At 31.5% G+C, this 72,089-nt stretch overlaps 4 protein-coding genes and 1 long non-coding RNA gene across 6 annotated transcripts in view; 1 reads left to right on the top strand and 4 right to left on the bottom strand.

The window, feature by feature from the left end:
• The window catches only part of Smr (nuclear receptor corepressor smrter), a 690,586-nt gene extending 678,841 nt beyond the window's left edge, over nt 1-11,745 (bottom strand). The window contains exon 1 of the mRNA XM_072537629.1: nt 11,045-11,745. Within this exon, the coding sequence (XP_072393730.1) occupies nt 11,045-11,130 (86 nt within the window). The 5' untranslated portion in view covers nt 11,131-11,745. The remainder of the gene's footprint in view (nt 1-11,044) is intronic.
• Nucleotides 11,746-27,070: 15,325 nt separating this feature from the next.
• On the top strand, nt 27,071-41,159 carry LOC140445535 (uncharacterized). Of its 2 annotated transcripts, none has more exons than XM_072537627.1 (3): nt 27,071-28,213; nt 39,485-39,751; nt 39,940-41,159. In XM_072537627.1, exons 1-2 carry the CDS (start codon nt 27,196-27,198, stop codon nt 39,529-39,531), a joined length of 1,065 nt encoding a protein of 354 aa, XP_072393728.1. In that variant the 5' UTR covers nt 27,071-27,195; the 3' UTR covers nt 39,532-39,751; nt 39,940-41,159. The 2 variants fall into 2 exon arrangements, with proteins under 2 accessions (XP_072393728.1, XP_072393729.1); XM_072537628.1 differs by lacking the exon at nt 27,071-28,213 and adding an exon at nt 38,367-39,240.
• A 2,557-nt stretch (nt 41,160-43,716) lies between these two features.
• LOC140446493 (52 kDa repressor of the inhibitor of the protein kinase-like) lies at nt 43,717-45,489 on the bottom strand. The gene has a single exon (XM_072539047.1). The coding sequence runs from the start codon at nt 45,487-45,489 to the stop codon at nt 43,717-43,719; it is 1,773 nt and encodes a 590-aa protein (XP_072395148.1).
• Nucleotides 45,490-46,666: 1,177 nt separating this feature from the next.
• On the bottom strand, nt 46,667-51,887 carry LOC140445534 (52 kDa repressor of the inhibitor of the protein kinase-like). The gene is made up of 4 exons (XM_072537626.1): nt 51,495-51,887; nt 51,080-51,425; nt 50,251-50,414; nt 46,667-48,971 (listed from the first exon to the last, which is right to left on the bottom strand). The coding sequence occupies exon 4, from the start codon at nt 48,870-48,872 to the stop codon at nt 47,055-47,057; it is 1,818 nt and encodes a 605-aa protein (XP_072393727.1). The 5' UTR covers nt 48,873-48,971; nt 50,251-50,414; nt 51,080-51,425; nt 51,495-51,887; the 3' UTR covers nt 46,667-47,054.
• Nucleotides 51,888-52,188: 301 nt separating this feature from the next.
• LOC140446835 (uncharacterized) lies at nt 52,189-60,603 on the bottom strand. Its single transcript, XR_011951511.1, has 4 exons — nt 60,203-60,603; nt 59,788-60,133; nt 58,959-59,122; nt 52,189-52,414 (listed from the first exon to the last, which is right to left on the bottom strand). It is a non-coding gene; the product is annotated as an uncharacterized lncRNA (long non-coding RNA).
• Between the last annotated feature and the right edge of the window lie 11,486 nt (nt 60,604-72,089).

Below are 72,089 nucleotides of genomic sequence, written 5' to 3'. Positions count from 1 at the left end.
GTTTAATTGTTGTTAATGACATTTGTATTGTTGCTTTGTGACATGTTTCATATTCTTGCCATGACAACATTTTTCCCTCCGCCGTAAAGAAATGGAAAAAAAACTGCTGCCGGCGGAGACATCAAACTTTGACAGGATCAAGTTAGATAAGTAATGTCATCATTATTTGACGTTTGAAGAAAAATAATTTTCGAGGCTATTTTGTCATTTAAGCATGTGTTTTTATTGCTTTGTGACAATTAATCACGGAAGTGATAAACAATTAGGACTTTTGTACGGAAGTGATACCTCTTCTTTTTAAAAATACTTTTTGGTTTGATATGTATGGCTTCGTTAAATGTAGTATTTTGTTTTTTAACTGAAGGTGATTAATATAAAACATATTTAAACTGAATCCTATTCATTCTAAAATAATTGTTAAACCTATTAATTATTATTAAATTCCTAATTGTTTATCACTTCCGTGATTAATTGTCACAAAGCAATAAAAACACATGCATAAATGACAAAATAGTCTCGAAAATTATTTTTTTAAATACTCTGTATCAAAATCAAACAAAGACCTAAATAAACAACTAGGGGAAAACGACGGACATCTAATTAACATCCTTACAAACCGGTTACGACTCCTTACGTAGCCGTCGGCATCAGTAAAATATTGTTTTTGAATATACCGAACGGAAACATTAAGTGTCTGAAACGCTATGTTCCGGACAGTGTGCGTTGTTCATATTTAAAACGATTTAAATTATATTTTTCGGAAACGCTATGTGCTGGAAACGCAACGTGCACCCACGACCTTAAGTGTGACAGACGTAAATAGTTTATTTGTATAACCAGTGTTTCTTTATAGTCATCAAACCACGTCTATTAATTATTTATTAATCATAAGAATTCATTCCAATTCTTTCCATGGTCTTATCGAGCGGATAATATTCCAGTGCAATCATCAATAATTAAGTGTATTAATTGAAAAGATTTACACAATCTCATCGCTCAACGGCCGCCATTTAACTCTCCGTTCATCGGGTGACCATTCTGAAACACTTTCGGTCGGGTGTGGTCTGTGAGGACCAAAATGAAATACCGTCTCCCGAGGAACAGCATACATTTTATTGCTAATTTTGCATCAACGTGTTTTAAACAAATCATTTACTATATAATGTTTATTACAGAAACAATTCCAAATTTTTTTTAAGTTGTATTAGGCATATTTTTTCAAATTTGTAAACAGCGACTAAATAATGAAAAAAACAAAAAAAAACATTTAAAACTTTAATTGGAAACAAACAAAGTACTACAAAAACATATATAAACTAAAAAATTAAATTGTGGACACAAACTACAGTGGTCAAACTTTGGTGGTCAAATTTTCTAAGCAATCTTTGCAGCATGCCATTATGTGGTCCATACATAGCCAGAATTTGCAAATGTTGCAAAAAAGTGAGTTTTGCGTCTTTTGCAATATTTACAATTTCCTCTCTTACCTGGCTGGGCCTCTGGTACGACGTCGACCTCAATGCCTGAGAGTCTCAAGGCCGAAGCACGCACAGCTTTTGTCAAATGCGTGTCAACTGCTCTCCGTCGTATACTTTCCTGTACAAATTCCATATCTAGGTTTTTTTGGAAGAATCTTCGCGTTTTGGAAAATTCTCCATCTGGGTTGTTGCCTTTGTAAATTACAAATGCATTAATTGCTGCGAGATTAAGGAGATTATAAACCACTACCATTGGCCAACGTTTCGTATTTCTGGAAACATTATATGATGTGATCATTCTGTCTACAACATCTACTCCACTCTTTGTGGAATTATAAACAGTAATTATTTCTGGTTTTTTCTGATCACCAGTATCTTCATCAATCCGATCATCTCTGTGCACAGTGGAAACAGCAATCACATTTTTTCCTTTCTTCAGTATATATGATACGGCAGTCATATCGTTGTTAAATGCAAAAACTGAAGAATATACCTGCCTATTTTTAATTTGCGTTATTTCTGGCCAAGTGAAACAAGATTGCAAGAAAAATGCAACTAAGAAGCAGTGCAAATATTGTTACACATTTGATCGGGTGGGGTCTGTCAGGACAAACGGCCATGCAGCAGCTATTGAGAAATTTCACAAACAGTTTTGTATAAAAAAAAAAACGAATGGTATTTAGTTTCTAGGAAGGTAATGAAAAGGTAGAAATTTAAAAAAATAAAATTAGAGAATTATCCAAAATTTTTATTTTGTCCTAGACTCACAGACCACATCCCATGAACGGAGGGTTAATCGATTCAACAACCTCAAACTAGTTTTCTTGGATTGACCAGTCCTACAAGTAGTTATACCAGTATACAGTGATAACAGAGCGAGTTTCATATTTCCTTTAAATACCATTTATTACATCAAAAATTTTCAATTGCCTGTAGAATATTTTATGTTTTGTTTGTGCTTTATAATAAATTTTTGTAAAAGACAAGCTATCAAAATGTCTGATTCTGAATTAAAAGTTTTGAAACAAAAACGAGCTAATATTAAATGATCATTAACAAGTTTTACTAAATATTTAGATACACTGAGAAAAGACACATTGACTGAATTAGATATTTTTACACTAAAAGATAGAGTAAATGATGCTTCATCTTTATTATTAGAATTTAAAAATATTAATAGCGATATTGAGCTAATGTCTGACGATGTTGCACTATATGAACTCGACAAAGAACTTGATACATTCGAAACAAAATTCTATAATGTTATAGCCACTGCAAAATTATTATTAAAAAATCACGACGATTCCACTTCTCAACGTTCTAAAGTTAGTTCTAATCGATTTAATCATTCTATTCACAATAATTCATGTGAATCAGGTGTTATAAAATTGCCAGATATTTCATTACCTAAATTCAATGGAAATTTTGAGCACTGGCTCGAGTTTCGCGACACATATTCTAGCATTATCCACCAAAACGATAGACTAACCAATATTGAAAGTTTTTCTATTTGAGGGGTGCTCTAGAAGGCAATGCTGCTGCATCTATAAGCAAAATTCGGTAGGTACACCGCGGATAACTTTACAGTAGCATGGGATACGTTGTGCGAAAGATTCAATAACACTAAAAAGTTATTACATGATCACACAGGTGGTTTATTTCTTTTGGAATCTATTCACAAGGGTTCGCATGATAAATTACAACAATTGGCTGACAATATCTCAAGGCATTTGAAAGCAATGCAGCAATTAGGCCAATCTGTTCAAAATTGGGATTGTTTGCTAATATTTTGGTTTTGTCAAAAAATTGATAACGCATCTCTAAGTGATTGGGAAAGACAAACGCGTAATACAACTGAATCACCTACTTTGGATAAATTTTTGATATTTTTGCGTGAGCGAGCTAATTTTGTAGACTCCTTAAATTACAAAAATAATATTTCAACAAACACAAACTATAACAAATCGTATCAGGTTTCACGGGCTGCGAAGTCAACAAAGGTTTTCATGTCTGTCTCTATACTTGTTCATTTTGTAAGGGTGAACATTCTATATATGCATGCAATGATTTCCTAAAACTGTCGGTGCACGATAGAATCCAGTTTGTTAACAAAACAGCAACGATGTGTTCTAATTGCTTAAGAGAAGGACACACTAAACATAAATGCAAATTGGATCCATGTAAGAAGTGCAAATCAAGACATAATACACTTCTGCATGACAACAATAATGACACGCCGTTAAGTGAGCAAGGCTCAGGTGAAGGTAGCACAAATGTATTAAATAATAGCGTATCTAACTCTATCGGTAGGACAAGTTTTGTTATCTACTGCATACGTTCTTATTTGTGACAATCAAAACAATCTTCATTCAATTTGAGCTCTCCTTGACTGCGGGTCTCAAACTTCCTTCATAACGGAACGACTTCAATAAAAACTTAATCTTTCGATTCAAAATACAAATTTATCAATATTCGGAATAACCAATAACATTTCTTCTGTTAAAACAAATGTCAGGTATCAATCCAATCAAAATATAATACCTTCAAGGCCAATCTGACTTGCTATATTTTAACGGAAATTACGGGTTATGTTCCAGCCAATTCTTAGTATCTTTGAGTTGCAATTTCCTCACAATATAAAACTTGCAGACCCCGAGTTTTTCAAACCGTCTACAATTGACATGCTTATTGGAGCCGATTTGTTTTGGCAACTTTTAGGTACCAATAAAATATCTTTGGGAAAAAATAAGCCCCATCTACAAGAAACTAAACTAGGATGGATTGTTTCCGGAACTCTTGGAGCTGCTAATCTCAATACGGCTTCATGCAATATTAGCGCCCATCATGAATTATCTCAAGCAATTGCTAAATTTTGGGAGCTTAAGGAACTAGAAAATTCCAAGGTGCTTTTACAAGACGAGATTCTATGTGAACAAATATTTAAAACAACTACTACGAGAAATGATAAGTGGCGATTTATTGTAAATTTACCATTAAAGCAAGAACCAGAAAACTTAGGAGAATCAAGAATTTATGCGGAGCAACGATTCTATGCTCTTGAAAGACGTTTGGTCAAAAATCCTACATTGAGATAAAGATATATCGAATTTATGACAGAATACGAAAAACTGAACCATATGTCTTCTATATTAGACCAAAACGATGGGCAATGTGAATATTATATACCTCATCATGGAGTAACAAAAGAATCTTCAATTACGAAAAAACTACGTGTCGTTTTTGATGCATCTGCTCCTACTAGCAACGGAATATCTTTAAACAATATTCAATTAATAGGACCCATCCTTCAGCATGATCTATCATTTTGAGATTTCGACGATATCCCTATGTTGTGTCTATTACGAGTTAAACACTATTACCTACGGCCAAGCTTCAGCTGGTTTACTCGCTATATGTTGTTTGGTACAATTAGCAAACGAAGTTGAAGATTCTACCCCAAGTATTACAAGAATAATCAAAGAAGACTTTTATGTCGACGATATGTTAACCGGAACTGATTCTATTCAAGAAGCTCAAGAAATTTGCAGCAAGGTATCCAAGGTATTGGAGAGTGGTTGCTTTCACCTGAGACAATGGTGTTCCAACAACAATTTACCTGAAGAATTGTATTCTAAATGGATCAGCCTGCAAAACGAACGAACAGAGTTGCAGTTGCACGGTTTCTGCGATGCATCAGAGCGTGCATATGGTGCTTGTGTATATATTAGGAGTTCCGATAAACATGGTAAGGTACAAGTTAGTTTATTGTGTGCAAAATCTAAGGTTGCACCTGTAAAAACCATCAGTACTCGCCTAGAGCTTTGCGGTGCCTTGCTACTGGCACGCCTAGTAGATAAGGTCAAGACCTCAATCAATTTACAATTTAATCAACATTTTCTTTGGTCCGATTTAACTATAACACTGGCTTGGGTAAAAACCAGTCCAAACTTGCTAAAAACTGTCACATGCAATCGTGTCTCGAAAATACAATTACTAATGAAGAATTGACAATGGAAGTATATTTCGACCAAGGAAAATCCAGCAGATATCATTTCAAGAGGCATGTTTCCCAGTCAAATATTAAACTCTGAGACATGGTGGCATGGTCCATTCTGGCTAATTTTGGATTCAGAATTTTGGCCCAATGAAAAATTTAAGGTAGATCATTTACCGGAATTAAGAGGTCAAACTCTATTAGCTAAAGGTACACAAGATATTTTAAGATTTCCGTTTGATCGATTTTCTATATTCTCTAAAATGTGTAGAGTCACAAGTTACATGTTTAGATTTGTAAACAATTGTGCTAAAAAGAATGATCCGAAAAGCGGTGTTTTGACATTATCGGAACTAAAGTATTCCCTAAATTAATTCAAGTCAAAATCAATCATTCTATGTATAATGAAATTAGAGATATAATATATAATAATATATTTAATAGATAATAATAAATGTCTCCCATCAAAAAATAGGTTATGTGGCCTAACCCCGTTTCTAGACAGTCAATATTCTACGCGTCGGTGGTAGACTCAAGTATTCTGACTACAATTTCAGTAAAAAACATCCTATTCTAATCAATATCATTTTACAAAATTATTGTTCCAAGAACAACATCTTATGTGTGGCGCCCAATTACTTCTTAGTACAATAAGAGATATTTACTGGCCCACATCTGGTCGCAACTTAGCTTGTGCTACTGTTAGAAAATAAGATATAATGTTTCTATAAGATAAACATATGATATATGTTTTAGATTCAATAAAAAACCCATTCAGCCTATAATGGGAAATCTTCCTGGTGCTAGAGTAATGCTTTCTAGTCCATTTACAATAACGGGTGTTGATTATGCAGGTCCATTCCTTATGAAAGACAAAAAGGGTCGTGGATGCAAAACTACTAAATGTTACATAGGTCTTTTCATTTGCTTTTCTATTAAGGCCATACATCTAGAATTAATTTCAAGTCTATCATCTGAAGCGTTTCTACAAGCTTTACGAAGATTTGTGTCCCGAAGAGAAAAACCAGTAAAAATGTTCTCAGACAATGGAAGCAATTTTATAGGTGCTCAACGAGAATTGGCATATTTTCTAAATTCACATGCATTGACACACAAACTGTGCACATTAAAAAATTCTTTATCGATTGAATGGCATTTTATACCTCCCTATTCACCTCATTTTGGTGGACTTTGGGAAGCAGGAGTAAAATCGTCAAAACTACATTTAAAAAGAGTTTTATCAAAAACTGCTCTTATTTATGAAGAATTTCAAACTTTAATTATTCAAATAGAGGCAATTTTAAACTCACGCCCCCTTTCTCCTATTAGTCCAGATCCTAACGACCTCAGTCCCTTAACACCTGCTCACTCTCATTTCATTATTGGTAAACCAATGATGGCAGTTCCAGACCAAGACCTAAGCGATATAAAGGTCAATAGACTAAATCGATACCAACTCATCCAGCAGATGTGCCAAAGCTTTTGGAAAAGATGGAAAACCGAATACATCTCCCAGCTACAAGTCAAGGGACGCTGGAAGAAAAATAAAGATTCTCTCACAGAAGGGGCCTTAGTCCTTATAAAGGACTTCAACACCAATCCAACCCATTGGCAACTAGGCCGAATAATCAGTGTACATCCTGGAAAGGACAATATCGTTTGTGTAGCGTCAATTAAAACTTCCACTGGCATCATCAAACGTGGATTCAACAAAATATGTCCACTCCCTCTAGATGATTGAAAGGAGCCTTTCAAGGTGGGGAGTATGTTCGAGCAATTTGTGTAGAGCCGTCCCTGATGTGTGTTGCCCTTCACTTCTCCACCGAACGAGTCAAAAAATCGGTCAAAGGGACACAGCAGCGACGAGCCGAGTTCATCTCTAGACATTAAGTGTGACAGACGTAAATAGCTTATTTGTATGACCAGTGTTTCTTTAATATAGTCATCAAACCACGTCTATTAATTATTTATTAATCATAAGAATTCATTCCAATTCTTTCCAGTTACAGCGATGTAACAAAGAATGCAAAGAGACATGCATCATCGCAACAAGAAAAATAAACTGATATTACATTAAAAATGATATTGTAAAAGCTCACCAAGATTGATAACAAAATAACTCAAATCGATATCAGAGTTACCCGACTAGAGCATAGCGCTAAAGGAGCTATCCCAAAAATCAGAAATGGCTAAGGACCTCCGAATAATGGCGTGGAACGCAAATGCACTGTTACAATATCAAATCGAGTAGCAAGCAGTACTAGACATTGAGAAAATTGATCTGTGTCTCGTTTCTGAAACACTTCACTAAACAGTCATATGTAAAATTTGATATTCTACTGTACACGCAGATAATGCAGCTAAAGGAGGAAGCGCTATCATAATTAAAGATAACATCTTGCATCATGAGGAATTAAAAAAATGCAACTGAGCACATACATGCTACAACAGTCTGTGTGAAGATGAAAACACATACCGTAAATATAAGTTCAACATATTGTCCTCCTAGACACTCCATTAAAAGAGAACAATATAAAGAGTTTATGAACACTTTAGGAAAAAGATACATCATTGGTGGCGACTTTAATGCAAAGAATACCCACTGGGGCTCTAGGCTAATTACAACTAAAGAAAAAAAACTATTTTCAGCTGTTAAGGAACAAAAGGGTGAAGTAATCTCTACTGGTAGTCTGGGAGAGCTTCAAAACAAACCTTGAACACAAAATTAATCTTGCTGTGTCATTGAGAAACACGAGGCAACTTGATGACGAATTAGAAGTTTTTATAAAAAATATCCAACAGGTAGCTTGGGAAAATACTCCCACAAGAACTTCTAGAACGAAAGGGAACAACTATCCAAAAGAAATCAGAGAACTCATAGTAGAAAAAAAGAAGTTAAGAAAAAAATGGCAACAATACAGAGCTCCATGAGACAAAACTAGTCTAAATAATGCTACACAAAAACTAAAAAGTGAGATACAGAATATAAAAAATTCAACAATTAATTCTTTTTTAAGTAATTTAACAGCTGACCAGAACACAGATTATTCGATATGGAAGGCAACAAAAAGAATGAAGAGACCAATTATTCATTCTCCTATCAAGTTGGAAAACAGCAACTAGGCTAGAAGTAACGAACAGAAAGCAGAACGATTTGCAGATCATTTAGAAAGCACTTTCAAACCCAACGACAATGATGGTGAAGAAATGAGATGGGAAGAACCATTCCACACTGAAGGAAAAATAACGTTGACATTATTTAGAGAAGTATCAACAGAGATAAAAGAGAATATAAATCCTAAAAAAGCTCCATCATATGATCTCATAACAGAAGAACTATTAAAAAATCTACCAAGAAAATCCATAGTTAAGCTGACACACCTAATAAATGCTGCTTTTAGATTGAGATAACGAATATAATAGAAAAAACAGAAGAAAAGAAAGTCTGCTCTACAATCTTCTTGGACGTAGCACAGGCATTTGATAAAGTCTGGCATGAGGGTTTAAACTATAAACTAAGAACGTTCATGCCTAAACAGTATTCAGAAATCTTAAAATCATACATTGAGAATAGATAGTTCAGAGTAAACAAGAAGAAGTGTACACTGACTTAAGGGAGATCAAAGCTGGCGTGCCACAAGGGAGTGTCTTAGGTCCGGTCCTTTACCTATTGTATATGTCAGAGCAAGAACAAAACACTATTGCCACCTTCGCGGATGATACAGCCATACTAGCGATAGGAGACACTAGTGAAGAAGCGACTGATAAGTTGCAACTATCGGTAAATAAAATACATAACTGGACCAGGAAATGGCAAATAAAATTAAATGAGACTAAATCTGCACACATTAACTTTACAAATAAAAAAAATAGAAAATTTCCAAGTTAGAGTAAATGATACCCAAGTTCCTTATGCAACATCAGCAAAATACTTCGGCATCACCCTTGACGCGAAGCTGCGCTGGAAAGTCCATGTCAAAAAGAAAAGAGGGGAGCTTGATATTAGATATAAGAAATTGTATTGGCTGATTGGAAAAAATTCAACATTATCCATTCATAATAAATTATCCATTTACAAGCAAGTACTGAGGCCAGTATGGGTGCCAACTCTGGGGCTGTACCAAAGCTAGTAATCTACATATTATCCAGAGATTTTAAAACAAAGTACTGAGAAACATTGTCGATGCTCCTTGGTATATGTAGGTAAAGTATTAATATTTAAAATTGAAGTGAAACATTGGTGGCCTAAGATAAGAATTCCTCATAATCAAGTAATATACACAGGGACATAGATAAGGGCACTACATAAAGAACACCCAAGAGTACAATCAAATGTTGAATTTAAAGCACTATGTCAATATCACATTTTATATTGGGTTAATGTTAATTTATCAACATACAAAACCCACTACAAAATCTGATAAGACCATTCACCACTTGGTTAGACTCTTGGGTGTGACATTTCACTATTTGTAATTATTGTTAGTTTATTGATGTAAACTAATTGAATTGTACATAATTTATCTATGTCCTTATGTATATTGCTTGATTATAAGGACTCTTATGTGATGCCATGAGTGTAAACTTTAATTTGAATTAGGAACACTAAGTGTAACATTCCAATAAAAATGAAATATACTGGATGAAGACAAATAAAATGTAGTTCATAACGATGAACAATAAAAATGTTAGTCATAACATGATAACCAATAAGGTTAACAAACATTGAAAATAGATGTGAAGCAAATATGTGTACAGCTGTAGCACTAATGCACATTAATGTTTGCATAAGCTAATAATATAAGGACAACTCATCAATATGTATTTATTTTAATAAAAAATTTAAGATATTAAAAACACATCAAAAACATGAGAAATCTAAAGGAAACTGGCAGATGCCAGTTTTTGACATGGAGTCATGGAGAAGGAACTAAATTAAAGGAATCAGGACAGATCTTAAAAGGAAAGAGGTGGTTAATATCTCTAAGCTTCAAATATTTAGTTGTAAAACAACAACTACAGAATATGGATTATTCAGTGAGTTCAAGCAGGTCATATGGTATTTTATAAATATAACTTTCTCTTGAAACTGTAAATATAAATGAAATAATATAAAAATAATAATATTAGAATGGATATAACCTTAACAGATTGAAAATATTTAAATGGCAAATAATACAGATATTAATATGAAATGAATAATATAGCTATTAATATGAAATAAGGGTAAAGAATAAAAAAAAAGTAATAGTAAAGCTATATGACACAATAAACTGAAACTGTTACTATTCTGAACTGAAATCTACATTAATGTGAATGTATTGGTACAATGTTCTTATTAGGTACACATCTTCTAACGATTGTTCCACTCCATGTAAACGTTAAACAATTACAAGGACAAAGTTTTATCACAATATGTGTTTCAAATATTGGTGATAATCTAAATCTAGATGCTGTTTAGTTAAGTACATTTTATACACTAATTACCCCAAATTTATAAATCGAATGCATACAAAGATTGGCAATTCTGTTAGCTGAACATTAAGATTATTGATAAAAATTCAAAACTAACCTGTGATTTTGAGTTTGCCTTTGAGGGTATGACATTGTATTTGTCTGAACTGGTCCATGATCAATTCTCATGGAGTGTATTTCCATAGCACACACATTTACGCACAATTTTTTACATTAAAGCATTAAACACTACAGCACTGCGGATATTTCACATTATTGTAGGTTAACCTTTTCACTAATAGCTAATGTTTACGTTTTTAATAATGGACGCTAGCTACCGTAAACTCTGTTTTATTTAACACACATTGTATGTAGTTTATTTTTGTTAACGTGTTTATGTAGAGGAACTATAGAAATATTGAACACAAAAACTATGCCATGAAAGCTTCATTTCTACCAGATACGTTACTAAATATCATTAATCGATTAAAAATTAAAGCGTGTTATACAATATTGAAATGAAAATTGAAATAGTGAACAAAAAGTATGTAGATATTAAACTTTAAAAACGTGGTACAAGTTTGACCAGTACTTTATAGTTGTTCTGGGTAAAACAATATGAACATCACTATTTTAATCACAAAAAAGTTTTTGAGGGATTCACTCCAAAATTGTATTTTCAATGACTGAAATACAATATCGATATTATTTCAACTCCTACAGAGCCATATTCGACATCTTGGTTAAGGTTTAACAAGAATCGTACGAAAACAGGTCCGGGATAGTCTATCTTGGTGAACGCAAGGGGAGAACGGTAGTTTGGAAAAAGATAGTGCTAAATTAATCAACGACACGATTCAGGCTTCAGCTCTGCTTCGTCCATGAAAACCACGTCATCCTTTTCTTTGTAAATTCACATTTTTAAGTTTTTCGTTAAAAAATGTATTCTTAAGAAAAAGGAAACATCAAACATATTTATCTATTAAAAGTACTGTTGTGAAAATTAATATTTTTGATTAAAATTAAAAAAGTAGGACGTAGTTCTTAGTATATACAATTCATTCAAAGATACTTCTGTTTCAGTTTCAGTCTTGAATGGAGTGAGAAGAAATATGGGACTTTGGTTTAAAGGGGATAGATTCAAACACACTTAAATAAAAATAAACACAGACATACACACATATATATATATATATATATATATATATATATATATATATATATATATATATATATATATATATATATATATATATATATATATATATATATATATGTATATGTATATATATATATATATATATATATATATATATATATATATATATATATATATATATATATATATATGTATATTGTATATATATATATATACAGGGTGAGTCATAACTATTGGGACATAGACTAAGGACAGGTTTGGACCAAAATATGGCTATTGGGCCAAATATGCCTTAATAAAATGTTGCTGAGAAAAAAGATACAGGGTGTTAAAGTTAATTTTTGTTTTTCGTTTTTTGCTAATAGTTTCCCTGTATATTTATAAATTGCTATCAAAATTGGCACAAAGTCATAATCTTAGATAAGAAATAGTATTTTATTTACAATTTTACGTTTTGTCATAGAGGGCGCCACATGGATCATTCCTAATGATCAAATTGAGTCTAAACTTTTTCTGATGAAACTTTTTAGTAACTTTTATTAGAAAATATGACGTAAACATCATTTTTACGTAAAATTGGTACTTTTGTTTAAACATGATAATTTCAACCGTTGTCGATAAAAACGCAGTCGAACTGCTTAGAGTCTTAAAAAAGGATTTCAAATATTATTTCATTTATGAAAAGTATGCTTTGGACTGTCAGATAATTGTTGTTGGTAAATGTCATTTGTTCGGAGTAAATTATTTTTGATGTGACAGTGTAGTGTAATGTTGCATTTTTTAAAAGTAATCACTACTTTTTTTGATTGAAATGCCTCGTCACAATCATTTTACTAATGAAAAAATGCGAGATATGATTTGCGTATACGCACGAGAAAATTTTTGCGGTCGCTCGGCAGCCAGAAGGTATGGAATGTTATACGCAAACAGAAGGAACCAAATCACAAAACTTTTGCAAGATTATATCGTAGTTTAGGTGAAATTTCACATTTCACACTAAAAATCGGGGTGGTGTGCGAATATGTCTTGGTAAGCTTCGACGTAGTATCACTGTTTTCTAACCTCCCACTCTCCAGCGTCGTCACGTCACTCCGGAACCATTGGAATGAAATCCAACCACACAGTCCAGTATCATGGGAAATTTTCTCGGAATTATTAAAACTGACGTTTGACACCAATTATCTAATATTTAATGACAAATATTATCGCCAAATCTTTGGAACTCCCATGGGATCGTCCATTTCCCCCATTCTAGTTAATTTCGTACTAGATGACCTTATCAATGAGAGTATCAGTAAGTTAGATTTCCAGGTTCCCTTTGTAAAGCGTTATGTCGACGACTTGATCCTAGCAACACCACCTGATAAGATTTTAAGCACCTTATCAGTCTTCAATAGCGTTGATCCTCACCTGCAATTTACTTGTGAATTGGAGGTTGATAACAGCATACCGTTTTTGGATATGCGAATCATACGCACACATAGTAACACATTTGGCACTACGTGGTACAGGAAAGACATGGCGAGCAACCGGTTCTTAAATTACCACTCTACACATCCAATAAGATACAAACATAACCTTGTACAAGCTCTTAGCTTTAGAGTACACACGTTGACCCATACGCGGTACAAGAGGGAATCTTTGGATTTACTCAAATCCATTCTCATTGATAACTCTTACCCCATATCCATCATCAACAGATATCTTTTCTCTAAAAGCTATGGTCATTCTATTTCGGAAGCACCTAACGGTGCAATACTAGCCTCCATATCCAATAGCATACAGACGAACATTTCCCCGTTAACCCCAAAACCAGCCACAAAATATGCTTCTCTTCCCTATTTCCCACAAATTACGAACAAGCTTACTAAACTATTCAAAAACTTACCCGTCAAAATATCCCTAAAAAATACTAAAACCATTGGAAAGTTATTCTCCAAGTCTAAAACTCCACTAAGCTCGTTAGAGCACACTAATGTTGTCTATCAGATACCCTGTTCAGAATGTAACTCCTGCTACATTGGCCAGACTAGTCGATCTCTTCTAGGGCGTATAACTTCACACAAAAGTGACATCAGACTTTCCAAACCCTCTTGTGCCCTTGCACAACACGCCATTTCCACTAAACATCACATTGACTTCACAAATACCAAAATACTGGCGAAACAAAACAACCATCAGAAACGCTCCTTTATTGAAATGTGTGAGATCCTCAAGAACTCATCGGCAATAAACAAAAGAACCGACATCGACAATTTGAGCCAGGTTTACCACTCTCTCATCTTACGAAATAAATGATACCAATTATTCTTCAGTTAAAAGTTGGCATATTTTCCATTCAAAATAATAACAAAATCATCCCCTATTTCCAAGTTTCATTAAAACATAAATTAAAAAATAATATATCAAAATATTTCCGCCATACAAATTCCACCCGTCCAACTAATTATGCAATGTCCCCTGTAGAAGTTCATAATTGTCTCAAACCTTGGAATTTGGTGACACATGGCCCTTAAATAAAAAAATTTTCGGTATCGCGTCAAGTTGTTTGCTAGATCGCAATAAATCAGAACTTTGTTGGTCTTCAGCGGAGAACCATCTAAATGAAGCCAAATGTTCGTTTAAAATTTTTTAAATATTCATATCTACGAATATGAACATTATTTTCGGCAAAGTTTGTGTGTTGTTTTTTGTTTTTTCTTTTTTGATTAAGTTAGTTTTAAATATTGAGTAAAGTGTACAGTAGATATATGATAACATCGATAATATACTACATATTGAGTTGTAAGTTATGAACTATAAACATCTGTATTTCTTATAAACTCTATGTCATTTGTTATATTTTAGAGAACTGATGAAGCTTTAGAAATATAAAGCGAAACGTCTTAGATAAACTTATGAAGTAGTTGACTTCTTTTTTTATTTGCCAACCTGAATGACCGATTAAACCTCTGAATTCACTAGTTGAATACTTTAGAAATATAAATTGACGGTCGTAGTTTTTACAATATATATATATATATATATATATATATATATATATATATATATATATATATATATATATATATATACATATATATATATATATATATACATATATATATATATATATATATATATATATATATATATATATATATATATATATATATATATGTATATATATATATATATATATATATATATATATATATATATATATATATATATAATTATGCACAGTGCATGTGTATGCACAATTATGAGGACCGGTAGAAAACGTAGACATAATCGTTTCAACTCTTCATAGTGCCTTTGACAAGTAAATAGCAATTAAAAAATGACCAATATACACAAAAAAATTACGTGTATGTGTCCCGTATTGTTCAAGTATATTGCCATCCAAGTGAGGCCATTATACGCAGCTGTTAAAGTGAGACTGTATATATTTTTTAGTTTTGCACACAAAGTGAGGACAACTTTACGTGTATATTTCCTTACAGCTCATCAAGTGAGGACCATACAGTGTTGTCGATAAATATGAGATTAGTGGTTTCTACCGCCTTTTTCTGTATAACACAGTAAAGGTCGTGGCATATTATCGTGCACGTTGCGTTTCCAGCACATAGCGTTTCCGAAAAATATCATTTAAATGGTTTTAAATATGAACAACGCACACTGTCCGGAACATTGCGTTTCAGACACTTAACGTTTCCGTTCAGTATATTCGAAAACAATATTTTACTGATGCCGACGGCTGCGTAACGAGTCGTAACCGGTTTGTAAGGATATAGCCCAGGGAAATAAGCATTTTTTCATGACACTCGTCCGGCCAGGCAAATGACAGTTGTTTTGAGTAGTATGGACCTCTGTAACAAAACCCTATATGTTTCCTGCAGTCGATTTTTTGGACTTAATTGGTTATTAACAAATTAAGGTCAAAAAACGGAAAATTTTTGCTTTTTTCGTCCATCAGCAAAAAGTGAAGCATTTTAAACAAATTTTAGAAGAGAAGAAACTTATAAGTCATATAAAAACCTTCAAAATGCCGTTTTCTAAATGTTTCTATCCTTATTTGTTGCTTGGAAAGTTGCAAAATAAGTCAAAAATTTCGGTTTATTATAAATGTTAATAACTTTTTTGAAAATAAACTTATAACATTTATTTTTCATGGAATGCTGTGCCTTGTAGTGCTTAAAACATGGTCAAAATTTCAAAATGATCAGTCACATAGTTTAAAAGTTATTTTATTTGTTTATCCCAAATTAATTTTTTTTTGCAACAAAATAAGTCAGAAAATTATATAGTTTTAGTAATTATAACGATAGTTTCTGGAAGAAGAAGACTTGTTCTATTATTAGCATTAAAAAAAATTAAGAGAATTAATTTTAAATATTGCAAAATAATTTTGCAAAAACATGTCGATTTTTTACTTATAAACAATTAGAATAACTTTTTAACCATTGCCTGCAAGAATATTTTTTTTTATATTTAAGAAGCCTGAATTTTTTCACAAATTTAAAAGAAAAAAATGTGTCCTAAAATAATTTGCGACAAAGTTATCCTCTTTTTTTATTTTACTCATAGCAGCTTTGTTTATAACAATTAATAAATCTAATTAGCGTTATTTAAAAGACCATACTTTATAGTTTTAACGTACCAAATTCTGAAAAGATTGCCTTTCAATAAAATCGTTCACAAAGCTTCAAAATGTGGTCCTTAAAATCGGCTGGCTTCGAAACTCACGGGAGCCGAAGGGAGGGGGAAGGAGCTGTTAGCTGTGTCTCTGGTTCCTATTTATGGATTTCGACGTTCCTTTTTTTTAATTTGTATGTACTGTTTGCGTACATTACGAATATGCATTATTTCAATAAATAAATTGTTAAATAAACTATCTAATTTGCTTCAAATTTTTTTTTTAATTTTTATTGTAATATTTGAGATAATTTTAATTTAAAAACATAAATATTTATAATTAATTTATACCTCTTTAATAAAATTGTAAATAATTTATTTATAATAGATTTTATGAAAACAACAAATTGCCTTATTCAATTGTTTCTAAAAATAGTATTGGTTTGGAAATATTAATTAAAATAATTTTTCTAATGGCTATTCTTTATTATTTTATTATTATTCTTTTTAAGTTAGAGCTAATTTCATGTTTATCGAATGAACTATCCTACAATAAAGTCGTTCCAAGAATGCAACTCAGTAATATTGGCAATATCATTTTAAAGTCATCTACTTTAAAATATATGTTAATGTATATATATATATATATATATATATATATATATATATATATATATATATATATATATATATATATATATATGTACAGGGTGATTGATTAGTGCAAGGAAGCTCAGTAGATCTGTTATAGTAAAAATTACAAAAAAAGGTATTAACAAAAATTGTAGGCAGCTTTAAACTTCAAATTTTAAAATTAGTTACAATCTTACAGGGTGTTCCATAAGATAGTGGCAGACCAAAACGGAAGACCGTTTGTTTTTTTTTAACGGAACACCCTGTATTTTATTTTAAATTTGAAATCTGCTTTACTTCCACATCACAATAATGTAAAGTTTTATTATGTTATACCGGGGATTTAAAAAGTTATAACCTATATTACCTGAAAATCGTATTAAGTTTAACTCCCTGTATAATTAAAAAGGAGTATAGTAACATTGATCTATTGCAACCGTATTTTTTAATAATTGTTAAAAATTTTAAAACATATTCGTTTTTATAATATTCAATAAATCAAATACAGGGTAAGTCAAAATGCAAGTACATTATTTTCTTGGTAATTTTAAATAGAACACCCTGTATTTTATATCACTATCAAAAAGTACTAATATCTTACTTCAAATTTTATAAAGTACTCCCTATACCTAAAGTTATTAGTTTTCTAGATATTTTTATTTTTCTATCAAAGTATTAATTTGGTAGATATTTTACCATTTACCAATAATTATTTTGAGTCGGCCATGATTGATTTGTCAGAAACTGACAGTTTGACATTATTGTTTATTAATTCGGTATTGAGGTACACCGTAAATTAGCAACAATTATTATTTAGTAATTCAGTAATTAATTCAATTTAAATTAGAAATAATGAATTTTACTACTGATGAAATGGTAGATATGATCTGGATATTGGGGGAATGCAATAAAAATTTATTACTATCAGCTAGAACTTATCAAGAACGGTTTCCAGATAGTCGGCAACCTAGACAAGATACATTTGAAAAATTGAAAAATAGAGTTAACCGCACTTGGGGTTACGTTAAGAATGAAGTACATAAAATACCTCCAACAAGAAGGGATGATATGAAAAATAGAATCCGAATTGCATTTTAAAATATTTCTTTGCAAATGCTTCGTAGGTAATGTAAGCAACTCTTTCAATGACCCCTTTCAAGTATACATAGATGTTTTGGGAGGTCATTTTCAACACCTTACTTAAGTAAGATAAGTTAAAATTACTGTTATTTTTTATTTTTCTATATATTGTTATTTTTTTTTATTTTCCGTCGGTTATTTTTTAAAATAAACAATAATGTCAAACTGTCAGTTTCTGACAAATCAATTATGGCCAACTCACAATAATTATTGGTAAACGTTAAAATATCTACCAAATTAGTACTTTGATGGAAAAAAAAATATCTAGAAAACTGATAACTTTAGGTACTTTATAAAATTTGAAGTACGATATTAGTACTTTTCGATAATGATAAAATACAGGATGTTCTATTTAAAATTACCAAGAAAATAATGTACTTGCATTTTGACTTACCCTGTATTTGATTTAACGAATACATATTATAAAAACGAATATGTTTTATAATTTTTAACAACTATTCCTATATTCCTTTTTAATTATACAGGGAGTTAAACTTGATACGATTTTCAGATAATATTGGTTATAACTTTTTAAATACCTGGTATAACATAATAAAACTTTACATTGTTGTGATGTTGATGAAGTTTGGTCTGCCATCATCTTATGGAACACCCTGTAAGATTGTAACTAATTTTAAAATGTGGAGTTTAAAGCTGCCTACAATTTTTGTCAATAACTTTTTTTTGTAATTTTTACAATAACAGATCTACTAAGATCTTAATTGTTATAAACAAAGCTGATATGAATTAAATAAAAAAAGAGGCTATCTTTGTCCCAAATTATGTTAGGACAAATTTTTTTTCTTTTAAATTTGTGAAAAAATGTAGGCTTTTTAAATATAAAGAAATAATATTCCTACAGGCAATGGTTAAAAAGTTATTCTAATTGTTTATAAGCAAAAAATCGACAAAATTATTTTGCAATATTTAAAATTAATTTTCTTAATTTTTTTTTTAAATGTTAATAATAGAACAAGTCTTCTTCTTCCAGAAACTATCATTACAATTACTAAAACTATATAATTTTCTGACTTATATTGTTGCAAAAAAAATTAATTTGGGATAAACAAATAAAATAACTTTAAAACTATTTGACCGATCACTTTGAAATTTTAACAATATTTAAAGCGCTCCAAGACACAGCATTTCATGAAATATGAAATAACATAACATAAACATATGCTTATTTTCAAAAAAGTTATCAATATTTATAAAAAACCGAAATTTTTGACCTATTTTGCAATTTCCTAAGCAACAAATAAGGATAGAAACATTTAGAAAACGCCATTTTGAAGGTTTTTATATGACTTAAAAGTTTCTTCTCTTGTAAAATTTGTTTAAAATGCTTCACTTTTTGCCGATAGACGAAAAAAGCAAACATTTTCCGTTTTTTGACCTTAATTTGTTAATAACCAATTAAGTCCAAAAAATCGACTGCAGGAAACATATAGGTTTTTGTTACAGAGGTCCATACTACTCAAAACAACTCTCGTTTGCCTGGCCGGACGAGTGTCAAAAACAGGGTACTTTTTTTGCTTATTTCCCTGACCTAATAATGTTAATTAGATACCGGTCGTTTTCCCCTTGTTGTTTATTTAGGTCTTTGTTTGATTTTGATACAGAGTATTTAAAAAAAAATAATTTTCTAGGCCATTTTGTCATTTATGCATGTGTTTTTATTGCTTTGTGACAATTAATCATGGAAGTGTGCTTCGCAAAAGCTGTGCGTGCTTCGGCCTTGAGACTCTCAGGCATTGAGGTCGACGTTGTACCAGAGGCCCAGCCAGGTAAGAGAGGAAATTGTAAATATTGCAAAAGACGCAAAACTCACTTTTTTTGCAACATTTGCAAATTCTGGCTATGTATGGACCACATAATGGCATGCTGCAAAGATTGCTTAGAAAATTTGACCACCAAAGTTTGACCACTGTAGTTTGTGTCCACAATTTAATTTTTTAGTTTATATATGTTTTTGTAGTACTTTGTTTGTTTCCAATTAAAGTTTTAAATGTTTTTTTTTGTTTTTTTCATTATTTAGTCGCTGTTTACAAATTTGAAAAAATATGCCTAATACAACTTAAAAAAAATTTGGAATTGTTTCTGTAATAAACATTATATAGTAAATGATTTGTTTAAAACACGTTGATGCAAAATTAGCAATAAAATGTATGCTGTTCCTCGGGAGACGGTATTTCATTTTGGTCCTCACAGACCACACCCGACCGAAAGTGTTTCAGAATGGTCACCCGATGAACGGAGAGTTAAATGGCGGCCGTTGAGCGATGAGATTGTGTAAATCTTTTCAATTAATACACTTAATTATTGATGATTGCACTGGAATATTATCCGCTCGATAAGACCATGGAAAGAATTGGAATGAATTCTTATGATTAATAAATAATTAATAGACGTGGTTTGATGACTATAAAGAAACACTGGTTATACAAATAAACTATTTACGTCTGTCACACTTAAGGTCGTGGGTGCACGTTGCGTTTCCAGCACATAGCGTTTCCGAAAAATATAATTTAAATCGTTTTAAATATGAACAACGCACACTGTCCGGAACATAGCGTTTCAGACACTTAATGTTTCCGTTCGGTATATTCAAAAACAATATTTTACTGATGCCGACGGCTACGTAAGGAGTCGTAACCGGTTTGTAAGGATGTTAATTAGATGTCCGTCGTTTTCCCCTAGTTGTTTATTTAGGTCTTTGTTTGATTTTGATACAGAGTATTTAAAAAAATAATTTTCGAGACTATTTTGTCATTTATGCATGTGTTTTTATTGCTTTGTGACAATTAATCACGGAAGTGATAAACAATTAGGAATTTAATAATAATTAATAGGTTTAACAATTATTTTAGAATGAATAGGATTCAGTTTAAATATGTTTTATATTAATCACCTTCAGTTAAAAAACAAAATACTACATTTAACGAAGCCATACATATCAAACCAAAAAGTATTTTTAAAAAGAAGAGGTATCACTTCCGTACAAAAGTCCTAATTGTTTATCACTTCCGTGATTAATTGTCACAAAGCAATAAAAACACATGCATAAATGACAAAATAGCCTCGAAAATTATTTTTTTAAATACTCTGTATCAAAATCAAACAAATTCCTAAATAAACAACTAGGGGAGAACGACGGACATCTAATGCACATTATCCTTACCAACCGGTTACGACTCGTTACGTAGCCGTCGGTATCAGTAAAATATTGTTTTCGAATATACTGAACGGAAGCGTTAAGTGCCTGAAACGCTATGTTCCGGACAGTGTGCGTTGTTCATATTTAAAACCATTTAAATTATATTTTTCGGAAACTAAACGCTATGTGCTGGAAACGCAACGTGCACGATAATATGCCACTACCTTAAGAATTATTGTTTCGATGTTTCAGTCACTTGTAATTATAAGAAGGATTTCGCTTTGTTCTTGCTCGTACTGTTTGTTAATTTTATAACATTTTAGTACCTAAGCATTAAATCACGGTAGACTTGTCGGAGACTAGCGCAAAGAAATAGTTTTATATTTTTCAATAATTTACATTAAAGATGGATAGGAAATCAAGAATTTTGAAAATGGCATTAGTTGAGAAAAATAATAATCAAAATGGAGGATACAGTGATAGTTCAGGAATGCGAAATTTATATTGCATTATTATGAGTTACAATGTGGGCCAAGGAAAACAGTCCACTTCGATATTTGGCAGTATTTATTATATTTTAAGGAAATAACGGAACAGGTCGATTTTTAATCTAAGGGGGACACATTTTTACGTTAAATACATCTGTCATTTATCAAACCCCACCGTTCCACTTCCCCCACCTCTTATTTTCAAATAGGGAATAGGGGTTGTCTGCTTTTGCTTTTGTACACTTTTTCATTGTCGCTTTTAATGCTCTATTAAACCGTTATAAAAAATTTTATATCCGACCTTTCGTCTTTTTGGAACCATCATCAACTTTATTGTTAGACAACGTTTCGACTTCATAAAACCATCTTCAGTGAAATTAAATGGAAAAATAAAAATACACAGGGTGTGTCTGTTTTTTTGAAGTACGATTATACACTAGACCTCAGTTAGTGAAAAAAATTTCATATAAACAAAGGTCGTATAATGCTTTGTTTTTGAGATACGGGGTGATAAAATATAAATCATTTTTTAGTTTTTCGCAAATATCTCAAAAATAGTATTTACAATTGACTTCTAATTTTACAGTTATTAAAGGGCCATTCAAACTTATCGAAAACATAAATAAACTCATAACATTATCAATCAGTGACGTGCACCGAGGTTAATAGTTGCACTATTTTAAATAGAACTCCTAGGCCACTTCATATTTGGCAACATTTCTATATTTTTTTAAATGCTCGATCAATTTTACATAAAAAGTTCCTGTTATTAAAATGTCGTATCTTTTTAGTTTTTGAGAAAAACAGCAGTTAATCATTCTTTGCAGTGTTTTTTTTTAAATGCTAAAAATTTATCGTTTTTAATATTGGCTGTTGATAGAAGTTAATAGTAAAAATCATAATATTCTTATTGATGAATAATAACATTTTGTACAAAATTTAATATTTTTAATATTATTTTTACTATTAACTTTTACCAACAGCAAATATTAAAAAAGATAAATTTTTACATTTAAAAAAATATCTGCAAAGAACGATTAACTGCTGTTTTTCTCAAAAACTAAAAGAGATACGACATTTTTACAACAGGCATTTTTTATGTAAAATTGATTGAGAATTTAATAAAATTTAGAAATGTTGCCAAATATGCAGTGGCGTAGAAGTTCTATTTAAAATTGTGCAACTAGTAACCCCAATGCACGCCACTGATTGATAATAAGATGAGTTTATTTGTATTTTAGATAAGTTTGGATGCTGCTTTAATAATTGTAAAATTGGTCAATTGTAGATACCATTTTTGAGATATTTGCAAAAAACTAAAAAATTATTTTTTATGCTTTATGACCCTGTATCTCAGAAAAAAAGCATTATACAACCTATATTTATATAAACTTTTTTTCACTAAATAAGGTCTACCATAAAGTCCTTATAGCCATAAAGTGTTATGGCGTCGAAACGTTGTCTAGCAATAAAGGTTTATATATCGTTGAATTTCTAATAAAAAGATAATATCAAATCTGCAGAAAACTGAATTTAGTACTATTGGAAAAAATGAAGTTGATGATGGTTCCAAAAAGACGAAACGTCGGATATAAAATTTTTTATAACGGTTTAATAGAGCATTAGAAGCGACAATGAAAAAGTGTTATTAATTTTGTTCCTAGTCTGTTAATAACTCCAAAAATAAATAAAAACCGAATTGCAAAATTTTGGTTTTTTGTGAATTTTTTCAAAACGGGTTAAGATATCCTTGATTTTTTAGTGTCAAATTATTGCGCTTTTGATTAAGCAACTTTGCCCCAGTTTAACCTTCTCCCTATGTTTTACCGTTTACGAGATCCCCATACTTTGCATCTAATTTGACTCACCCTGTACATCTGTACAATACAATTAACTTTTTGCATAAATATTTTACAAGTTTCTAAAATGCTTAATGTTTATTATTAATCAAAAACATTTTCTGTTTACCATTTTTTTAGGTAATGAGATCAAAAGAAAAAAGATTATGTAATAAAAAAGACTATTGATTTTTTTGCGACACAGAAGTTCTTAAATTTTCTCGACATATTACCAGACATCATGAAGCCGAGATTGAAGTTCAAGAAATTTTGTCATGTTCAGTTGGTAGTAAAAAAAGAAAAATACTTTTTAATAAACTCAGAAGCAAGGTAAATTTTCTAAAAGTTGTACCAATGATCGTGTTGTCCCTGTGCGAAAACCTTTATTGGGAGAACTAGAACCAGCAAGAATATCATCCTACGTACCTTGGAAATTTTGTAAAGGTTTCTATAAAAGAAAATTTCTGTATAAACGTGTTAAGAAATGCCCTCATATACAACAGACACCACAGAAAGAATTAATGCTCAAACAGAAGGACAATCTTTATTTTCGACATATTAAAAAAGTGATATTTTGAGGAGAGAAGTATTTCCAAAAATGAGCTCAGATATGATATCTTTCACAGCTAAAACCGATAATTTAATTTGTGCTGTTACAGAACGTTATTTTAAAAGTCACCGAGATAAACAGTTCCTACTAGTTGCATCAAGAAAAATGAGACAACTGATGGACAACTGGCATCTCTTCTAATCAAAATAAAGAAGAAAATAAATGAAAAAATTTGCTTGGTGCACTAGATCCAATTAACTTTGATACTATAATAAAATGTAACAAAATAATAGCTAAATGTGATACTGATAATGAAAGTTATGGAGCGCAATCACTAGCTGCTAACATGGACACACAATTAAAAGAATGCGTTGATGTTCGTTGAATTTAAAAGTTGTAGCACATAAAGTGAAAATATGAAAAAATTAAAAGTTTTGAAAGAACTAATTTCAAGTGAATGGCAGTATGAGATCTCTACTCTTGCAAATAAAGATCTACAGCAAAAAAATGGAACACACCATCGCTTATTCCTCTAGCTGAAGATCTGACATTATTAAAATCATATATGAATATTGAAGGAGAAAAATTCCGAAACATATTACAACAGGATCAAAGTAACGAAAAACCATTTAGAATACTTCAGGAAATTTGTTATGTACAACTTATATTACGAAGAGTAGGTGAACTACAAAGAATGACCGTAAATTGCTACACAACTAATATCAACAATCAAACCTCTACATAATTTGATAGTTGTATCACAGAATACTCCATCTCCAACTATTCTGTACCTTGATCTCATCTGTCTACTAGTACCACGATACACAGACTACCGGTATGTTCTTGCGCATGAAAGGCGAACGCGTGACGTCATATGGGAACCTTAATTTTCATTCAGCAATGCTAAATCAAGCGGTAATATTGTTCGAATTTTAAAATTATGTACCTATCATCGCTTTTTAAATAAAAAATTGTATTTTATATTCTTTTTCATTTCTTGCATTTCCATTGAACAATACAGATTTTATCTTTTGTCCAATATACATTTACCACAATATATTAAAAAAATAAAACAAAATTAATATAAACATTCACTTTACTTTTGGGTCTGTAAAAATATTTCACATAAAATTGTGTTTTATTTACATACAATTTTATTTACAAAGCAGAAAAAGGTTGATTTCAAGTTAAACCAGGTCAGAAATCTAAAAATTTAAAGTAAGAAAATTTTATTAGACTTTGATATACATACATATGTGTGTATATATATATATATATATATATATATATATATATATATATATATATATATATATATATATATACATATTACTAAGATCTGCTTTCCCTTACTTTTATATTAACTTTTTATGTATTTAATTATTTTAATTAATTATTTAATTAATTATCTAAGTGTCGCAAATCTCAGGGTGTTATTTTATTATACAAAAAAAATCAGCTTAGGTTATACTTATCGTTTCTCGTGGCTTCCAGTATCTCTTAGTTGTTCCTTATCGGGATAAAATAGGAAAAGGAAATAAATAAAAATAACATAAATAAACAAATACAAATATATCAAAAGAAATAATATGAAGATTTATCAAATAAATTCCATGGGCTTAACTGTCCCAATGAAAATTGTACCACATAAAATAATTTTAATATACCAAATATTTATCGGTTTGTTTTTTTTTATAACATTGATAAAACAACATAAACAAGAAATTTGGATATTCGTAAAATAATTACACTTCCTATGAAAATTTTGAAATATTGAAATCTTTGTTCATATGTTTTTGTACTCAAAAAGATATAAAATTCTGAATATTATAAAAAGAAACTTTTTAAATTTATTAAGCAAAATTACAACAATAAACAACAATTTGTAACTAAAATAATCCACAATTACTTTAATCGTTTACAGCTTAATATTTTAAAACTTCAATTTAATCACTTTCAACGCCACCAAGTACGAATTTAATGTATCGAAACTACAAACAACAAACAAGGAGCAAATGGAGCAAATAAATTTTAGGTTCCCGCGTGACGTAGCTGCGCGGCCGAACCAAATTTAGCGACGACAATCGGCATACCGTTTAGTCTGTGTATCGTGTACTAGTACTATGATTTGTAGGGCAATACGGAATACGCAATTCAGGTCACTCTAACCTCTAACCTAACCAAGCTAAGCTTTAATATGACCACGGTATAGATAACAACTTTGATTTATTTAACAAAATTGATTTTAATTTCAACCAATTTCAAAACTCTTCTTGCTACTCTTTCATTCTTCGAGAAATTAAAAAAAAAAACTAAAATTGTTTCTTTCTCTGCGTTGTATTTATGATTTTGTTTTCTAACGTTTCACAACTATTTGTTACAGAACTGTCTTATACACTATCAAAAAAAAAATCAATTGGAGTGTTATGCAACAGTTTTTAATAAATATGCTAGTTTTAAAGCTGTATGATTATAAAGTAGAATAAAATGCAAAGTTTCATTTCAAAATTCAAATACAGAGTTTGAAATCTGTAGTAATAGGCCACATGGAAAAGAAGAAGAGGCGTGGCACGATGAAGTTAGACAGATAGAGATAGAGGTTAGCATAAAAAGATGTAACGTGTGTATTCTTAATCTTATACCTTTATTAAATATAATATTTAATAAATACAGAGTATTATTATTACATGGCGCAGTCAGTACAAGAGCCAAAAGTACAGTTATCCAGAATGGAAGGAAAAGTGCCAGAATCCATGAAATTCGAGGGGAACCTTCATGAAAATTTTAGACGGTTTTACCAAAATTTTGAAATGTATCTTATTGCAACTGAGAAAGATGACAAAGCCGATAGAGTAAAAATTGCTTTGTTTTTAAATATGATTGGACCAGAAGGAGTTGATATATATAACATTCTCAAAATACCAGAACCGAATAAATTTGATAGTGTCATATCAGAATTTAAGAAATATTGTGCTCCCAGAAGAAATAAAACATATGAACGTTTTGTATTTAATAAAAGAATTCAAGCTGCAGATGAACCTTTTGATAGTTATCTTAGTGATCTAAAAAAGTTGATACAAAGTTGTGAATATGATGAACAGGAAGACAGCATATTGACAGATAGGTTAGTTTTAGGAACAAATAGTCCATCAGTTCAAGAAAAATTATTAAATGCTCAAAAGTTAACGCTTGAAACAGCAATAGAGATATGCAGAAACTCTGAAATAACAAAAAAGCAGTTAGAATCTGTAAGAAACAATGAAAGTTTGGAAGTAAGTGCAGTAAAAAATAGACAAGACAGTGGCAATACACAAAGTGAGTTAAAATTTTTGTGTCGAAAATGCAAACGTAAACATGTAGCTGCCCAGTGCCCAGCGTTTGGAAAAAATTGCTTTAAATGTGGTGCAGCAAATCACTTTAGTAATGCGTGTTTTGCTGAAATGTCCAATCAGCAAAGATATAAAAGGCAAAATGTTAAAAAAGTTAAAGAAATTAGAAGACATGACGAGAACATTGATGGCTCTTCGACAGATGATGACATGCATGTGCATACCGTGAAAGGAGTTGGGGCAATCAATAGTAGAAGTCGTAATCAGTGGATCGAGGTAGTCAACATAAACAACCAAGACATTGAGTTCAAGATGGACACTGGATCAGAAGTAAATATATTACCCAGTGATATTTTAAAAGTCATATTCAGAAACAGTAAGTACAAAATTGAAAAGTGTAATACTGTATTAGAAACTTTAGGGAGGTTCACATTTGAAAACTTTAGGGAAAATTACTTTAAATTGTAAGAGGCTGGATAGGAATTATAATTTAGAATTTGTAGTTGTAGATTTAAAAGTCCAGCCAATTTTGGGTTTAAAAACATGTTATTCTTTTGACTTAATTAAAGAAACACAGAGTGTAAATGTTGATGAGGAACTTACTAATAAGGAACAATTATTACTAGAATATAAAGATGTATTTGAGGGAATGGGCACATTCACAGGTTTTTGTAAAATACAATTAAAAAATGATAGTGTTCCAGTAGCTAGACCAGCTAGAAGAGTACCATTTACTATAAAAAATAAGCTAAAAGAGAAATTAGTTAAATTAGAAAGTAGAAATATTATATCCAAAGTAACAGAAGCATGTGAATGGGTTAATAATATAGTTATAGTTGAGAAGCCAGATGGTTCACTGCGTCTGTGTCTAGACCCTCAAGAGCTTAATAAATGTATTGTTAGGGAATATTTTGAAATTCCTAGTTTAGAGGAAATAAGTTCAAAACTTTCAGGAAAAAAATATTTTTCAGTATTAGATTTCAAAGATGGCTTTTATCAAGTTAAATTAGATGAAAAATCTAGTTCCTTAACAACATTTGCAACTCCATTTGGGTGTTACAAATTTCTCAGATTACCATTCGGTCTAAATCTGGCCCCAGAATATTTTCAGAAATTAAATTGTAAAAATTTTGGTGACATTGAAAATGTTATTATATATTTTGATGATCTATTAATTGCATCTGATTCAATGGAGGAGCATGACAAGACACTTAAGAAAGTGTTTAATAGAGCTAGGGAAATGGGTGTAAAGTTTAAGAAATCAAAATTTCAGTTTAGGCAAATGACAGTGAAATACATGGGACACATTTTTAGTGAAGATGGTATGAAAATAGATAATGATAGATTGAGGGCTATAAATGACCTAAAAAACCCATCAAACAAGAAAGAGCTTCAAAAACTACTGGGTGTGGTAAATTATGTACGAAAATTTGTCCCGAAATTGGGTGAGATTGCAAGCCCACTGTATCAATTACTGAAAAAGAATGTTATTTTTCAGTGGCTTGGAGTTCACAGTAAAGCACTGGAAGTGATAAAACAGGAACTTGCTAAAAATATATCTCTAAAGAATTTTGATTCTAGTAAAGATATTGTAATTCAAACAGATGCGTCTCAGTTTGGTTTGGGATGTTGTCTAATGCAAGGTGGAAGACCTGTTGCTTATGCTTCTAGAGGTTTAACAGGTACTGAGGAAAATTATGCTGTTATAGAGAAAGAGTTATTAGCCGTAGTGTTTGCATGTCAAAAATTCCACAATTATATTTATGGTCGCTCTGTAAAATTCATAACTGATCACAAACCTAATGTAAGTATCATGAGTAAGCAAATAAGTCAAATTAGTTCTCCTAGGTTGCAGAGGCTAAAACTGAAGCTACTGAAATATAATATACAAATTCAGTATGTACCTGGTAAATATTTACATATTGCTGATTATTTGTCTAGAAATGTTAGTGATGAAAGTGCAGAGAATGATGCTGATATGAATGAAATGGTGCATTCACTAGAAAAGCATTTAAGAATGAGTGATACTAGAAAGATTCAGTTTAAAGCAGAAACAGTAAAAGATAATGTACTGAGTAAAGTCATTGAGTGTTGTCTGAGAGGGTGGAAGAATACAAAGTATGAAGGAGAGATGAAAGTTTTTCACCAGTTAAGAAATGAGTTGTTTGTTAATGATAATCTTTTATTTTTCAATGATAGAATTGTTGTACCTAAAGTTTTGCGAAAAGAGATGCTTCAAATTGTACATGAAGGTCATTTTGGTATAAATCGTTCAAGAGATAGAGCAAAAGATGTCTTATTTTGGCCAGGGATGAGTGTGGATATTGCGAATGAGATACAGAGTTGCAAAATTTGTGAAAAGTATAGGTATGCAAATAGTAAAGAGCCATTAATATCTCATGATGTCCCGGAATTGCCATTTCAAAAATTGGGTGCTGATATTATGGAACATGGTGGCAAAGCTTATTTGGTTGTTGCTGATTATTTAACGAAGTGGCTAGAAATAATCCCTATAAGAGGTAAACAATCGTCTGATGTTATAAATGCACTCAAGCAGATATTTGCAACACATGGTATACCAGATGTAATTATAGCTGATAATATGCCTTTTGGATCGTATGAATGCAAAAAGTTTGCAGATAAATTTGAGTTTAAATTTCAAACTAGTAGCCCCCATTACCCTCGATCGAATGGTTTAGCTGAGAGGTTTGTACAGATATCTAAAAATATTATTAGAAAATCAGATGACATGTGGGTTGCTCTAATGAACTATCGTAATACTCCTGTTACTGATCTCAAGAGGTCACCAGCTCAACTTTTATTTGGCAGAAAACTAAGAACTAAATTACCAGTTGTTGAAAAGCAAAATGATAATATCAAAGAAGTTAGGTCAAAATTAGAAGAAAGAAATAATACTTATAAGGAATATTATGATAGACAGACAAGAAATAGGCCCGAATATAAGCAAGGTGAAAATGTGGTATACAAAGATAATAATCAATGGAGTCCGGCTGTTATTGTCAATAAACATGAGTCTCCAAGGTCTTATTTAATTGATACTGGTAAAAATGTCTTACGTAGAAACAGCTATCACCTGCGTAAGTCAAAAATTGATCATGATATTAGGCAGACTCAGAATTTAAGTGATGACAATGATAATACACCTAGTTGTAGTAAAGCTCAGAGTTCTAGCAGTTCAGAGTGTGATACTGACATGAGCTTGAGACCATCACGTACTATCATACAGCCTGCCAAGTATTCTGATTATATTTTTACTCTGATTGTATTTTGTATTAGCATAGTTTTTTAGTTTTTTTTTGTATGATTAAAGTTTGTTAAAAAAAAAAAAAAAGTAAAAGGGGGAGATGTAGTAATAGGCCACATGGAAAAGAAGAAGAGGCGTGGCACGATGAAGTTAGACAGATAGAGATAGAGGTTAGCATAAAAAGATGTAACGTGTGTATTCTTAATCTTATACCTTTATTAAATATAATATTTAATAAATACAGAGTATTATTATTACAAAATCAGTTAATATATTTTAATTATATCTCACTAAAAACACAAGAGGATGTGAACAAAACTCCTAAATATGTATATTGATTAGTGATTGATCTTTCCTGTTCATTGTAATAGACTATTTTGACTTGTTATTTCGATATAAACGATTAAATAATGTGTTATTGATGTTTCCAAATAATCATTTTATTATTTTTTCTTTTAGTTTTATTTTCATATTTTTGAGTATTGAAATTTCTGTTATTGAATTTTAACAAATAGTACAAACGTACACGGCTAAATAATGTTGTACAATATTTGAGTGGACTTTGTTCAAAAGGTGACTAAAAGTTATGGTACTAAATCGAGAACATAATAATATTCGGCTGTATAGCTAATATGTCAAAATTCTTTTGAAATGGAATGTCAAGTATACCTACTTATAAAGTCAACAGAATCACCAGTAGGGATTTTTAGATTACCAAATGTGTCACCCGTTCTATTTTTATATACATTAACCTATGAATATACAGTTTTATCCGACAAATGAGTTACACTTTTTGAGTAGCTGTCTGGTATATTATTTTTAAATAATATATTAGGGCTGGGTAAACATAATTTGCTCCACAAAACATTTTCGTAAAACTTTTGGCCCCTTGAAGTACATTAAGAGTTTAAACATCCTATTTAAACTGATTACTGAATCTTCTACCTCTTGCCTTTTTTCTAGACTGTAAAATTTGAACATTTATGAAATTAGCTTAATTTAACGAAGGACAAAATTTAGATGTAAGTGCCATATAGTCTTCAATTGTCACATTTCTTTTCTGTAGAATGTAACATCTGAATTTTTTATTTAAGTAATGGTTTTCCTTCCATAATTTCATAACTGTACTTCATAACACAATTTTTCTTACAATCCTTGTTGATGTACATTAGACGTCTAACGGAATTGTACAAAGTGCTAAAAGTAGCGTCATCCTGTTAATGTTAAGAATGTATTTGTGGAAATAAAAAATAAATTTTTAAATTAACTTCATTTATTATTACATGTTACATTAGATATTACATTTATTTATTTATAACAAAGGTGACAGACCCACTGTCAAAATTATACAAAAATACATTGTAGATAAATATAATTACAGATAAAAATCAAATATACATGTATAAAATAAGTATACATTAAGTTTACAAAGTATCATTTTGTAAATTAAAATTTCAGAAGTTAAACAAATTATATCTCATGAGCACTGATTTGCATGTATGAGAAGTCAGATCATAACTATATATGAACCATAATTAGTTCTGTGATATGATACATGGAAATGTAAATTCTGACGCAGTGGACGGGAAGGAATATGAAAAGAAATTAGCTAAAGCAATTCAGGAGTATGGATTATTCTATAAACAATTGCTTTTGTTCAAATGTGATTTTGAATGATATTTTACACTGTTGTTTACTTGATCTTAATTAATGTCAATATAATTAATTATTAATTAATTAGAAGTAACACTCTAATTCATTTTTATGTAATATGATAAGATATTTTAGTTAAGTACATCTCACTAAAAACACAAGAGGATGTGAAGAAAACCCCTAAATGGGTAAATTAATTATTGATTGATATTATCTGTTCATTGTAATAAAAAAAGATTATTTTGACTTAATATATTGTTATAAACAAGTAAATAATGTTTTATCGATGTTTCCAAATAATAAATTTATTATTTTTTCTTTTGGTTATATTTTCATGTTTTTCAGTCTTGAAATTTCTCTTCATGAATTTTAATGAATAGTTCAAACATACACAGCTAAATAAAGTTATACAATATTTTAGTGGAAATTGTTCACAAGGGTGGCTAAAATTTATGGTACTAGATAGAGAAACATATGTTTTAATAATATTCTGATTTGCAACTAATATGCCAAAATTCTTGTGAAAGAGGCAGTTAAGTATCCTAATATAGTTAACAAAATCACCAGTAGCCATTTTTAGATTACCAAATGTGTCACCAGTTCTATTTTCATATCCCTTAAACATGAATATACAGTAGTATCTGACAAATTAGTTACAGTTTTTGAGTATCTGTCACACATTTCACAACTATGGAATTCTATACATTTTTTCATTAAATATCCACACACATATGTTATAAAATTTATTACCCACTGTCAAAATATACAAAACGACAATATTATAGATATATACAATATACCTATACAATTACAGATAAAAATAAAATATACATGAATAAAATAAGTAAGTACACATTAAGTTATACAAAGTATCATTTTGTAGTTTAGATTTTCAGAAGTTAAACAAATTCTATCTCATGAGCACTGATTTGCATGCATGAGAAGTCAGATAATGTAAATTCTGACGCAGTGAACGGAGAGGAATATGAAAACAAATTAGCTAAAGCAATTCAGGAGCTTGGATTATTCTATAAACAGTTGGTTTTGTTTAAATATGATTTTGAATGTTATTTTACATTGTTGTTTACTTGATCTTGATTAATGTCAATATAATCTCACTAAAAACACAAGAGCATGTGAAGAAAGTACAGTTATAGTGGATGGTTTATGTTTAATACTAACATTTTTCTCTATATCCATAGCTGAACTTTTCACTACTTCTAAAAGAAAAAGAGAAAGCTTACATATGTGTTACATCTTAATTATTTATTTTATTTACCTTCATTAATAGGACATCTTGGAAGACATATGTTTTGGACTACTGCAGAATAAGTATGATCAAAAGTTGATGAGCCCTCTGTTAAAGGAAAGTTTGTGAGAACTGCAGAAGGTTGTAATCGATTTCTCATATCATTCAGAAACATCTTATTGTCGAAATGAGTACCATAAAGACGATGACTTCTATATAAACGTTCTGCCTTATTCAATAAATCTTCTCGTCCACATGCCATTAACCAAATTTTTGCCTAAATACAAACATTTTTTTAATACACGATGAAACGTTAATAAATAATATAACATCTTAACATCTGTAATACACAATTTTAATCCTAATTTAACACTCACCTATTAACATCTTTTGGAAACGAAAACATTACTTTTTCTAGAATTATTACAACACTTTGTAGCTGCACAAGTGTGGCAAGGCTTTTTGTTTTTATTTTTGTACATATCGACGTACTTATACAACGTAATTGCGAAATAAAAAATGTATAAAGTTTATTTGTATCTATAAATACACAAAAAGTAAACAAATACAATGGCCTCTATATTATTTATTTATGACAAATGACAATGACCAATGAGAGCCGTCAAATTTTTCGGAGTCCAGAGAAAATGGCGTCGCTGTCTGCGTGAGTAAAATTGCGCGAACTTTCGCGCCAAAGCGGAGTGGGAATACAGAGCCCTGATTCTAATTGAGATTTCGACTCAAAACATGTCGAAATTAATATGGCGACGTCGAAATGCGACTTTGCGAACCTTGTGGATTTCAGCTGAACTAACCAAACGACGTCACTAAATTTCGATTTATCGAAATTAATTTCAACTTCAAGAAAGTGGTTGAAATTTAATTTCGAGTCGAAATTAATCTGACATGACTGACTGGACTGGGAGAAGTGAACTTAGGTTCAGTTTAGGTAGGCGGTGTTTTGATCCTTGCAAGGAAAACTGAGGCAAAAAGTATTAATATGGCTGTGTTTTACGGACATTTGCTAGTTTTGGAGGAATTAGAGAGGATAGATATCCGACGCTCATAACGGAGGATAAGAAGAATGTTACGGGATACTCAAAATTCTTTTTCACTAAGTGATGCTCAATTTAGGCAGCAATTCCGGCTTAATAAACAAGCTGCAAATTATTTAATAAGGGTATTAGAACCATATTTGGAAGAAGATGTTTATGCCTCTAGGATACCTAAAATGTTTAGGGTTAGTATTACTAAGCTGCAGTAAATTTAAAAATATATTAGAATATAACCACTAAGTCAAATCTTAGTGGTTATAACTTAAGGATCTCCCACATCGCCTTTTTTTTCTTGCCATCTTTTCTTTCAATTCAAAATATAATTGAGAATGGCCACTATTTATGATTTAACAACTCAAACAAGAAAAAAAAGACGTTCACGTAACGTAAACAAAACAAACATTCAACAAGCGTAGTGCAGCCAATAAACAACAGGGCCAACCCAAATTTTCAGCAGTGTCAAAATGATAAAGTAAATATCCCCAGTTTTAACTACAATCGAAATGAATCAGAATCGCTAGCGATTGCGACTGTCATGGCGTAGTCGCTTTTAAATTTCGACATCGAAATGAAATAGAATCAGGGCCCTGGTTGTTGTCTATACCCTAGAATAACAGAGACACATAGAAGCGACATAGCGGTCCAAAAGCGTGTACCATTTTTGTATACGCATGCCCGATTCTGGTTGTATTACTGTCAAAAACACGTGCTTATTCTTTAATTCTGGTTGTTTTCGATAGTCCGTAGGCGTCTATGGTAAATACTCGACACAACAAGTGCATTTGACCATTTATATAATTTATTTATAGTTAAAAGGTTATAGTTATAGTTTATAGTTAAATAAAGTTTATAGTTATAGTTTATAGTTAAAAGTTTAATTTATATTTAAAATGGCTGGATATATTTGTGCGATTCGCGGATGTTCATCTGTGACAGGAAAAGGAATAAGTTTATTTAGATTTCCTAAGAATAATAACAGGTAATTACTATTGCTTTGTAATTATTATTAGTTATTACTAATTACATAATAGTATTGGTTTGACTTTCGAACAGTAAGCCGACGCCGACGTGTCTGTCCGAGCTATAAAAAAATAAACTTTGGTCTGCCAAGGGATACCTAGTTCAAACTAAAAACATTAAATTTGGTGACAGTGCTATTTCTTTTATTGAAAGACGCAAGTCTCCGAAGGCTCAGGTCATAAAATCAACAGATGGTGGCCAAATGTCGGCGCGCTCGAAGACAACAATACGAATATAGTATTTTTAAGAAATAAAAATATATAGAGGGTTTTATACACGGGAATATTTGATTTAAGAGCGTAGGCGCAAAATTTGGGGCAAATGTTTTTTAAATGTATTCATTTTTTTCGAATCCTGAAAAAACTAATAAGTATTTTTGAAAAATTTAAACGCAGAATGAAAGACCACATTATTACTGAGGGCCAAAAGTCCCCGAAAACTTTTATAATGTTTATTTTAATAAGTTACAGGGGTAAAAAAAAAGAGAAAATTTAGTGTGATTTTTAATTTCAAATATCTCATTCAAAAAAACTTTTTGTTTATTCTAAGGGACTTTCGGCTCTTTGTTTAAAATTTGTTCTGTTAAAAATTTGTAGTGCCAAAGTGTGGATAGAAGCTTGCAGACGAGAAGATTTGTTATTCAAAATGGATTCACTTTATAATAATTATAGGATTTGTGAACTGCATTTTGAAGATAATGTTATTGTAAAAGGAAATAGAAGAAAAACATTGGCGCATGACGCAGTACCTTCAATATTTTCATATAATACGACAAACACAATTGACCACGGTGAAGATATCGAAGAACCACCAAAGAAGATTATCGTTTTAGGTTTGTGTACATTTAAGTTATAAAATCATATTTTTCGAAAGCAATATTTTATGCTGATATATTTTCACGCTGAGGTTTTTTTAGAGAATGTTATTGTTTCGGGATCGACCCCACAATTAAAATAAACAGACAAATTAATTTCAAATTCTGAATGTTTACCTGCTGTTGTTCAAGGTAGGTATATAATTTGACCTAATTGGAGTGGAAGTTAGATTGAGTTCAACTTAGTTACAAGAGGTTGTAATACCAGACAATAATTTATTGTTTAATCTTGATAGTAAAAATCATTACAATATTTTACAATTACTTTTTGGTAATAACCTCTCAACTGTAATGGATTTAATAATGCGTATATTTCACAAACGATAAAAAATAAACGGTCGTTAAATTAATGTATGTTTTAGGACCAAGTACGAGTAACTACTTATTGTCACCTACAGCTGCCACACAGACAGAGAGTAATTTAAGCAACAGATCACCGCGAAAACAAAAACTTAGATTAAAAATAAGACGTTTGCGAAGAAATTGTAAGAAGCTGTTTGTGAAACAAAAGCAAAATACTCCTCTTCGAGATTTTCGACATTTCCAAATACGGTATTTTGAGAACGATTTCCGAAGTGGAAATTGAAACGTCAATAAATGTATTTTAACCATTAATTGTGGCTTATTCCCATTTAAATAGTAATTGAGATATTTCAAATTAAAAATCACACTAAATTTTCTCTTTTTTTTTCACCCCTGTAACTTATTAAAATAAACATTATAGAAGTTTTCAGGGACTTTCGGCCCTCAGTAATAATGTAGTCTTTCACTCTGCGTTTAAATTTTTCAAAAATACTTATTAGTTTTTTCAGGATTCGGAAAAAATAAATGCATTTAAAAAACATTGGCCCGAAATTTTGCGCCTACGCTCGAAGAATTTATATTGTGTAATATGCCCACTGACTATTAATTTTCTGGTTGTTAGCTGTCATTGGCGGCTTGGCCACGTAACTTCAAAGAACTGTCGCTTCTCTGTGTTGGGTTGTTCTCTGTCTATACTGTGATATGACATTTAACATACCCTTAAATAGTAGCAGAGTTGCCAAGTCTCCAGTTTTTTCATACTCTTACATAATATTATAGAAATGCATATAAAAATTCATAGATTTTAGTTAAATTAAAGGTAATAATCAAATGCATATACAATAAAATTGATTAAAATGGTATAAAAAATTAATAGTATTCATTAAATTACAGTATATAATAGAAATGCAGTTAGCGTAGCGGGTTGACCATTCACACCTAATAGATAAGATTTGGAAAGTGCTAATTTACAATATTTAACTGCATTTAAAGTAACAGAAAATATTTGTTTTATACTTATTTAAAACTTGTAGCTTCTCATAATACAAATTAGAATTTCGTAAAAGTAACTTATATTTTAAACCTTCATATACATTTTACAAAAAAAAATATGGCAAGTTTTTTTTTTGTGGCATAGACTTTCGTCATTCAGCCAGTCTCGAAAGGTTATAATATATTCCTTAAGAAGGTATATACACATAAGTACAGATTATTTCTCTCAGACAAATGCACTGCGATATCACTAAACCGAAATAGACGAATAATTAATAGAAGATCACGTCGAAGGAAAATACAAGGACACTCGCTTCTCGTCTAGGGGTCCGTCAAGACATTTATTTTAACAGACAAACAATACTAGACTCATCGAGCAAAAAGACAAAAGAGAGAATGTAAAGGTAGTGGGGGCAAAAATATTGTAAGACAGGAAGTGCCATCTTGAGAGGCCAAATTAAACAAGGAAAGAGAGTCTTTCCTTGTTTAAGAAATCAAATTTAGTTAGGTTATGTTATTATTTGTCCCAACTGTCACATGAAATCTTATTTATATTGAAGTTTTTTAACAATTGTTTCACATTTTAGACGGTTATCGTTAATATTTAATTAAAATTTTCTCGTCTAAGACATATTCTGAAAGCTATTTTATAGCTACTGTTAATAAGTGTCGGAAAATTTAAATTTGGCGCATTCGCACTTCCGGATATGTCCGCCATCAGAGGCCACTTTTTTGGTCGCCTTTTTATAACGATTAGATTCCCTCTTTTGTCTTTTTGCTCGATGACTAGACTACAGTAAACCTGACGCGGTACATTTGCTGTGATTAGTGGGTGGGCGTGTCTTAATTTAAAATTTGGCGGGTTTAATGTTTATTGAACTGAAAATGGGTTATTGGTAGGAAGATAATAATATTCGTATTTTAGGATAAAGCAGACTTATTACAGTTATATTTGAAATGTCTTTAATTTTCCTACACTGAAAATAACAAGGTACATTTGCTGTGATTACTGATTGCTCGTTATCAACATATGATTTGTGAGGTTATGTGTCTTATATTTGCTTGGCAGTTGTATTTAACACCAAGCGAACATAAAATTTTTTTCTGTTTGGCGCCGGTTTTATTCCAACTCCAAGCTTACATAAATAATTTCAATTTAAAACTTTTTCATTTAAATTGTTTTAATAATCTGTTCGTTAGAATACCATATTTAATTATGCAAGTCTTTGTTTTAGCAAGAAATTATGGATTCCTGTACTCCATCTACTTCAACAAGTTCTGAAATTCTCTCAAGGGCCTGCCACCTTTGTAGCAAAACATTTAAAAATGTAAAATTACGAAATCGTCATATCAAAAGAATGCATAACATAGATGTATCCAAGAAGAAAATGAATGAATGAGATATAGCAAAGAATATGCATATAGTTTGTCCCTTATGTGAGCAAGAAACTAATTGTGAAACTCATGAGAAGTTACGAAAACATCTCAATGACCACCACCAGGTGAGTATTGAACTAATAACTTTTAAATTTTCTTGTAAACAAGAATATGAGACATGGAAAGATATGCAGAAAATTGAGACAAGTTATACAATGAGTAGAGTGACTTTGATTTTTTAAATTATCTGGCAGGGTAAATAAATATATGAAATCATACATTTTAAGTCACCCTTCAGTATATTTTTTTGTAGGTATTACTTTCAGAATAAAGAGAGGATCAAAATGTGGGCCCACTGTTATAGAAGAAATTCAGGAATCAACACCAATATGGCGATCGAATCATTCAACAACTTATTAAAAACGAACCATCTAAGAAGAAATGCAGCAGTGAGAATTGAAAAATTATTGGACACAATAGAAGATTTAGTAGATATCAAAATGTGGAAGAGAATTATAGACATGGAAAGACCAAATGCCAACAACTATCAAGACAGGATTATAGCGAAAGCGCACAAAATAGCAGAAATGATGAAAGAAAAAGTGGAAGTTAAGAAGAATGTGAAGGTGTACGGGCAATTTCAGGTAAAATCCTTTAGGGATCCTAATAAATTATATAAAGTAAGTATAAGACAACTGTGTGAAAATGAGTGTAAGACATTGTTTTGTAGAGTGTGTAAAATTTGTATTCATCGATACCAGTGTGATTGTGCTGAATATGTGGTGAGAAATACCATGTGTAAGCATGTGCACTTGGTAAGAATATATGAGGAGCGTGTGGGTACTAACTCTGTTTTAGATGATGCTGCAAGGTGTTTGGGAGAAAATTCAATTATCAAATCAAGTCATGAGGAGGAAATTAATGAATTTATCACAAAGAAGCTGGAACAGAGAAATGTGATCCAGGAAAACACCATCCAACAACGTCTTCAAGACATACAACACTTGAAAAATGTAATGGACAGCTTAATTGACTTAGATGATGAAAGTTATACACAATTAAAAGAAAAAATTATGACAGATGTTGAAGAAGCAAAGTGTAAGGCGAAGGAAAAATTTCAGGAAGCCACTAAGGATATTACAAAAAAGCGAAAAATGGAAAAGCAGCAATATTTCCCTTCCAATAAAAAAAGAAACTGATTAAATATTAAATTTGAACAATTCTTGTAGCTCACATGTATTTTTTGTTTTTGTATCTGTATTGAATTTTTATTATAGCTTTATAGGCTTATTTACAAGAAAGTTAATTTAACATTATATGTTTACTTGATTAGTAATAGTAAAATTTCATAAAATATATGTATGCATGCTTAAGTTAGGTCTAAATTTTAAATCATGTTAAGTAATGATGTTATTTGTAGACTTTTATATTAGAGTTGTATTTTGAAATCAGGAGGTACTGGGTCCTAGGCGGGGTTTTACCTTCGCCATTGCACCAATAAGGCCCGCCCTTGAAGAATAAATTTTAAACATAGCTATTTAGTGTTTTATTTGTTGTTTAATAGTTATTTCCAGTAAACATTTGCTTAATTTTCTTCAGAAAATTTTTCACCTCATGGTGAAACACAATTTAGTTCAACTTTCTAGAAATAAAAGTAGATAAAAGTCAATTTGGATATATATATATATATATATATATATATATATATATATATATATATATATATATATATATATATATATATATATATATATATATATGTATATATAAAGGCAAGTTTGACAATAGTTTATTATAAAACACCTAATGGAAAATTTTAAAGTGAAAAGGAAAGACTACATAATTTTTATTAAACTTGAGATGGCATATGCCTACAAAAAAAATTAAAACAAAATACCTACATATTTAATAAAAAAAAACCACTAGGATATCATACAGTCAGCTTATTCCTAAAATATGTAGTACTAATACCTAAGTTACTAATGAAGGTGTGGGATGTGCATACTTTGATAACAATAATAAAAACAGTAAAATGTGTAAACTCAATTTCATCATGAGTATATACACAGCTGAATTAATAGCGATAGTGGAAGCACTAAAATATTTATCTAATATATATATTATTCAAAGTTTATAATTTGTAGTGACAACAAAAGTGCTTTAAGTAAAATGAGTGCCATAAATCCTAAATCAAAAGTAAATTACGTTGAATTATATATAATAAATAAAATTAAAGAACTTCAGCAACAAGACAAAACTGTTAAGTTGGCATGGATTAAAAGCCATTGTGGAATAACTGGAAATGAGATAGTAGATGAATTGCCAAAAAACGCTGTGTCACAAGGAGTATTAACTCATTATCTTTGGACGTCTAGAGATATAGAACCAGAAACGTGCAAAGAGCTTAAGATTAATAATTTTTTAAATTCGCTGTATTCTTTGACTGATGTCCACCATCCCATTAATTTAAAGTTATTTGTTAAGAGTTTTTATATAGATTATTGTATAAACATGTTTTAGATATTAAACTCAAATTGTAATTGTAAATATAGAGTAAGTATTTCTTTGTAATTTATTAGAAAAAAAAAGAAAATAAAAAAATTATATAAGAAACAAATAAAAAAAGGAACTTGGACAGTCCACAGTAAAGTAGCTATTGAATTAAGTAGATAGCTGCAGAAGAGTTTACTGTGGAACTCTGAGGACCTCATCACTTATTTTATATATAAATAACTAAAAGCACCTAATAGAAAAAAAAAGACTATATATTAGAGCTCAATAGTAGTAATAGATTTAGGATAAGATTTTATAGGAAACAAAGACTTGATGAAAAAAGGGGTACAAATTGTAAGATTTGCGAATGGATTTAGTGCCAGCAGTCATTTAAACACAAACAAACAACAATACCCAAGTTACATTGTAATAAACATGAAATCTGCCAAATTTTAAATTAATATACATCTACCGATAAATCACAGCAAATGTACCTTGTTATTTTCAATGTAGGAAAATTAAAGACATTTCAAATATAACTGTAATAAGTCTGCTTTATCCTAAAATACGAATATTATCCTCTTCCTACCAATAACCCATTTTCAGTTCAATAAACATTAAACCCGCCAAATTTTAAATTAAGACATGCCCACCTACCAATCACAGCAAATGTACCGCGTTAGGTTTACTGTAGTCTAACAATACTGGACCACGGATAAGGTATTGTTACATATAGGATAAACAAAGGGTACAAGTCTAACCCTATACACGCTCATGAAAATTTTCATGAACGAGTACCAGATTTATAAAGCTATGCATGTGTCTGACAAAAATTCTATAATTAAATTATATATTGTTACAGAACCTATGGCTAACAAGGACTGTATATTATATGGAGCGTATGTATTGCATTTAGTTAATTTTGTATACAGGTAGTTTGAATGCTGAATAAATTTAGGACATTCAAAGAAGATGTGATCGAGGTCACCTAGCTTACCGCAATGTTTGCAACTGTCACCATCGATGACTTTAATTTTAAATAAATGGCATGGGTACCATGCATGTCCAAAGCGTATTTGATTTATAGTAGTAATATATTTACGAGGAGCTTTGAAATTCTGAAACCAGGTTGTTTGAGGTATAGTTGGTTGCAGTGGCGCACCCAGAATTTTCCTGTGGGGGGGGGGGGGTTTTGGTTGGGCACCGAATTTTTTTTTATGCTACCTTCATGTTGAGTTCTTAAAATTTGGGTATTAGTTACTAGTGTACTAGTGCTAAAGATTCAGGCATCTATATCTAAATACAATGTATAATCAAAAATATTAATTTAAATCCTAAACTGTATGATAAATAATAAACTGTAAACAAATTAAATTTATAATAAAATGTCCAAACGGCGTTGCTTCTGAGCCAAATGGTTCCTCTTCTTCATCTATTTGTATATCCTGATGGATAAACATCAAAGCTAAACCATTTAGTCTCTCTTCGCTAGTACAATTTCTTAAATACGTCTTTAGTATTTTTAGCGACGAAAATGACCTTTCACACGTGCAGGTTGTTACAGGTAAGGTCGCCATTATTAGGAGTAAATTATAAACTAGAGGGAATAAGTTCTTGTTGCATATATCAAGAGCTTCAAGAGCATTTTTGGTGTCGGTTTAAGTCGAAAATCTTTTAGAAATTGTTTCCAAAGTATGATTTCTCCTTTTATGTTTGTTTCATCAAGTCCATAAAAATCTACTAGACTTTGAAATGATTTGGCTATCGTCTCATCATACTGTACACTTAGTAAGTCCTGAAATGGTTTTAAAATCTCTTTGTGTGCAACAAACCTATCATTTATGGATTGTATAATTTCATCAAAAAAGGGGATAAAAACTGATCTTCTATAATATTCTTCTGGTGTGGAGGCTGGTACATTATTTCTCTTTGTTTGATAAATTACTGTCCTTGGAAGAGACATATTAACACCAAATTCATCGCAAAGAGCTGATACTTGCCCAAAAATATTGGTAAAAGTTTCATCTGCATTTTGTCTTAACTGTTCTAGTGATTCTTTCGTTTTGTCTGCAGATTCAACAGCTAAACGGAGGTCTAGATTTTCTGTTTGAAGGTACTTACTAAGTAGTAAAGTGAGTTCAAACACCGAGTTGACCACAAAGAGACTCAAAAGAAAGTCACATTTGCAAATTGCAGCCGACAGCAACTGAGCGTCAGTGGCAGTTTTGTTATCACTCCAGTTTGTAATAACATCCAGTGCTTTAATAATGACAGGAAGTAAGGAAATAAATGCATGAACTGAGTCATGTCTTTGAATCCATCTTGTTGCACACAATCTTTTTAATTTTTCTACTTTCGGCTTCTGCTCCAACTGATCAATTTGATTTTCTAAAACATTTTGCCGCTTGGGATAGTTGAAAAAATTATAAGTGGCTTCTACGGTTCCCATACAATTTCGAATTTCTGAGTCAGAACATCCTTGAGAAATCGCAAGATTAAAACTATGAGAGCAACAATGCACATAGATAGCTTTGGGAAATTCTTTTCGAACAACAGATTGTACGCCTTTTATATGACCACTCATGGAACTGGCACCATCATATCCTTGGCCAACTATATTGTTACCATTCAAACCTAAATCTTGTATAAACGAGCAAATAGTATGAGCTAGTCCAGTTCCGGTGGTTTCAGTTACCGGAATAAATTGTAAAAATTCTTCATGAATTTTATAATTTTCTACAAATCTAGCGCAAAATGATAGCTGAATTGTACCACTAATATCGGTGGTTTCATCACACAGAATACTAAAAAATTTCGCTTCATTTACTCGTTTTACCAAATTTTCTAAAACTATGGTGTTAAATATAGAAATTATTTCATTTTGAATTCGCCAACTGATGTAAGTCGCATTTTGTCCGGCAGTTTTTAAATGATTGGTCAAAATATGATCTCCAGAATCCATTCTAAATTTTAAAAGAGACCTAAAGTTTCCTTCTCCTCTTTGTGGTGGGGCGTTAAAATCGAAAGGTCCAAAATCGCGATGTCCTCTAAAAGATTGCCCCATTTTAGCAAGAAAAATAGCCGTCTTAATAATAGGTTTAAGGGATTCTCTATTTTTTTCTATTTGCAATTTTCTTCCTTTATTAAGCATTAATTGAATATTGTCCTTTTCTCCAGTATATGTTGCTAGAAAATTAGCCGCTTTCTCTAAACACTTTTTATGATAGAGATTTTCGGAATGTTTTTTAAAATCTTCCCTTGCGTCCTTCCATTTTCTAAATGGAATTTTAACTAATTTTCCTGCGCTCAATCCTTGCTCTCCTACAACAGTGGAAAATAACGCACAAAACTTGCAGAACGCAGCATCCATTGTTGGGGAATATACCAGCCAATTCCAGTCAGTTAACCAACGCATCTGAAATTTTAAGTTTCTGGGACCGGAAGATGGAAATTTGAATTTAGAATCCGGAGACCAAGGATTTTCTAAAAGCTTTTTTTTTAAAGCATCGTCTACCTGTAAAAAAAAATTCAGTTTTCACAAAATATTTAACGAAAAGATCGTGGCACTAGGGGAGTGCCGGCATAACTTCTTATACCGTGTTATTACTATATGTAGGTTAATGGAATTGTATGTCTTATAGGATAAGATTTTATAGGAAACAAAGACTTGATGAAAAAAGGGGTACAAATTGTAAGATTTGCGAATGGATTTAGTGCCAGCAGTCATTTAAACACAAACAAACAACAATACCCAAGTTACATTGTAATAAACATGAAATCTGCCAAATTTTAAATTAATATACATCTACCGATAAATCACAGCAAATGTACCTTGTTATTTTCAATGTAGGAAAATTAAAGACATTTCAAATATAACTGTAATAAGTCTGCTTTATCCTAAAATACGAATATTATCCTCTTCCTACCAATAACCCATTTTCAGTTCAATAAACATTAAACCCGCCAAATTTTAAATTAAGACATGCCCACCTACCAATCACAGCAAATGTACCGCGTTAGGTTTACTGTAGTCTAACAATACTGGACCACGGATAAGGTATTGTTACATATAGGATAAACAAAGGGTACAAGTCTAACCCTATACACGCTCATGAAAATTTTCATGAACGAGTACCAGATTTATAAAGCTATGCATGTGTCTGACAAAAATTCTATAATTAAATTATATATTGTTACAGAACCTATGGCTAACAAGGACTGTATATTATATGGAGCGTATGTATTGCATTTAGTTAATTTTGTATACAGGTAGTTTGAATGCTGAATAAATTTAGGACATTCAAAGAAGATGTGATCGAGGTCACCTAGCTTACCGCAATGTTTGCAACTGTCACCATCGATGACTTTAATTTTAAATAAATGGCATGGGTACCATGCATGTCCAAAGCGTATTTGATTTATAGTAGTAATATATTTACGAGGAGCTTTGAAATTCTGAAACCAGGTTGTTTGAGGTATAGTTGGTTGCAGTGGCGCACCCAGAATTTTCCTGTGGGGGGGGGGGGGGTTTTGGTTGGGCACCGAATTTTTTTTTATGCTACCTTCATGTTGAGTTCTTAAAATTTGGGTATTAGTTACTAGTGTACTAGTGCTAAAGATTCAGGCATCTATATCTAAATACAATGTATAATCAAAAATATTAATTTAAATCCTAAACTGTATGATAAATAATAAACTGTAAACAAATTAAATTTATAATAAAATGTCCAAACGGCGTTGCTTCTGAGCCAAATGGTTCCTCTTCTTCATCTATTTGTATATCCTGATGGATAAACATCAAAGCTAAACCATTTAGTCTCTCTTCGCTAGTACAATTTCTTAAATACGTCTTTAGTATTTTTAGCGACGAAAATGACCTTTCACACGTGCAGGTTGTTACAGGTAAGGTCGCCATTATTAGGAGTAAATTATAAACTAGAGGGAATAAGTTCTTGTTGCATATATCAAGAGCTTCAAGAGCATTTTTGGTGTCGGTTTAAGTCGAAAATCTTTTAGAAATTGTTTCCAAAGTATGATTTCTCCTTTTATGTTTGTTTCATCAAGTCCATAAAAATCTACTAGACTTTGAAATGATTTGGCTATCGTCTCATCATACTGTACACTTAGTAAGTCCTGAAATGGTTTTAAAATCTCTTTGTGTGCAACAAACCTATCATTTATGGATTGTATAATTTCATCAAAAAAGGGGATAAAAACTGATCTTCTATAATATTCTTCTGGTGTGGAGGCTGGTACATTATTTCTCTTTGTTTGATAAATTACTGTCCTTGGAAGAGACATATTAACACCAAATTCATCGCAAAGAGCTGATACTTGCCCAAAAATATTGGTAAAAGTTTCATCTGCATTTTGTCTTAACTGTTCTAGTGATTCTTTCGTTTTGTCTGCAGATTCAACAGCTAAACGGAGGTCTAGATTTTCTGTTTGAAGGTACTTACTAAGTAGTAAAGTGAGTTCAAACACCGAGTTGACCACAAAGAGACTCAAAAGAAAGTCACATTTGCAAATTGCAGCCGACAGCAACTGAGCGTCAGTGGCAGTTTTGTTATCACTCCAGTTTGTAATAACATCCAGTGCTTTAATAATGACAGGAAGTAAGGAAATAAATGCATGAACTGAGTCATGTCTTTGAATCCATCTTGTTGCACACAATCTTTTTAATTTTTCTACTTTCGGCTTCTGCTCCAACTGATCAATTTGATTTTCTAAAACATTTTGCCGCTTGGGATAGTTGAAAAAATTATAAGTGGCTTCTACGGTTCCCATACAATTTCGAATTTCTGAGTCAGAACATCCTTGAGAAATCGCAAGATTAAAACTATGAGAGCAACAATGCACATAGATAGCTTTGGGAAATTCTTTTCGAACAACAGATTGTACGCCTTTTATATGACCACTCATGGAACTGGCACCATCATATCCTTGGCCAACTATATTGTTACCATTCAAACCTAAATCTTGTATAAACGAGCAAATAGTATGAGCTAGTCCAGTTCCGGTGGTTTCAGTTACCGGAATAAATTGTAAAAATTCTTCATGAATTTTATAATTTTCTACAAATCTAGCGCAAAATGATAGCTGAATTGTACCACTAATATCGGTGGTTTCATCACACAGAATACTAAAAAATTTCGCTTCATTTACTCGTTTTACCAAATTTTCTAAAACTATGGTGTTAAATATAGAAATTATTTCATTTTGAATTCGCCAACTGATGTAAGTCGCATTTTGTCCGGCAGTTTTTAAATGATTGGTCAAAATATGATCTCCAGAATCCATTCTAAATTTTAAAAGAGACCTAAAGTTTCCTTCTCCTCTTTGTGGTGGGGCGTTAAAATCGAAAGGTCCAAAATCGCGATGTCCTCTAAAAGATTGCCCCATTTTAGCAAGAAAAATAGCCGTCTTAATAATAGGTTTAAGGGATTCTCTATTTTTTTCTATTTGCAATTTTCTTCCTTTATTAAGCATTAATTGAATATTGTCCTTTTCTCCAGTATATGTTGCTAGAAAATTAGCCGCTTTCTCTAAACACTTTTTATGATAGAGATTTTCGGAATGTTTTTTAAAATCTTCCCTTGCGTCCTTCCATTTTCTAAATGGAATTTTAACTAATTTTCCTGCGCTCAATCCTTGCTCTCCTACAACAGTGGAAAATAACGCACAAAACTTGCAGAACGCAGCATCCATTGTTGGGGAATATACCAGCCAATTCCAGTCAGTTAACCAACGCATCTGAAATTTTAAGTTTCTGGGACCGGAAGATGGAAATTTGAATTTAGAATCCGGAGACCAAGGATTTTCTAAAAGCTTTTTTTTTAAAGCATCGTCTACCTGTAAAAAAAAATTCAGTTTTCACAAAATATTTAACGAAAAGATCGTGGCACTAGGGGAGTGCCGGCATAACTTCTTATACCGTGTTATTACTATATGTAGGTTAATGGAATTGTATGTCTGCTTATTACTAAATTGTTAATCTTTTTTATAAAAACACTTTAATTTTTAAAATTGTAGGTAACACATTGTAGGTAAGTTCTTTAAAATTTAGAAATCTTAAATTTTTTCCTTAAAAATTTTGTTTAATGATTTTAGTAATTTTCAAAATGTGTTAAATAAAATATAGAATTTATTCATCATATACATTTTCATTATTATCCATATAGTTTTTTATAATTATTTATAATTTTCTATAATTTTGTTTTAACTTTTTATAAATTTATTTAAGTTTGTATAATTTTATTTATTTTTATTTAATTTTACCTAACTGTATTTAATTTTATTTAATTTTTATAATGGTTTATAATTATAATTATAATTTTATTTAATTTTAATTATTTTTATTTGATTCTATTTAATTTTATATAATTTTAGTAATTTTATTTAATTTTATATAATTTTTTGTTAATTTTATCTAATTTTATATAAAAGTAATTTTATTTAATTATATTATTTAATTTTATTGAATTTTCTTTAATTTTATGTAATTTATTTTATTTTATTTCATACAAATATTTTAAAATCAAAATTAGCCAAGTCGTTCTAGAGTTGTTATAAACAAATATATTATATAAAATTATAATAAAAGTGTATATGTATATATATATATTGTTATGAAATTAAAGCTCCTAAACAGTTTTTTTTTATGAATAGTATGAACATAAAACAAAATGACAATATTGAATATACCACATATATATTTAACTCAAACAATTGTATTATTGTTGTTAATTTAATAGTTGAAACTAGATTCAACAATAAGAAAGAAACTAAAAGCAAAAATAAGCAGAATTCACAGACATGTAACAAACCAATAAGGACTATATTGTATCACCAGATTTAATTAATGTTTTCAAAATAATTTTATTATTATTATAATTAAAACCAGTTGGTTTATTATAAACAAATTTAGCATAATAGAAATAAGATTCTTTTAATACGTGAGTTATTATAGCCACTGAGTTATAGTTGGTTGATAAACACTTTTCAATTAAAAAAAAATATATAAAAAAAAATTAAACCAAAAACAATTGTTGATCATGAAATTGATTATGATTTAAACTTAAGTTATTGTTCGTTATATATATATTATATTATTTATGTAAGAGATACTTACAGAATAAGCCAATGTAGCCACAACATAAAGATCCAAAAAGCAAATATCAAACCACTTCGGATCGAGTGGAAATAAAAACCATAAATTTGTATTTATTAATTAATTACAATTTTTATTATAATCCAAATTCTAATATATACAAGTCAATAGAATCTTCAACAGTCCTAAAACAGATAAAATATTTAAGTCATTTATTCACAAAGTAAGAAGTTTCAATTTGTTAGTAAACATACAGTTAACATGGATAGAGCTCAGAAAATAAAACGTGTTAGGAGGTGAAATAGGATATATCTCATAAATAAGAGTTCAGAATGATATAATCTTTAATGGACAGGTAATCTGAAGACAATTCTCAGTGATTCAATATCAAAAATGCTTTCAGATAGCTTTAAAATTAAATAAAAGCAAAATAAAAGCAACTAATTCATGTTAAAATTGGTGTATGTCAAATTTGTTAGTAAAAATTTTAATATTTAAATTATCATTTGTTGTAGAAATTATATGTCAAAAGAATGCTTAAATTCTCTAGTATTTGTTTCAATTCATTTCAAAAGTCAATATAGTTCTCAAGATTTAACAATTTATGAAAATTTAAAATATTTTTTATTTTAATCATAAATGTCAAAAATATACAAAAATCCTGTCAGATCTTAAAAAACATTGTCAAAATGCTTGGAGATCTGGTAAGCAATGAAAAATAAAAGATAGAAAATCAATAGTTACGAAGGGGAGAAAATTTTTGATTATTTTTCAGCAGTCACAATTTTTAAAAAGTATTTTAAAAAACCTTAAAAAAGTCCTGAATTATAACAAAGTATATTCAAATTACCTTGCCGATAAGAAACCATCGTTTCTGATTAAATTTTAACAAAGCCTGCAGATTAACAGTATATTTTCCGATAAGGGAATTGTTAGCAGTCATCATAAAGAGGTCCACAGCTACCAGAAAGGTGAGTTTTTCCACTCATTTGAATTCTCGCTGAATAAAGAGACCGTTTGGTGTTTATTTTTGACTGAAGATCATTTAAAATTCATTTTGGGTACTTATAAATATTTCTCAACCATTGGAGAGATAATTCTGATAGTTTTGCGGCCCTAATCCATTAGAAGACGTCACTGAAAGATGCAATCTTTGTTATTGAAGATTTCCATAAAATTTTTAGAGAAGGGATTATCTGAAAGACGAAAGTGAACTTTAATAAAGTTAAACGCAAGTTTTGAAATTTCTTTAGAAATAATCTTACCTTTTTTTTTTTTTTAAGCAGCCTATATCATTCTAAATCATCTTTGTGTTAAAAAACAAAATAATTTGAAGTCAAGTTCACAAAAATTTTATTATCGCTTTTGTAATATTAACCAAATATAATTCACCGTTTCTTTTGCTTACTAAAATCATTAAACAAAACAGTTAAACTAAAAAAATTGAAGGATTATAAACCTTTGTTTTCGCTCTAAAAAGATAGTAAGTGAGGTTATAAATACTTTGACAAACAAACACGTATTAGATCTTAGATCAAGTATTTCTTGTTGCAACTTCACAAAACACTAATTTCATATACTTACTTCAATATTGTATTACGTCATAAATCTAAATCCATTCATATTAGTATTAAACGTTTAAGTATTGGCTTATTTATTGGAAGAATCTTAAATAATTTTTTTTATATATATTATACAAGATATCGTTGTGTAATATTTAATTGATCACTTGTGAATAATTGCACAGTACATTAAAAATAAAACTTCTTGTGTGGTGATTTTTGCTTTATATAATTTTATATAGCTTTATCAAGCAGTACAGGTCACAGAACTCGCTTGAGTTAAGAGTCTGCATGTTCTAAGACAAATAAGTAAAAAAAATTTAAATTAAAAATACAGATTTAGAGAATACAAGGTGAGTAGAATAAATGTTTGTCAAATTTTTTTTATTTTCAGGCGTTCAATAATTTTTATTAAAAGCATTTCTAAATTTAACAATATTACAAATTAATCAACTTAAAAAATTTATTTTTATCTTCATAAAGCTAGCCGGTAAATAAGAGCAACTTGTAGTTTTCTTGCATCGAATTCACATATCATAACAATTTGGCGAGCCCAACGTGTGGCTGTGTATTTGGACGGTGACAGGTAGTGCATTATAACAAAGTATTAACCAGTGGTGTACCTTAAACATTTAATAACATAATATACAGGGTGTTAAGAGTATAATTTGTGTAGATAATAAGTTTATTGAGTGAATTGAAATTAAATAAAAATAAACATGGACAAAAGAAAGACTAGATCACATAAGAACGTAGAAGAAGAACAGGAAGTGACAGACAGAACCGAAGAACAAATTAAAGAGACTGAAGAAGTACAGGAGACAATGGAGGAGAAAAGACAGCCAGAAGAAGCACAAATGGAAAGGCAAATGGCAAGTGGAGACCAAGCTCAGCCCGTAAAGAAGGATGAATTGGACTTTCACAAGATGATGGCAATTTTGTTACAGGAAATAAAAAAAACTGAGCAAAATATAAACCAGAAAGCAGAAGAAAATAAACAACATATGACAAAAGAACTTGAAGATACAAAAAAAGAAATAAAACGGGAAATAACACAAAATTTTGATGACAAAATACAACAGATGGCACAACAGGTTGAGGATAAGTTGGGAAAGAAGATAGAAGAAGTAAAAGAAGAGTTAACCCTAGAAATGGCCAAGATGGAAGAGCAGTGCAAAGAACAAATGGAAGTGTTATCGGCACAGCTGGAAAAGAATAATGAAACTCAAAATAAAAAGATTGAATTAATGGAACAAAATTTGAAGCTAGAACAACAAAATAACCAAAAAAAGTTCGAAGATATTGACGAACAAATGGGAGTGTTGGCAGTACAGCTGGAGCATCATATTGAGCAGAAGGAAGAGATATTTCGACGAGACATTAATGAACAGTGGAAGAAAAAAGAAGATGAAATAGATGAAAATATGAATAAGACCAAAGAGATAATGGAGAAAGAAATTGGGAGAGTACAAGAGTCTCTTAAAGAAGTGACACAGAAGGAATTGGATGCAAGGCCGGTTGTACAAACGGTCGAAAGAGATTGTAAAATCTATTTTAGTGGAAGAATAAAACAGCAGCATCCAGTACCTTTCATGAAATTCCTTAGGCACAGATATGCATCTTACAGAAATTTCGAAGACTTTAAAGAATTCATCAGAAACCAGATGACGGATGAGGCGTTACTATGGTTTTCGAACAAAGAAAATGAGTTGGTGGATCTGGAAGACTTTGCGACCAAATTCAGTGAATATTTCTGGGGTCAAGCACAACAGCGTTCAATCAAAAACGAGCTGTTAAGTGGCAAATACAACCCAAATCGTAGCATGTCATACCACCGGTACGCCATGCAAATTTACAGCACAGCTCAATACTTAGACTGTGGTTTTAACGAAGAATACATTGTGGGTTGTATCGTGCAACACTTTGATCGGACATTGGAAGATATCATGATGTTATACAACTTTAAAGAAATAGACAAACTGTGCCAATTTTTGATGATGCATGAGCAACGAAACCCCATGTATCAAAACAATGACCAAGCAAATAATAATAATAATAACAACTTCAATGGGAGCAATAACTACAGCAGAAACAATAATCAGAACGGCAATAATTTCAATAATCATCGTAATTTTAACAATAACTATAGACAAAATAATGGTAACAACAACTATAATAACTCGAACTTTAGGAATAATAATAATAACTACCGCAACCAAAATAATCAGAACTTTAATCGCCAAAACTATAATCGTAACAATCAAACTAACAACAATAACTATGGAAATAATGGACGGTATCAAAACGGTAATTACAATAATCAAAACAACGGAAATTTTAACAGAAATAATTACAATAATAACAACAGAAACTTTAACTCCAATGGCAATATGAATCATGCATTTTCAAACAGTGCCATTCAACAGAATCAGACAAACAATTCACAACAACAGTCAAATCAAAACTACACAAACAATCGAAACCATAACACTAGAAGTCTAGAAGATATAAATAGAAATAACCAAAAAAGACAAGTGAATTTTCTAAGTCACCATCAATCATACACCGACGTCAGTCAACAAGAGTCACCAATTGAAACACTCAACACATCATCACCATCACAACCCTTTGACACACAATACACAACAGATTCACAATCACCAAATTTTCAATAAAGCACCTGCTAAATGCGGCCGTATGTCACTATGAGCATCCAAGGGAGTTCATAACATTTGGGGAAGAAAAGAAAAATCAAAATTTGCAAGGGTTAATTTTAATTCAGGGTAAATTCTTTCAAAAACAAGTTAAAATTTTAATAGACACGGGTTCTGAAGTTTCACTAATTGACAATAAAGTTATTAATGAATTAAATTTTCAAAAATATTGTTATTCAATTCCAAAGGTTAATCTAGTGGGTGCAAACAACAAAAAACTATATGAAGCAAAGAAGGGAATAGTGGGAAAAGTATTATTTGATACAACCGAATATAGTATGCAATTCATAATAGTAGAAAACATGAGACATGATATTTTGATTGGGACAGACGAAATGGACAGAAATGGAATGGTCATCGATTATGTAAACAAAACTTTACAAATTCAAGAAGAAGTACTGAAATTTGGAAATACAGAAGACGAGGAATCAAAACAAGAGGAATTAAAGATAAAGGAAATTAACAATATTAAAAATCATACAAACTACAATTTTATAAATAATGAACCAGAAGAAAGTAAAATGGAATTGGAAGAAAATTTAGTATGTGCAGAAGAATGGAAAGAAGATGTAGGAAGATTGTTGCAAAAATATGATGGTTTGATAAAATCCGAGAACCGAGTGGCTGAAAAGTACATGCATAAAATTGAGGTAAAAGGAATAGAAAATTTTAAATCGAAGACATATCCAATTCCTTATAAATACCAGAAAGAAGTTTCAAAGGAGATAGAGAAGATGTTACAAAACGGAATAATTGAAAACAGCAATTCAAAGTACATAAACCCTATAGTGGTAGTGAAGAAGAGCAATGGTGAGTTAAGATTATGCCTCGATGCCAGGAACATTAACAAATATTCAACACCACAATATGAAGCACCACAAAGTGTAGATGCAATCTTTGGAAAAATAACTAAATCAAATTATTTTACAAAAATTGACCTGAAGCATAGCTTTTGGTTGATACCATTGCATAAAGATAGTAGGGATTTTACAGCCTTTTCGATAGATGGGGTAATATATAGATTTAAAGTAGTTCCATACGGTTTGCAAAGTGCATGTTCAGCTCTTGTACGTGCTTTACATCAAATTTTGGATCAATACGAAGACTTTATTATACACTACATTGACGATATTCTCATTTATTCTCACACATCACACGAACATTTAACACACATAAATATTTTGTTGAATGCATTGAATGAAGCAGGATTAAAAATTAACTTAAACAAATGCCAGTTTTATCAACAAGAGGTCACGTATTTAGGATATAAATTAGACAGAAGTGGTATTTCTATGGACGAAGAAAGAATTGAGAAAATAATGAACTATCCAGCACCGAAAAATTTGAAAAATTTACGAGGATTTATAGGCCTAATCAACTACTTTAAACGATTAATTCCAGACTTGAGTGAGAAAGAATTACCATTAATTCAACTATTGAAGAAGGATCAAAAATGGAAATGGAAAGAAGAACAAAACCAGGCCTTTCAAAATTTAAAGGACATATTTCGGACTAATCTAAGAATTTATCACCCCAGGTACGATTTGCCATTCATTCTACAGACAGATGCTTCCATGCACAAATTTGCAGGAGTGTTGTTACAAGTCCAGGACAATGAAGAAGTTCCTATTTCATTTGTGTCACGTGTAACCAGAAATTACGAGAAGAGGTATAGTGTCACCGAATTGGAATTTGCTAGCATACTATTTTGTGTAACAAAATTTCGGTATTATTTATTAGGATCAAAATTTTATATTGAAACTGACCATTTATCGTTAATAAATATCATGAATAACAAATTGCTTAATAATAGAATACATCGTGGGACTTTACTACTTCAAGAATATAACTTCGAAATTAGACATATAAAAGGAAGAGATAATGTCATTGCAGATGCCTTGACAAGGAACGAAGAGGAAGGAACAAGAGAAGAGAGAAAAATTCAAATCGGATTAAATATATTAAAAGAACAGGAGGGAATGTACTCAAAACAAGCCATTAGAGAAGATCAGCAAAATTTAACACAGAAAGAAAAGGAAAGATGTATACTGAAAGATCAAATTTACATTAAAAGAATTAGAGAGCAAGAGTTATATTACATCAGCAAAAATTTAGCCGAAGAAATACTGAAGGATTTACATGAAAAGAATGGACACGCGGGTAGTAAGAAAATATGGTTAATGTTTCGAGAAAACTATATCACCAAGAAGGATACAAGCATAATAAAAAACTTGACTAGAAAATGTCATACTTGTCAAAGACAAAAATCGAAGAATTTTTCAAATTGGAATACTCCCAAAAATATAATAGCACAAGAGCCCTTAGATATAATAGCTATAGATTTTTTGAGTGACTTGATACAAACGGAAGGAAATGGACATAAACATATCATGGTAATCGTAGATTTATTTTCAAAATTCATCAAACTTTATTCCAGTAAAAATACAAAAGTCAACACTATCATAAATAATTTAAACAATTATTTTGAAGAAATAGGAAAACCTAAACAATGCATACTGGATAATGCCACATATTTCCAAAACGACCGATTCAAAAATTTTATGACAAGAAATGGAACCAAATTAAGTTTTACAAGCATCAGACATCCTCAATCAAATCCTTCGGAAAGATATATTCAAGAAGTGATAAAATTTTTAAGAATATCAATAGAAAACAAACACACTGTATGGGATCAACATTTATTAAGGATAGAACAATACATAAATCAGTTACCAAACACTGTGACTAATGAGATACCACTATTTCTAATGAAAAGGATAAGACCAGAAAGACCTTGGATTATAGAAATAGAACCTGAATATGACCAAATTTGTCAAGATGTAAAACTAAGAATCATCAAGAATGGAGAGAAATATTTGAAAAGACAAAACAAAAGGAAGATGAGAACAAACCAAAAATTTCAAAAAGGAGAACTAGTATTAATTAGAGCACATAGGGTAAGCAATTATAGAGATAACATTTGTAACAAACTTTTACCACCATTGGAGGGACCTTATGAAGTTGAAACAGAAGATGGAGAAAATAGTTATTTATTGAAATATCCTGAGAGTGGGTATCTTAGAGGAGTTTTTAACATAAAAGACATTTACAAATATGAACAATAAGTGAAGAAATAAGAAGACATTATTAATTTTAAGTTATATTTATAAAATGAAACAATTTTTTTTTAAGTAAAGGACATGAATGGGATACAGAAGATGGAATAATAATAATAATAATGCTGCTATTTATGAAAAATGATGAAATATGAATTATTGCGGATATTATGATTATGAATATGATATATAATATAATATGAATTATGAAAGATTATAATGATATAATTATGCAGTATAATAATAAAATTTGGAATGGAATTACAGAAGAAGGATTGGAGAGGAAAAATTTGAAACGAAGATGGCAGAACTCTAAGAAACCAAGGAAGAAAAACAACTATAAAATGGATTCAAAAGTAGAATATAAACTCAACCCTCAACGAAAACTTATTAAAAATAACCGAATGATAATAAAGTCACATTCAAACTAGCTTACACTCTAACCACAAAATGCAGCTCACACATGCTTAAATAAAACTTAAACTCTATATTTTTTTGTATATATTCAAAATAAAACATGCATTAATAAAACAAACTAAAGCAACTTAAGCTTACACATGCAAAATTAAAAGAACAAAACTAATTATTATTTTTTTTCAAAGAGAGCATTCAAACTATCTGCAGCATAATTGTATACCATATATATGCAACTGAATCAAAAATTTAATTGTTTTTAACCATCACACATTCATAAAATCACTGAAACATACACTTGTGTCGACGTTCAGAGAAACAATCACACAACTTGCAAAAAAACCAGTCAAAGAAAAATGAATATTTGATATTTGCCAAAAAAATTGTCAAATATGAAATATTAATTTTTGGAGAATTGTTATGAAATTAAAGCTCCTAAACAGTTTTTTTTTATGAATAGTATGAACATAAAACAAAATGACAATATTGAATATACCACATATATATTTAACTCAAACAATTGTATTATTGTTGTTAATTTAATAGTTGAAACTAGATTCAACAATAAGAAAGAAACTAAAAGCAAAAATAAGCAGAATTCACAGACATGTAACAAACCAATAAGGACTATATTGTATCACCAGATTTAATTAATGTTTTCAAAATAATTTTATTATTATTATAATTAAAACCAGTTGGTTTATTATAAACAAATTTAGCATAATAGAAATAAGATTCTTTTAATACGTGAGTTATTATAGCCACTGAGTTATAGTTGGTTGATAAACACTTTTCAATTAAAAAAAAATATATAAAAAAAAATTAAACCAAAAACAATTGTTGATCATGAAATTGATTATGATTTAAACTTAAGTTATTGTTCGTTATATATATATTATATTATTTATGTAAGAGATACTTACAGAATAAGCCAATATAGCCACAACATAAAGATACAAAAAGCAAATATCAAACCACTTCGGATCGAGTGGAAATAAAAACCATAAATTTGTATTTATTAATTAATTACAATTTTTATTATAATCCAAATTCTAATATATACAAGTCAATAGAATCTTCAACAGTCCTAAAACAGATAAAATATTTAAGTCATTTATTCACAAAGTAAGAAGTTTCAATTTGTTAGTAAACATACAGTTAACATGGATAGAGCTCAGAAAATAAAACGTGTTAGGAGGTGAAATAGGATATATCTCATAAATAAGAGTTCAGAATGATATAATCTTTAATGGACAGGTAATCTGAAGACAATTCTCAGTGATTCAATATCAAAAATGCTTTCAGATAGCTTTAAAATTAAATAAAAGCAAAATAAAAGCAACTAATTCATGTTAAAATTGGTGTATGTCAAATTTGTTAGTAAAAATTTTAATATTTAAATTATCATTTGTTGTAGAAATTATATGTCAAAAGAATGCTTAAATTCTCTAGTATTTGTTTCAATTCATTTCAAAAGTCAATATAGTTCTCAAGATTTAACAATTTATGAAAATTTAAAATATTTTTTATTTTAATCATAAATGTCAAAAATATACAAAAATCCTGTCAGATCTTAAAAAACATTGTCAAAATGCTTGGAGATCTGGTAAGCAATGAAAAATAAAAGATAGAAAATCAATAGTTACGAAGGGGAGAAAATTTTTGATTATTTTTCAGCAGTCACAATTTTTAAAAAGTATTTTAAAAAACCTTAAAAAAGTCCTGAATTATAACAAAGTATATTCAAATTACCTTGCCGATAAGAAACCATCGTTTCTGATTAAATTTTAACAAAGCCTGCAGATTAACAGTATATTTTCCGATAAGGGAATTGTTAGCAGTCATCATAAAGAGGTCCACAGCTACCAGAAAGGTGAGTTTTTCCACTCATTTGAATTCTCGCTGAATAAAGAGACCGTTTGGTGTTTATTTTTGACTGAAGATCATTTAAAATTCATTTTGGGTACTTATAAATATTTCTCAACCATTGGAGAGATAATTCTGATAGTTTTGCGGCCCTAATCCATTAGAAGACGTCACTGAAAGATGCAATCTTTGTTATTGAAGATTTCCATAAAATTTTTAGAGAAGGGATTATCTGAAAGACGAAAGTGAACTTTAATAAAGTTAAACGCAAGTTTTGAAATTTCTTTAGAAATAATCTTACCTTTTTTTTTTTTTTAAGCAGCCTATATCATTCTAAATCATCTTTGTGTTAAAAAACAAAATAATTTGAAGTCAAGTTCACAAAAATTTTATTATCGCTTTTGTAATATTAACCAAATATAATTCACCGTTTCTTTTGCTTACTAAAATCATTAAACAAAACAGTTAAACTAAAAAAATTGAAGGATTATAAACCTTTGTTTTCGCTCTAAAAAGATAGTAAGTGAGGTTATATGGTTATAAATACTTTGACAAACAAACACGTATTAGATCTTAGATCAAGTATTTCTTGTTGCAACTTCACAAAACACTAATTTCATATACTTACTTCAATATTGTATTACGTCATAAATCTAAATCCATTCATATTAGTATTAAACGTTTAAGTATTGGCTTATTTATTGGAAGAATCTTAAATAATTTTTTTTATATATATTATACAAGATATCGTTGTGTAATATTTAATTGATCACTTGTGAATAATTGCACAGTACATTAAAAATAAAACTTCTTGTGTGGTGATTTTTGCTTTATATAATTTTATATAGCTTTATCAAGCAGTACAGGTCACAGAACTCGCTTGAGTTAAGAGTCTGCATGTTCTAAGACAAATAAGTAAAAAAAATTTAAATTAAAAATACAGATTTAGAGAATACAAGGTGAGTAGAATAAATGTTTGTCAAATTTTTTTTATTTTCAGGCGTTCAATAATTTTTATTAAAAGCATTTCTAAATTTAACAATATTACAAATTAATCAACTTAAAAAATTTATTTTTATCTTCATAAAGCTAGCCGGTAAATAAGAGCAACTTGTAGTTTTCTTGCATCGAATTCACATATCATAACAATATATATATATATATATATATATATATATATATATATATATATATATATATATATATATATATATATATATATATATATATATATATATATATATATATATATATATATATTGTGATGTGGGTATTAGTTAAAATAGTTAGGTAATGACTGTGAATATTGATTTACACGATTTTATTAAAAGGAAAACCATGTATTACAATTTAACCTACATCTTACAACAACAAAACATATATATGTCTCTTGTCACCGTTCACTCTCGGTGGACACTGTTATGGTAACTTCGGTGGTATTCAGCCATGGAACGGTGTGGCTGTTACATCCTCCCCCTTTGCACCACCCTGGCGACTCGCGGGTGGGGCAACAGAGTCTAAGCAGGAATAGAGCTCTACAGGACAGCAATGACAACGTTTTGGTCGGGGTTGTCTACGTCTGGCAATAGGGTCAGGTTCAGGTTCAGCTTCAATTTGAGCAAGGTCATCTCCAACAGGGGGGCCCATTTCGCTATCGTCTAACCCAAGGGTCAAAGACTCTGGGCAGGAGACCAGTGGAGCAGGAGGGTCGGCTTCTGAGGATTTCACTGGACGACCTCTTCTACGGAGAGGTTGAACTGAGGGACGGAGATCTGACGGAGAGCGTCCGTCACGACGCGGCGCGAACTTCGAAGTTATGGACTTAGACGCGTCACTTAGTGTATGCGAATCGACTAGCACAATATCACCTACTTCGAACGAAACCGAGCGGCGGTGGCAGTCTTTATACTTCTTACGTCTATCTTGGGATTGTTCATGTGTCTCGCGGGCTTCACTAAGAGCTTTACTCAAAGTTATTAGATAGGGCGTGATTTGTGGCACGAAGTTGTCCTTGGCTATGATGCTTCGAAAATCACGATTTGCATCATCAGGAGTTCGTAACTCGCGACCAAACGTGAGGTACGCGGGAGTGAAACCGGTTGAGTCGCACTTCACAGTGTTCATCGCGAACCGTATAGCGGGTAACTTTTCAGACCAAGACGAATGGTCATTATTTGTTAGAATAGCTAACTGAGTTTTAATGTCTCTATTTTTTCGTTCGACGGGGTTAGCTTCCGGGTGGTATACAGGTATAAGGTTCTGTTGGTACCCAAAACAATGCGCCACTTGTTGCATTACCGCACTCACGAACTGAGTACCGTTGTCACTGACGACTCGACGAGGGATTCCGTATCGTAATATTATGTTGTCTATGAAACACTTGGCGCAGGCAGCGGCAGTAGCAGATTCTAACGGGAATAATTCTACCCAACGACTAGCAGTGTCTTCCACTACCAGAATCCATGTATAACCTTGAGGAGAGAGGGGCAAAGGCCCAAATAAATCAATAGATAGCACTTCAAACCTCTGGGACTGAACAGGGGTTTGTAGGAGACCAGCGGGTTTGAGGTTAGAGACTTTATAGCGTTGGCAGTCAAGACATTTACTTACATGGTCAGAGATAATTTTCTTCATTCCAGACCAATAGTAGCGTTTTATTATTCTTTGATAAGTCTTCTCCACTCCATAATGACCAGCAGTAGCGGAATCATGGTACTCATGCAGTATGTGAGGAATACGTGTACTAGCCGCTACCAATTGGGGCTCTTCTTCATCTACTTCAGGAGTATAACGGTATAATATCCCATTGTTCATGATATATCCTCTTTCTGCCCACCTCTTGAAATCTACGCTTGTGTCAGAAGAGGGATCTTCTAAACATCTAATAATCTTGGCAACATCTGGATCATTAAGCTGCTCTTCTCGAACATCAGCAACACTAAGAGTTGGAAAATCTACTCTTACTAGATGAACTTCAGCTATGATGGGAACTTCTGTCATGGGAGGCCTTGATAGAGTATCTGCGATTACATTTTTTCTTCCTGTGATATATTCTATTTTTAGGTCATATGGCATGAGCTCTAAAGCCCATCGAGCTAACCGTCCAGTAGGGGACTTTAAGGTCATTAGCCATTTTAAGGCTTGGTGATCACTTTGCACTATTGTAGTAGCGCCTTCTAAGTATCCTCGAAATTTCTTCACTGCCCAAACCACAGCGAGAGCTTCTCGTTCTGTAGTGCTATAGTTTTGTTCAGCAGGAGTCAGAAGTCTCGAAGCATACTCTACAGGTCGTTCGTTCTCTTTCTCCCCCTGGAGAAGACATGCCCCCAAAGCATAATTGCTAGCATCTGTACGAAGTATATAAGGTAAATTGCAGTCAGCTTGTCGTAGGATTGGGGCGGAACACAATAATTGTTTCAGACATTCAAAGGCCTCTTGTTGTTCTGCTCCCCAGGTCCATTTCACATTTTTCTTGGTTAAATTCGACAAAGGTTTAGCAACATGGGAGAAATTTTCGATGAATCTACGGAACCATGAGCATGTTTGCAGGAATTTTAGCAGTTGAGTAACATTTAGGGGTGGTGTCATGTTTAATATGGCAGATACTTTATTTTCACTTGGCCGGATACCCAAAGGGGAAAGGATGTGTCCGAGATATAGGACTTCCTCACAGGCGAATGAACATTTTGCTCTATTTAGACATAATTTAAATAGGCGCATCCGGTTGAATACTTGTTTCAAATCGTCTATGTGATCAGAGAAGGATGGGGATAATATTATCAGATCATCTAAATAAGCTAGGATATTCAGATTTTGAAGACCAGCACGAAATTTATCAATCATCCTTTGGAAACTAGCGGGACTGTTACACATACCAAAGGGCATGCGTGTGTAACGAAAGGTGCCAAATGGACACACGAAGGCTGTTTTGTCACGATCAGCTGTTCGTACCGAGATTTGATGATAACCATATTTTAAGTCGAGGGTAGTCATAAATCGGGTTTCCTTTGCTGCATGCAAAATATCTTCAATACGTGGCAGAGGGTACTTATCTGCACGTGTTATTGCGTTTAAGCGTCGATAGTCTACTGTTAATCTGATACCTCCATCTCTCTTAGGCACAAGTACCACGGGTGAAGCATATGGGGACTCACACTCTTCGATTATGCCTTGAGCCAAAAGTTTATCTAGTTCCTGACGCAATAATTGCCTTTTGGGCTCTGACATACGGTAAGGTGGAACAGATATTGGTACATCATCAACCAATACAATGGAGTGTTCAGCATATGGAGTAGGGTCTATATTATATACGAATAAATCAGAATTTTCCTTAACAATGTTGTTAAGATTGGATCTTTCTTCTAAGGATAGAGAAATTCCTTCATCTACTCGTAGTTCTAAATGAGCAAGAGTAACGCTATTGACCTGGCAAGGAGAGCTGACCTGAGCTGGATCTGGAGCAAATGAGTAGGGGATATTAGGGACATCACCATAAAACCATGAGTCATTAGGAATGTCTAGAATGATGTTAGCTTTTCTTAAGAAGTCTGCCCCCAGTAAGGTACGACTATTTGTGTGTGTGGGCACAGAAATTAAGGAAATGCTATGAGAGCGGTTTTGTAAGATAACAACTAAATCAAAGACCAAAACAGTAGTAGAAGTAGTCCTACCATCCGCTAGGGTCATGTCTACACTTTTTGTGGAAAAGGGTACCTCATCCTTCAAGAGGATATCTCTTAGCTGAGAGCCAGCAATACTGCACTGTGCTCCCGAATCAAGATAACAATGACCTACATGACCTTCAATAGTGACCTGAACAATGGGTTTAGTTGATAGGTTTGTGGCAAACTGTTGGTCGACATTAACTGTTTCAGCAAGCATAAATTCAGATACTGCTGAGGATTTACTGGATGATTTGCATTTTGGACAATTACTCTTAATGAATCCAGGAGTCTTACATCCATAACACGAAATCTGATTCGAAGTGGAAAAGGTTGGTTTAGGGCTAGTACGAGAAGTTACTAGAGGAGGATTAGGTTTGGGCTCAACCGAAGATTTTCGAGAATCTGCTTCCCTGGTTCTGACTGCGGCCAATTTTCGACATTCATCCTTCACGTGACCTGGATTTTTGCAAAAGCTACACCGTACCCGTTTTGATTCGTTTTCGTTTTTAATGTTTATTTCCGGATTTTCATACGATTCTTCAATTTGCCTCGCTTCTTTTAAGAGTTCGCTAAATGTATTGATCTTATCACGTGCTACTTTTTCACGTATTTTCCTATGCAACAAACCGTATACCATATCTAATTGAGTGGCTTCGGTTAATGTATCTGCCGGTAACTGAGCTATTATCGCGCGCGCTTTGCATACAAAAATGTCACACGGAGTTTTAGCATCTTGTTCCGTCGAAAACAGTTCCCGATACACTCTGTAGGCTGGTTTTTGAGGTCCAAAAGTCGATCGTAATAAATTAATGGCGCTGGCCCACGTGTTTACCGTATTTTTAACACCTTGAAACCACGTGGCGGCGAAACCGTCTAGCAGCATGGGTATACCCTTTAATGCGTTCGCGTCAGATACGTGGGTGCACTCTTTATAGATCTCGACCGCATCTATAAAAGCTTTTACATCAGCCCCCTTTGATCCATCGAAGCGAGAAGCGCATTTTGCTAAACTACCTGAGTCCGAAATAGGCCTTGCTATTGTATTTAATAAGGCTTGAAACTGTTCGCTTGTTAAATTTACCGAAGACATTTCTGCTGATGTTGATTCGCTTGAACTAAAAACCGTCGTCGACCTAAGCGAATAACTGTGTTTATCGTTTGTTGCCGTGATTGCAAGTTTAACACAAAAATAGTAATAAAATTAAAGGCTTACAGTTTCTGTTGCTTATTTCTTGTAAATACCCTTGAATGGAAGCTTGATATTCCCACAGGATGTTTCTGAATGGCCTAGTGGAAGATTGATATTCCCACAGGATGTTTTGAATGGTCTGTAGTGGAAGATTGATATTCCCACACGATGTTTTTGGATGGTCTGTGCGGAGTTTCCACAGCAGTCACATACACAGTAGATTTATTGTTGTGAAGCACTAAACTAAGTGAAAATGTCCACTAATCACCTTACAATGGCGGGAGCAAAAACACTTTTTTTCTGTTCACAATGAAACTTTACGATTTTCACAGTACGAACTACACTTTAAACTATTTTGCCCAAGTTGGGTGCCAGTTGTGATGTGGGTATTAGTTAAAATAGTTAGGTAATGACTGTGAATATTGATTTACACGATTTTATTAAAAGGAAAACCATGTATTACAATTTAACCTACATCTTACAACAACAAAACATATATATGTCTCTTGTCACCGTTCACTCTCGGTGGACACTGTTATGTTAACTTTGGTGGTATTCAGCCATGGAACGGTGTGGCTGTTACAATATATATATATATATATATATATATATATATATATATATATATATATATATATATATATATATATATATATATTATGTATATTACGGTATACCACAAGGTTACTACACCCGTCTCGATTTTTCGAGTCACGCTAAACAGGATTTCGGGTCCGTGCAAAACATTATACCGAGCAATAAGAAATATACACTTAAAAACTTGTATGTCGAGACCGTCAGGCAAATAAGTTGACCGTTAACCTCTATATTGATTTAAGTATACTTACTGATTTACAAAAATATAAACCAAAATCAAGTTCTGCCGAATGCTGATTGTACACTACTTCACTACTTGAAGTAGAAGCTACTGCTTTACTTTCAGTATGGGGTTTTGGCTCTTGCTCCTGCCACTATTAAAACACAAGAAATATAATTGATAAGTATCCCTGGTTGGTGAAAATGGCACAATATCCAAAAATATAAGTATAAAGTATAAGTAATTAGAAAGTAAAACGCCATAAATTTAATATTTACTAAAAATATCATTTTGTAAAGTATTTTTATTATCAAAATCAATTTTAATAATAATACTGCCATAAGGAGATATTTTTCGCAGTGTAAAAGCGTTCAGAAAGTTAAATAAAACAATAATTACATATATATATATATATATATATATATATATATATATATATATATATATATATATATATATATATATATATATATATATAATAATTACAGGATATATGAGTTGCCGACTAAACTTACCTTGCTTGCTAATTCAGGATTTAATCTTGGCTTTTTTATAACAAATTTATCCATGATTAATAGTAAACCACACAAAGTTTCACTAACTAATGTAAAGTCACCAATGTCACAAATTTTGAAAACACACAAGTTCAATTAAGTCTACTATAACGTATAACTATATTACACTTCTGCACCTGCACTAATATTTTTTTAGGCAAATGTAAAGAACATAAAATTAAATGAGAATTACGTGATTCCCCGAAGTTTTTCATTCAATAAACAAAGGCATGCGTTACACTTCTTTATTGATGTGTAATTATTCGGCTAGCAATGTTGCCAAAACTTATAATTTAAGCGTACTTTATGAAAATAATATAAAAGTACACAATAATAATTATTACATATTTAAGGTGATAATTTAATTATTAAATTAGCGTTTTGGATTTTTTGTATTGTGTGTTGAATACAAGTTATATTTTCCTACTATTCTTTATATATTTTTTACTTTATATGCCCTGGGGGGGGGGGGGGTTTAACCCCCAAAACCCCCCCCCCCTTGGTGCGCCACAGGTTGGTTGTAAAGAGGTATACCTTTTATGGTTTGTAGAACAGTAATGTTTCCATTGCTCTTTCCATCTAAGTTGCTGATTTTTTTTTGAAAATCGTAGTAACATCTGATGTATTAAGCATATATTTCAACGTAGAGCCAGTTGTTACACTCATTTTAGCCAAATGATATACATATTCATTATATTTGAGACCAATATGTGCTTTGACCCAAATAAATTTTATGTTGACTCCAGTCGATGATAAATGATACAATCGATCTTTTATTTCAAATATGTAGGGGTTGCTAAATTTTGAGGGCAATTCAATGTTTTTTATGCTCTGCAAAACTGAAAGGCAATCTGACAGAATTGAAATATGTCTATTGCAGGTGTTTTTAACATATTTTCGAGCTTCAAGTATAGCTATTGATTCCGCTGAAAAGATTGAAAAATCATATGGTAGTTTATACTTGAATTCTACGTTTGTAGCAGGTAAAAAGTATGCGCATCCAGTCCCTTCTGTTGTTTTTGATGCGTCCGTGTATATTTCTGTGGCTTCCCTATAATCCCGCAGTAGAGATCTTAGAAGATCGCTACTCATAACGGTGTTCTCACTATAAGTGGGTATCATAACCTGAGTTCTGCGGAATAAAGAAAAGTAGTCTAAGCTTCTGTCAACCGTGTCCAATTTCTTGAAAAAATAGGATTATTCTGTAATGCCATGCATAAAGGCGGAGAAGGTTTTTTCTCCCAATATTTGTTTGTAAGATCTGACTCGTTAAGTTGACGGACGCTTGAAAATAACTGGGAGTTAGTTAATAGAATTTTAAGAAGGCTTTTTTTACTTAAAAAGTTTCTTCTATTTTCCAGGAGTAGCTCAGCGGCTTCAACATATAAGGGTTGTATAGGGGTTGATCTCATAGCACCCAAACATACCCTCATAATAGAATATTGTTCTGAAACTATTTTCTTGTGGCATTTTAAAGTAATTACTATTTAAATGGGAATAAGCCACAATTAAAGGTTAAAGTACGTTTATTGACGTTTCAATTTCCACTTCGGAAATCGTTCTCAAAATACAAACATTATTACTCATAATAGAATGAGAATTTTGAAACGTGTCGATTTTTCTTAAATGGTTCTTGGAGGCGAAACCATAAAGAGTAGCACCGTAATCTAGAATAGATCGTATTTAAGCGCGATAAAACAATAAGGATGTTTCTACATCGCAACCCCATCACGTTTTAGTTGCCATTCTGAGGAAATTGCTGCCTTTGTTACATCTATCAAGCATGTACTCTATGTGTCTCCAAGTTAACTTCTTATCCAAAATAAGGCCGAGATAGGCACTCCCAGAATCACGAAATTTCGTTTATAATTTTTCTACCGACAAATTTAATGACTGGCTATTTCTATACACTAATTTAGATCCACTTTCCGCTAAGTTTGACGAATTTGTATGCACAGTGCAACTTCTTAAACCTGACATTATTTGTATTGCCGAATCCTGGCTTAAACCCACAATTCCTGACTCCTCTGTTAATATAAATGGATATACAATATATCGTAAAGACAGAGAAAATCGTGTGGGTGGCGGTGTATGCATTTACTTATCTAATACTATTACCACAACTTTCAAAATTAACATTAAGCTAATAGATATTACTGGAATAGATGCAATTCACTTATCTATTACTAAAAATTCTTTTTGCCTCAATTTAGTATGTATATATCGTCCACCTACTACACTACTTGCACACGATAATGTTTTCTTCACAAAACTTGAAGAACTATCATCTCTTGATAATCTTATCATTACTGGAGATTTTAACTTCCCAGAGATTACCTGGCCAATAACTTCATTATCTGACGCCGAAAACGCTCATAATTTATTTAAAAGCTTTGTAGTAGATTCAAACCTGATACAACTAATTACAGAACCCACTAGATTTAGAAATAATAACCAACCTTCTACTTTAGATCTAGTGCTTATTAATGACGAACAGCTGATTTCATCTCTCGACGTCAGTTCTCCTATAGGAAAGTCAGATCATGCAGTTATAACGGCTCACATTCAGTTCAATCAAATATTACCCCGCAAAAATAATATTGTAACATATGCTACTACCAACTTTTCTGAAGTGGACATTGAACTCTCTCAAATCGACTGGCATTTATTTTTTGCAAACTTAAACGACTCCTCATTAATGTGGACTGCATTTCTCGATAAAGTCCACAATATAATTTCTACAAATACCACTTTCCGTAAGAGTTATAAAAACAACCTTAAACCCTGGATAAATCGAACAACAATTAAACAAATTAACCACAAACGACATCTATGGCGAAAATTTAAACACCGGGCTTCTTAGTGATTTCCAAAGCCACCGCAGATTTTCAAATAACTTAAAAACATCTCTAAAAACCCTAAGACAAAATTTTGAAGAAAATGTTATCGAATGCGGCAACATTAAAAAAGTCTACAAATACATATGTTCCTCTATGACATCTAAAGTTTCCATTCCTCTACTTCAAAAATCCAACCAGACTTTATGCTCTTCTGACAAAGAATCTTCTGAAACTCTCTCTTTAGCATTTTCACAGGTTTTTACTAAAGAATCGAATGATGGTTATCTACCTGCTATTAACTGTAATCGTGTCGGCGCATCCTTACAGCAAGTTGAATTCACAGTGGATCATGTCAAACAACACTTAATTAAACTTCGCACAGCCGCTTCACCCGGTTTAGATGGTTTAACACCAAAACTGTTAAAAAGGTGCGCAGACACGCTTGCAATACCCTTAACGTTAATTATGCAAACTTCTTTCATCTAGAACTCCTTACCCCCTAGTTGGAAATTAGCTTCCGTTACTCCTATTTTTAAAAAAGGCAACAAACTCGATCCCAACAATTATCGTCCTATTAGCTTGCTGCCAGTAGTTGCCAAAGTTATGGAAGCTATTATCTCCGAGGAGATGACCAAATTCCTTCTCCAGGAACATGTTATTCCAACACAACAACATGGATTTGTCTCTGGTCGCTCTACTCTAACCAATCTCTTACATTGTGTTAACGACTGGACGTCATCCCTTAACACTTCGCAGCCGGTCGACGTTGTTTATCTAGATTTCTCTAAAGCCTTTGACCGTGTACCTAAGCGCAGACTTCTACATAAGCTAGAACATTTCGGAGTTCGCGGTACTTTACTTCGTTGGATAGATGATTTTCTGACAGATCGATATTACAAAGTTAGAGTTGGCGAATCTTTCTCACAGGACAGGTTAGTGGAAAGTGGAGTGCCTCAGGGTTCCGTCCTTGGACCTCTGCTGTTTACGGTTTACACCAGCGATGTTCCTTATTATGTCTCAAGTAAAATATCGTTCTACGCTGATGGGTTCCATGGGCTGCAAAGAACAACTTATCATCGACTCTGTCATTTCTAACCAAGCATATAGCAAAAAACGGAATCTCTTTACTGCTTTCATCGACTACAAGAAAGCGTTTGATTCAGTGCCACATGAATGGCTTATAGATATATTAAAAATATATAAAGTCGATGACAACATAGTGACCTTTTTAAAACATATAATGTCAGATTGGAAGACAAAAATTCACCTCAAAATACCTGGTGAAAACAATATCGAAACTGAAAATATTGCAATCAACCGGGGCCTATTTCAAGGAGATTCGTTGAGCCCACTGTGGTTTTGTCTAGCGATGAACCCCCTATCCCAGATACTGAACTCAACTGACACAGGTTTTAGCATCAAAAATAACACCACTGTTGTTGCAAAGCTTAATCATCTATTGTATATGGATGATTTAAAACTACTAGCTTCCACTCGAAGCCACCTGGATCAGATGCTAAAAACAGTAGAAAATTTCTCTAATGATATTAGTATGAACTTCGGTCTTGACAAGTGCCGTGTCTTAAATATAACCAAAGGAAAGGTTCAGCCCGGCGGATTCGATATGCAAAACGGGCAGAACATCGAGGCCATGGGTGAAAATGATATGTATAGATACCTCGGAATAAAGCAAGCGCGGAAGATTGACCATAAGCAAATGAAAACTGAGATAACTACTGAGTTTATACGAAGGGTAAAACAGCTGCTTCGTTCACACCTTAACAGTAAAAATTTGTTTAAAGCACTAAACACCTACGCATGTTCCGCGCTTTGCTACTCATTTGGTATTGTTAAGTGGACAAAAACCGATATAGAAAATCTTCAGCGAAAAGTACGAACACACCTCACAAAGGCACAAAAACACCATCCTCGAAGTGCAGTAGAAAGAACGACATTACCGCGGTATTTAGGAGAACGAAGACTTATGGATATAAGTGAGCAACTAGAAAAACAAATTACTAATTTAAGAACTTATTTTCAGGTGCAGGCTGAGACATCTACTCTACATCGCGCGATTTGCGCAGTAGATGATACAACACCGATCAAACTGAGGGAACCAGAAAT

Source organism: Diabrotica undecimpunctata, chromosome 7, assembly GCF_040954645.1.
Source record: "Diabrotica undecimpunctata isolate CICGRU chromosome 7, icDiaUnde3, whole genome shotgun sequence".
In the NCBI taxonomy this organism is placed as follows: domain Eukaryota; kingdom Metazoa; phylum Arthropoda; class Insecta; order Coleoptera; family Chrysomelidae; genus Diabrotica; species Diabrotica undecimpunctata.
Note: the sequence above shows the minus strand (reverse complement) of the source record. Positions and strands in the feature narration are given on the sequence as shown.

Excerpts from the sequence above, each read along its gene's own strand:
- LOC140445535 (XM_072537627.1), top strand. The coding sequence starts at position 27,196 with ATGGCGCAGTCAGTACAAGAGCCAAAAGTACAGTTATCCAGAATGGAA. Across the intron at positions 28,214-39,484 it reads AAAAGTCATATTCAGAAACA|CAAGAAATTATGGATTCCTG; the intron begins GTAAGTACAAAA and ends TCTTTGTTTTAG.
- LOC140446493 (XM_072539047.1), bottom strand. The coding sequence starts at position 45,489 with ATGGATGCTGCGTTCTGCAAGTTTTGTGCGTTATTTTCCACTGTTGTA.
- LOC140445534 (XM_072537626.1), bottom strand. The coding sequence starts at position 48,872 with ATGCGTTGGTTAACTGACTGGAATTGGCTGGTATATTCCCCAACAATG.